Source organism: Equus asinus, chromosome 14 (genome assembly GCF_041296235.1).
Source record: "Equus asinus isolate D_3611 breed Donkey chromosome 14, EquAss-T2T_v2, whole genome shotgun sequence".
In the NCBI taxonomy this organism is placed as follows: Eukaryota; Metazoa; Chordata; class Mammalia; order Perissodactyla; family Equidae; genus Equus; species Equus asinus.
In genome coordinates, this window is record NC_091803.1 from 8,262,028 (window position 1) to 8,332,288 (window position 70,261).

General features: G+C 56.0%; 1 pseudogene; it reads left to right on the forward strand.

Moving 5' to 3' along the window:
• Nucleotides 1-6,963: 6,963 nt before the first annotated feature.
• On the forward strand, nucleotides 6,964-60,365 carry LOC139040246 (potassium voltage-gated channel subfamily KQT member 1-like; annotated as a pseudogene).
• The last annotated feature ends 9,896 nt before the right edge of the window (nucleotides 60,366-70,261 follow it).

A 70,261-nucleotide genomic window follows, 5' to 3' on the forward strand; every position in this document is an offset into this window, starting at 1 on the left:
GCTAATGTGCTTTTGAATGAGGACTAAATTTTATTCATAAGCATCAGTGTCAGGACTAAAATAACATTTTTATGGACACTGCAAGCACAAACAGCAGTGCTGACTGAAACAGGACTGCCACTGAACTGACTTGTTTCCCTCCGCGTGGCCGCTCAGACAGCAGGGGACTGGGAACCAGAGACCCTGGCCATGGGTCTCGCTTCTGGTCTCTCCTGTTTCGTGACATTGGGGGCAAATTGACTAAAAATGAAAACGAAAACAAAGCACTCCCCCTAACCTTCAGCCTCATCGTCTGTAAAGGGATAATAATACAACTGACCTCCCAGAGATATTGTGAATATTAAGCTCATTTATTCATTCATCCATAATGCCAGTTTCCAGGCTTGGTTCTGGGCACATGGAAGTAATCAAAACAGAAACAACTGCTTGTGTGGAACTTACATCCCAGTGGGAGAAGACAGACACTAGGAAATGAATAATTACGTTGGATGCTAGGTTAGGGAGAGGTAACTGTTACTGAGAAAAATTAACTGAAAGAAGGAGACTGGGGATGCTAATGGGCGGTGGAGGATGCAGGCAATTTTAAATAGAGTGGTCAAGAAGGTCATACTGAGAAGGTGACATTTAAACAACCTGGTGGGTCTACATACATCAGGACTTGAGCAGAGAGCCAGACTCACACAGTAAATATCCAATAGATGGTAGGTATTGCTGTTCCCAGGAGAATGGTATGAAAATACATATATGAGAGAGCTTTCAAAATGGCAGAGCTGTATAATCCAGATGAGTGGGTTAATGTGTGTGAATGACTGAGTGGACTTCTGACACCCCATCCTGCAATCAAGAGCGACCCTAAGATGGATGCCATGGGCAGGAAAAGCTGCGTTTGACCCCAGGAAGGCCAGAGGGTCCTGGGTCATGTGTTGAACAACAGGCAGCCTCCTACCTCCTAGTGTCCACGTGTGGTGGGCGCTCAGCTGTTGGCCCAGAGACTGAACGAGGCCAAGGGGTGTGGAGAGACAAGGAGGGGCCTTGGTTTCCCCAAGAGCTACCTGAATTCCTAAGGGCTTTTATGGATGGAGGAGGATGCTACCGTGTCATTTTAGCCCTTGAATTTCTAGAGATTCCTAGAGTTGAACTTCCTAGATTGTGATTTCCCCTGTCTGGAATCAGAAGACCAACATTCAAATCTGGGCTTTGAATCTTCTTAACTGTGTGATATTGAAAGATGTCACGTATCCTAAAATGTGCACCATGAGAGTAGCTCATGAGTCACAAAACCAGTACAGGGTAGAAGTGGGACCTAAAGGCAGGTGTTTCTGACTCAAAACCCCACATGGACATGGATTTGGGATGGTGGGAGCACAGCTCTGTTAGGACGAGGTAAGACTCCACACGATTCAGCCCTGCCTTAGCTATCTAATTGTCTTTCCCCCCAACAAAGAGCTTTCTGATAAGAGGAGGGCCATGTCTCTGGATTCAGAGCACATTACACGTGTTACTTACCTTCATCTGAAAGGGGGGAGTCAAACTAACCTCATGTCACTGAGGGAAATAAAAATAATACGTTTATCGAATATTAAGGTGACAGACACAATGCTAAGCACTCTCTGGGCATCACTGGCTTTAATTCTTCTTTTTTCTTTTTTTTTTTTTTTCGAGGAAGATTAGCCCTGAGCTAACTGCTTCCAATCCTCCTCTGTTTTGCTGAGGAAGCCTGGCCCTGAGCTAATATCTTTGCCCAGCTTCCTCTACTTTATACATGGGACGCCTACCACAGCATGGCTTGCCAAGCTGTGCCATGTCCGCACCCGGCATCTGAACTGGCGAAGCCCGGGCCACCGAGAAGCAGAAGGTGCGCACTTAACCGCCGTGCCACCGGGCCGGCCCCCACTGGCTTTAATTCTTACAGCGAGGTGGTACTATTATTCCCATTTTTCAGAACAGGAGACTGAGCCCTGGAACATGAAGATTTTGCCCAACATCACACAGCTTGAAAATGACGATGAAACTCAAGCATCCGCCTCCAGAGACTGTGCGATGACTCTCGACTATCCATAGCCCTTCGAGGAGCTCGATCACTTGTCTGCACACAGCAGGGACCTAATCAAGAGACACTAGCCCTAACCTTTCTGTGAGGGCAAACCCTCTCCTCAGTGCCCCTGCACACATCTTCCCACATCTAAGACTTTGCGAAGAAGGGGCTCCCTGCCTGAAATACCTTTCCTGTTTCTCTCCTCACCACAATACCCTCCATGTTTATCAAGGCCAAAGGGAAGATCTACTTCCTCCAGGAAGCCAACAGGGATCACACCGGGACAAACGGGTTAATCTGAAACTCCAAATATTCCATCTGTAGTGAAAGTATGTTTTCTCTTTTATTGCCTGCCTATGTCATTAATCACTCCTTCTGGAAGTAACCTCCTATTTTCTTTTGAGGGAGCCAGCACATCCAAATTATCAGTCCAGGTGATTTATCTGAAGCTCAACTCCAACCCCAGGCTCCAAGAATGAGATACCACCCAACCTGGGCCAACTACCGTACCTCAGGAGGTTTGTTAAACCGATGTTGGGAAATAGACACAATTTTTATTCTGGGGTGGACAAGCTGGTAGGGTGTAGACCCTGGAGATGCCTGTGCCCATCTTTTCCCTTACTGAGGAGAGACTGGTTAAGAATCAAGAATAAAACAAAAGGAGACATATGCCCAATGGCATTATTTGAACTCCTTGATCCAGCCATATCTGAATCAGTTAAGTGTTCCAATACATGTATTCTTTTATCCTGAAGCCATTTTGAGTTGAGTTTCTACCACTTGCAACTAAAAGACTCTTAATGAACACACATTCTTCAACATTTTAGCCCTGCAGATTCACCCTTTCATAATTTTCTATTACAAAGAATGAATTCTATTACCCCAGAGATCTTATCGACTCCTTAAGGACAGCAGCAGATTCCTTTTCTAAGGGACAAAGAAATTATAAGAGAGTTCAGGGTACTTTGTGCCTGATCACGTTAACTGAAATAACCTGTTTAGCACCTACGGCACTATGCAGAGAGATGGGGATATAAAGTCAGGTTCTAATACTGATTCTACACTTTACTAACTGGGTGACCTTGGCAAAGACCTTTCATCCATCTAAGTCTCAGTGTCCTCATATAAACTGGAGACAACAATAATGTCCAGGACTTTGGGTGTAAAAGTCAAGTGATCTATGCTACTGAAAAGGCTTTTATTTCCCTGGGATAATTTTGACAGCATTAGATTGTTTTACCAAGAGCAGCCAAGTCGAGGGAGATTATTTCTAATTCCACAGTGCTACAGATGCGGTCAGTAGCAACTGCAAGCTGGAAAGGAAACAAAGTTGGCTGTAATCCATTCAAGTTCACACGTTTCACCAGGGACAGCCTCCGAGCCTTTAATACTTATGTATGCATTTATCCATTTATTTAATCAACCACTACTAACGCCTACTACAGGCCAGACACTGCTCTAAGTACTTTACGGATATGAAATATCCTCTCACCTTTACACTCACCTATGGAGTGTGTATATGATAATCATCCCCGTTTTACAGATCAGGAAACTGACACACAGGATGGTACGGTAACTTGCCCAAGTTCACACAGCCCGTGGGTGGCAGAGCTAGGACCCATCTGACAGAGTCTGGCTCCAGAGTCCACGTTCTGATTCCCCACACTTAGTCTCCAAAAACCTATAGAAAGCGCCAGCCTCAATCGAAAAGTTGTGTTTTCCCCACCCTACGCGCCCTACGCGGGCCCCAGTCTCCAGGGCACTCTCTCAGCTCCTCTGACAGGCCATACTCCTCCCTTGCCCTGTCCCAACGCTCTCCCGCACAAGTCCTCCTTTTCTTTTAGGCATCTGCTCTCAGCTTGAACATCACTGCCTAAGTCACAAAGTCTAACAGTAAATGCCGTATTTCTCAACACTCAACACAAAATTGCTTTCACGTATCTCCTAGGTAATTAGTTGCTGCCTATCTGTCCTTTCCAACTAGGCTGTGAGGTCCAGTAGGTCAAACACCCTGTCAGTCCTGCTCCTCAAGTGTCCAGACCACTGAACACGCACCGACCAGAGGAAAGGAAGGACTTGTCCCAAAGTCAACTCTCCGGACTTTCTGTGGAAGGAGGGAACGGACGGAGCACCCTCGAGCCTCACGCTTTCTTTGCCAGACTTTCAAGTGTGGGACACATACCTGTGCTCACAACGCTCCCCGGACAGCCCCCACTGCAGCCCTAACAGCTAGACTTCCGCACAGTCAAGGGCTTTGGAAAGCACTGGCTCTGCACACAAATATTACGTGGCCCTCGACAGGCCACTTCCCCTGAACCGGCCTCAGCTTCAGGGGCACAACAGGCTTCACGAAAACCCCAACGGAACGCAGCCTCTAAAAGAGGGAGACCTGCACTCCTCAGAACGCCTCGAGACCAGTGTCCTTATCGACTTCGCGTCTGTCCCTCCAAGAAGCCAAGACCCCGGGGGCCGCTTCAGCGCCCGACTCCCGGGCACCGCATCCCCAGGCTGGCCCCGTGCCTGGCACACACCGCTCGTTCCATGAACGCGTGAAGCACACGAAGAGACCCCCGCCCCCCCTCGCTCCGCGCGCCGCACAGCTGTCCCGCGACCTGACGGGCACCTCTCGGCGCACAAGCCTATTCCTCAGGGACACGCTCGCCTCCCACCAGCCCCCAGGCCCACGCCCCCAGGTACCTCTCCCAGATGGCATCATCTTCGCAGGCGCCCTGGTCGTCCGTGTCCGGCGAGCAGGAAGAGCGGGAGCTGAAGGAGGGCCTCCTCAGGCTAGCGGCCGTGGCTGTGCAGGGCCCGGGCTGCCGTGCCCAGCGGGGACACGGAGCGGCGTCCACGGACGTCGGGGGAATGGACGAGCCCGGCCCGGGAGAGAGCAGCAGAGCGCGGCCGGACTCCGCCGGGCTCGGCTCTGGCCAGGCAGGCGCGGCTCGCCGACGCCTCCCAGGATGGCGGCCCAGCAGCCGCGCGCTCCCCGCGCGCGCGCGCGCGCCGCCGCCCAGACGCTGCCCGGCCGCTGCCCCGCCCCCCCTGGGGTGGTGGACTGCGGACAGGGACAGGGGACACCCTCCTGGGAGAACTCCTGGGGCCCCGCCCACACGCTGCTTCGGACCTTCGCGGAGCCGCAAGGTGCGCTGACAGGGACGCAGGGTCCCCGCTACGCTCGCTCTCGGGGAACTGCAGCCTCCTCCCTGGGGTTTTACTTGAATGTCACACCCGAAACCATGCAACGTCTAGAAGCAAACAGAGGCAGGATGCTCTTTGACATCAGTCTTAGCAGCCTATTTTCAAGTACCACGTCTGACTGGGCAAGGGAAACAAAATACCAAATGAACAAATGGGACTACATCAAAGTCAAAAAAATCTTCTGCACGGCAAAGGAAACCATCCACAAGACCAAAACACAACCTAACAACTGGGAGAAGATCCTTGCAAACCATACATCGGATAAGTGGTTAATATCCAAAATACAGAAATAACGCGCTGGACTCTTTGGTCTTGGAGAATTGAGACGAGCTCCCTTCCTGGTTCCCGAAGGATGGCCACGTTACAGCCTGGTGTGAGGCAGGTGCCACCACGATGCCCTGGAGAGGGCAGGAGAGGCCACAGGCCATTCTCTTTACTGCCTCTGCTCTGGGAGGCAGAAGACGTAGAGAATTTAGAACTTTTTGAGCACAACCTGGCCGTGGGGTCTGGGAAGCCCTGGGGCCTGGCCCTGGCCCGAATGAGCCCCCTTCCCTCCTGGGCCTCACTTTCTTTACATGTGGGGCATAAAGGCTGGGGGACAGTGGTGTGGGGCGGGGGGCACGTGACAGGTGCGGCCGGTTTTGTTGGAGTGGGGACTGTCGGTCAGCTGAAAGATGGCCCCAGAGATGCCCATGTCCAGACCCCTAACCCTGTTTGTGACCTTGCATGGCAAAAGGGGCTTTGCAAGTGTCATTCTGCGAAGGATCTTGATATGGGAGGTCATCCTGGACCACCTGGAAGCAGGGTCTTGGGGTGGGGAGATAGCCTGGGCTCCCGGTGCTGGGTAGGGGGTCCGAGTCGTGGGCCGGCAGTCTCTCCACACCTGTGTCCCTGGGGCCACACGGTTGCTCCTCTGCTGTCCTGTCCCTGAGAACCCGCTGAGAGGGTGCTTGCAGACCCTGGAATGTCCCCTTAGAGGTCCCTCTCCCCCAGGCAGGAGGAGGGCTGGGAGCTTGGCTCGGTGACATCTAGGGAGGGGGAAGGGCCTTGGAGGGTCAGGGGCCTTCAGGAAGCAAGGGCTCTTTGTCTTTATGGTTGGGGCTCGGTCAGAGCTGCCGTCTGTGGTATCGGTGTGCAGGTGGGCTGGGGGCCATCCTACCACCTTCCCTTTGCTGAGCTCCTGGGCTCCAGCTATGGTCCCGGGGAGGAGAGAGCAGACAGCGGTCAGAGCAGCCCAGGCTCCAAGGCTTCAGCCCCTCAGGGAGCCCGGGGCCCTGGTGACACCCGTTAACAGGTTAGCAGGAGTTAACCCAGTTAGCAGGAGTCGGCCCGCCCTCCCCGGCAGGCTGGGTTCTGTGCTCTAACCACCAGGCACCCTGTGGGGGCCGGGAGCTCCTGTCCCCCCTGGGCCCTTGGCTGCCCTGTGGACGCACTTGTAAGAACAGATACCAGATCTTATTAGATGTCACGTATGGAGACGTGGTCCCACCCTGAGAGCTCCCTGCATAAAGTGTGTGCCTCACTGATTCTCGGGGCATTCACAGGGTTGTGCATACATCACTACTGTCTAAGCTCAGAATACTTTCATCACCCCCAAAGGAAACCCCGTACCCACTGGCCGTCACTCCCTGTCCCTCTGGCCCTCGGTGACCCCCAGTCGGATTCCTGTCCCTGTGGATTTCCCGTTCTGGGCATTTCATGTCTTCAGTGCCCGGCTTCTTGGCGCCATGTTGACGGTCCACCCACCACAGCATGGTCAGAACGTCCTCCTTTTCTGCCAATGACAACACCTGCTGTGTGGATGGGCTGTGCCTCATGCATCCATTCACCGGCTGCTGGACACTTGGGTTTGGGTGGCCCTTTGAGTTCTTCCATCTGGGGAGGGGCGGGGCTTGGTCTTGCTGGGTGGGGTGGGCTGGGCATGGTGGGTGAGCCCCTCGACTCCCTGGACCTGGGCTTGTGTCTGTGGCAGGGGCAGAGGGGGCACGCTGGCCACAGGAGCTGACCAATGGGGCTGACCGCTGTGTCCTCCTGTCTCGCAGCTTCCTCATCGTCCTGGCCTGCCTCATCTTCAGCGTGCTGTCTACCATCGAGCAGTATGTCACTCTGGCCACAGGGACCCTCTTCTGGATGGTAAGTAGCAGCACGAGGGGCCAGCCAGCTGTCACAGCCACACTGGACCTCCTCGTGTCCCAGGCGTGGGGGCTGTGGGTGGAGTGAGGGGCTCCTGGCCTCTCTCGCCTGCACGATGACCCTGTGCTGGAGCGCCCCTGCTGGCCGGCAGCTGTGGGCTTGCTCTGATACGCGGGACTGGCGGTGTGGAGACCCCCCACGCTTGCCAGGATGTGACCATCAGGCTGGAAGGGCCTCAGAATGAGAGGCACCTGGGCCTGGTGGTTTGGGAGGGCTTCCTAGAGGAGGAGGCAGCTGGACTGGGAAGGAAGGACAGGAGGATGTAGGCACGAGGAGCTGGGACTGGGGTTAGCAGGGGCCTGCACTGTGGCTCTAGTCTGGGTGACTCCTGACTTGGATTATGGCTAGTACCCGGACCCTGCACATGTCCCAGCCCCTGCCCACAGCCTACACCCAGAGTGTCCCCACCCTGGCCACCTGATGGCTCCTTCCACAGGCCTTCGAGGCTCTCAGCCCTCGTGCCTGTGTCCCTGGTCCCAGAATAGGTGTTCAGAGGTGGCGCGAGGACAGAAGGGGTTTCCAGTGCCGGCCCCGCCCCGACCCTGCCCACCTGTCCGAGCCCCTCCCTCTGAGAGTGGGGTCTGAGGGCTCTTCTCCCTGCAACCAGCCGTGAGCGCTGAGTGACAGGGCCTGGGAGGGGTCCCCACAGCCTCGGGTCAGCGTGGCCCTGGTGAGGCCTGGGAGCCAGCACTGAGAAGGACTCACGCCGCCTCCGTTACGCTGGGCCAGGTGCAGTGGGGACACCTCAAAGGTGGCCTGGCTGTGAAGCTGTGGAGAAGGTGGGGCACAGGGGCCTGTTCCTGTCCCCAGGAGGCGGCCTGAACGCTGACGGCTGTGGGCATGGGGCCTGTGGGACGGCGGCATCTTTCTGTCTCTGCATTTTTGTGTCTTATCTGCGACGTCCCCACGACCTACGCAAGCAGCGCCTGCACCCACTCCTCGGCTGGGTTCCTCTGGGCCCAGTGTGTCTTTCCTTCGTGCTTCTGGACTTCGGTTTACAGGAAAGCTTCCCCTCTCTGAGAGGATAGAGGACCTCGCCCATGATTTCTTCCAGCGCTTGTGTGGGTTACTCTCGTGTTTTTAAATTGTCGCTGGCAGTTGGGAACGTCCCGGCATGTGGCATGAGGAACAGACCCGGTCTTGTTCCGTGCCCCTGGCCTTCGGTCACCCAGTGCCACTCCTTCAGAGTCTGGCTCTCCTCCCCGGCTTGAGGGGCCGTGTTTATCGTCAACCAGCTGTCCAGATGCGCGTGGGTCTCCCCCGGGCTCCTCCAGGTCTGTTCCACTGTCTGTTGGGCTCATCCCCAGGGCCACGCTGCTTTGATGATGTGTGTCCTAGGTCTGTGTGATCGCTGCGCACGGCTGTGTTCAGGGGCTCCCTGGCACGTCTGGTTCGATTGTTCTTCCCAATGACCTTTGCAGTCAGCTTGTCTGGCTCCTGGGAAAAATCGGATGGAATCTGGTGAAGGGCTCTGGGGGAGATGGGCACCTCTCTGGTGTGGGGTCTTCCTGTCCAGGGTCATGGTGGTCTGTCCATCTGGAGGGTTTTATGGTTTCGTAACACAGGCTTTCGATAGTCGTCATTAGGTTTATTCCTAATGCTACTAATCATTGTTTGTGGCCCTCACAGATGGCATCTTCTCTTCCATTATGTTTTCTGGAGGTTTTTGGTGTACGTGAACACCATGGGTTTCTGTCCCTGGCATAGCCTGGGGTGTCACTACACTCTGCCATCGTTGTCCGTAGTCTTTCCTCTGGGCCTTTAGGGTTTTCTGGGTGTGGAGCCGGCCAGCAGGTGCGTGCTGCAGCGCGTGGGGCTTTGGCGCGGCGGCCTCCATCGGTCACGGCGGCTCCTCCTGCTTCTCTGGAAGGAACGTGCCGGCCTCGGGCGGGCGGAGGGACGTGTGTTTGCTCAGGTCGGGAGGCGTCCTTTGAGTCCGACGTGAGGCCTGATTTTAACGTGACGGTGTTGCCTCTTGTCCGGTGCTTCTGCTGCATCCGTGGAGATGGCCAGGTCTGAGGACATCCTGATGTTGGTCCTCTCACGTCCCCTGGGTGACCCCCTGGGGTCCAGGTGTGTTGTTCTGCTATCCAATCAGGTTATACGTTCTCATGGAAGAGCAGGGACAGACTTAACGGCAAAAAGTAGGCTAGCCGCCATCCTAGTGAGAGGGACCGCCTTTGGGTCACGCCTGCGTCACCCCTCCCTCTGGTTGTGGGAACCTGCGGAAGCTGCCGAGGGTGCCAGACGGGTCCCTGCTGAGGCCCTGGGAGCTGCAGCTCCATGGGGCAGGCCGGCCGATCCTGCACTTGGGTGGTGTGTCGGCCACCACTGGCCTAGAGAGAAATGTCCCCAAACCCCTGCTCTGGGTGGGCCATGGGGCAGGCCGGGCGGGTCCATCTCCCCTGCAGGTGAGCGGTGGGCAGAAGTGACACTTTTGTCTGTCGTGGGTGTCCCAGGTGCCCTCGCCAGCCCTGTGCCTGCTTCCTGGAGTGGGGACCGCCCTTCCCGCTGGCCAGACAGCAAAGGAGGCGCTGGATGGTGGACAGCAGGGGTGGGGCGGGCGTCTCTGGTGCTTTGGGATTTTATGTAGTGCTTCGAGCGCCAGCCTGGACCCCATAAAGCACGGCTGCTCTGCGAGTTGTTCCTCGGGTCCTCTCCTCACAGCAGCTGCTGAGCTCCTTGTCTGCTGGAGACCGAGGCTTCAGGAGGCAGTGGCTGGAAGGCGCCCGGGGGACCCTGCCGAGTGGGGCCCAGACTCCAAGCCTGCCCTCCTGCTGTGTGTACCTGCTGGGGCCCTGGGTGGGGCCAGGGGCCTGGTTGGCCTTGCTCCCTCTGTGTGAGTGTCCTGGGGCCGCCGGAACAAAGTGCCTGAGACTGGGCAGCTTAAATAACAGACATTTAGTGTCTCCCAGTCCTGGAGGCTGGACGTCCCAGATGCAGGTGTCGGCAGGGCTGGTTCCCCCGGAGGCCTCCCTCCTTGGTGTGTAGATGCCGTCTCCTCCCTGTGTCCTCATATGGTTGTCCCTCTGTGTGCGTGTCTGTGCCCTGATCTCTTCTTATAAGGACCCCAGTCACACTGGATCAGGGCCCATCCTAGTGACCTCTCTCTACCTTAATCCTTTAAAAGGCCCTCTCTCTGAGAACAGTCACATTCTGAGGTGCTGTGGGTTTGGGCTCCAACACATGAATTTTAGGGGGACACCGTTCAGCCCATATAACCCCTGGATGTCTTCAGTCAGTCCTTCCACTGCTGGGAGCTTCACCCTCGGGTTTTGAGTGGCTCCGACAACACCTAGTTCCTGGACTGATGTGAAGAGCACCAGGTGCCCCCTCCTGGGCCCTGTATCCAGGCACTGTCAGCACCGAGGCTCCTGAGTTCAGGTGGTGACTCACTACGTCCTGGTGCAGCTGGGAGGGTGGGATGGAGAGGGGATCAAACTTGCAGCGGCCCAGCAGGCGGGGACCTCCACGGACCTTCCCTGTGCTCCCAGGAATCACCGCTGATGTACCTGTGAGATCCCATGCCCCGCGCGGGGGGTGGAAACCAGACCAGTGGAGGGGTTACCTCCATGACAACCTGGGGACTAGGGACCTGGTGGTCCGGCCTGCACTCTCCTCCCAAACTGGCCAGAAGCCCTTCTCATGTTCAGACAGAGCTCGCCGTCGAGGTTTCATGGCACAGTGGGGCCCAGAGCTGGGGAGGTGGCCAAGGGCCCCTGTCACATCCCTGCTGCCTGCCTGCCCACTGTCTCCCTCCTTGGCACCAGCCTCTTCCGCCGGCCTGACATCTTTAAGGCTTGTCTGCCACCTAGTGGCCATTCTCTGAACTGCGCACACCGTTTCCCAGGCTGAGGATGGGGCTCAACATGGGCTGGGGGACACAGGGGTGCAGGTCCTGGGCCCAGTTCCCTCTCCCTCAAGGACCCGGGGTGGGTGTGCAGTGAACAGCTCCCCTACCCCAAGCAGAGAGCCCACTGCTGCTCCGGTCCCATCTCCCTTTCCACCCCTGTGAGGGCGGAGGTCCTGTGCCTCCTCCCTTGTCCCCGGTTCTCTCACATCAGCCATCTCCCTGCCACCCTCATGTCTCACCAGCTGCCCTCCTTACACAGCGGCCATTGGTTGGGGGCGGGGAGCTTTCTAAAACAAACATCTGATCATTTCAGAAGCTCCCTGTGGCATTTGGAACCAACTCAGCCTCTCTCTCTCGGGCCCCAAAGTGCCAACATTCAGGGAACCCTGCCCCCGCACCTCCCTCTACCTCATTCGCTCCCTCCACTCCAGCACACTGTTTGCTGACCCTCGGATGCTCCTGCTGCCTCAGGGCCTTTGCACGTGCTCTCTTAGTGGCCCAGCTGTTTCTCTGGCATATTACAGGACCAGCTTCTTGTCCAGTTTCAGGCCTCGCCTTGGTCGTCACTTCCTTGGCGCACCCTCCCTGACCTGCCGTTTGTGGGGTCCCCATCCCTCCCTCCCATCGCAACCTGCTCATTTCTCAGCAATCTGGGTGTGACAGGGGCTCTGTGGGTGGGTTCAAGGTGTTCCATCTCCTCACTCCATCCCACGCTCCCTGAAGGCAGGGGCCCAGGGCCGTGCTCACACCGCATGCCCAGCTTTGTGCCTCCAGGTTTGGAACCCCCTTCTTTGAGCCCATGTGCCCAGAGCTGCTCCCAAGGGGCACTCCCAGTTGCTGTGTGGTCCTGGGCCTCAGTTTCCCCACCTTTAAAATGGAGGGGGTAGGCAGGACCACCTCAGAATTACCCTTCCCATGGCCTTGCCAGGGTTTCCAAGGACTTTCCAACTCGTTGACCATGTGGAGACGGATCCTTCGAGGTGGGTTTGAGCTGGCTGTGTCTGGCTGCCACTGGAGAGTCACGGCCATGGGGGTAGGGGGCATTGGGGTAACAGCAGGAATGAGGCAACCATGGGGCCCAGCCTCCAGAGGCCGGTGTGAATTATGTTTGTGGTGGGGCTAGGAAGGAGGTGTGAGGTGAAGAGGGACTTGGGGTGAGATGTGTCTGTGGGGATGCTGAGGGCTTCCCGGAGGAGGGGACCCCCTCCCAGGGGAAGGAGAAGGAGGAGTAAGTGGGTATCGGGGGGGTGGACAGGACAGGCAGGGAGCCCGCCCACAGCTCAGAGCCTCCCGAATGGGCTGGACACACAGGCCCTGGGGCTTGAGGCCCAGGCGGAAATCGGGGGCTTCCTGGGGGGGCTTCGGCCTGCGGGAAGGGGGTGTTGACCCCCGGCAGAGGGAGACCGGTGCGGGCATGAGGAGTGGGCTTCAGAAGCGGAGTTTGCAGCCCCCGGAGTGGGGCGCGCCCGGCGCTGCGCCCTGGGACACCAGGTGGCGCTGCCGTCTGCCTAATGCGGGCGCCACTGGCCCGGGCCCAGAGCGCGGAGCGAGCGCGGGAGCCAGACCGCAGCCGGGGCCCCCGAGGGGCGAGGTGGGCTCCGCGCAAGGGTTCGGAGAGCAGCGTGATGTTTAGATGGTGGAAAAAAGTCCTTCAGCGCTGTGTTTTCCCAGAGAGCCCATATTTCTTCATTTCTTTCCCTAGCTCGGCTTTTATGGTGCCAGAAAGCTGTTATCTCAGCTCCGTGCAAGGAAGGCCCGGGCGGCCTCGGAGGGATTAAACTTTCTGCTGAACCAGGGATATTCGGTGGGCCTGAAAAAGCCATTTCGGGAGGAATCTCATCTCTGCTTCGGGTCCATCCCGGAACTGTTAAGAGGCACGTGAGAGATCTGAGCTTTTGTCTGTGGCTGCCTGGGGAGAAGGGCCACTTCTGGGGTTGCCAAGACGGCTCCCGACACGGTTCCTGAATCCAGAGGAAGCCCTGTGTCTGCGCGTGTGCTTGTGTGCCTGACTGCTTGTGCACATTGCCACGTGCGCGCGTGGACAGTGCGTGTCCGCGTCTTTGCGCTTTGCGCCTGCGTTTCTGTGTGTGCGCGCGCGCCCTGGGAGCGCGTTCCGGGTCTGGGTGGCCCCTCTGTGTGACTCCCCGCCCTGCCACGGTGGCAGAAACCCCCCCCCACTCCCTGCAGCAACAGACCCTACCCCAGCCCAGGTGTCTCTCAAATGGAAGCCTTTTTTTTTTTCTTTTTCAAATCCCACACAAAGAGAGAGGCACTCAAAACACAACACGAACCCAGGGTGTTCCGTGCCTGCTGGTGGAGGGCGGACCGGGGATTGTCCTTCGATGCCTGTGGTTGAAAACCCCGGAGCCGCGCCCGGAGGCCTGGGGGATGAGGTCATCGCTGCGGCTTCCTCCCTCGCTGCTGAGGCTCCCTCAGCCCCGCCGCCGGCACCCAGCCCTCCCGCCAGCTGGATTGCGCGCCCCCCCCCCCGACCATCCGGTTCTCTGGGCCTCAGTTTCTCAGCTGCAAAATGAGGCCCCACAGAGACTCTGTGGGCCCCCCCAAGAAACCCTTGGTGGGTCCCCCATTTCTGTGGAACAAGATGCAGGCTTTGTCCCCGGTCCCCCAGCCCAGCTCACATTTGCATGGGCCCCTGCAGACCACACGGTTCCAGTGTCTGCTCTCCACATCCTTCAAATGCCGGTGGAGACGATTGTGTTAATGTCAGGGCTGGCCGCTGCCATCACCCAGAGCTCGCCTGTGCACGCCCTCTGCAATGTCCTTCTCGCACGAGGGGCTGCGACTCACGAGGGGCTGAGTGACTTAAGTCACTTCTGCCCAAGGTCAGGGCACCGGCGGGTGGCCCAGGTTTTCCATTAACAAACCCCAAGGTCTTATTTTCTCTGTGGCCGACTCCTGCTGGCACTGCTCCACTCACCCAGGCTTTGCCTCTGTACTTGGTGAACTCCTACATTTGCAACAGAGCCCCGCTCCTGCAGAGGTGCTTGTGGGACACCTTCCTGCTCCCCTCCCCCCCCCTGCGGTGTTGCCTGCTCCCTCCCCTGGACCTCAGCGTCCTCCGGGAAGACCTCATCTCCCTGCTTTGGAGGCTTGAATTCCTTTGCCTCTTTGTCCCCGGCACATGAGAGCTGCGTGCCGAGAATTGGTTCCCCCCACCCCGGCCTTCTCTGATGTTCTGCCCCGGAATGTAGCCCCCCCACCCCGGTGGACTCTTGCTTGGGGTGCTGTCTCCTACATTTGTTCAGCCAGCAAATATTTATTAAGCACCACGTGCCAGGTCTGTGTGCAAATAGGTTGGGCTCTCGGGGGCAGGACCTGGGCTTCTTGTCTGCACCCCCAGGACCCTTACTGCAGGGCCCTGTGTAAGAGGGGGCCAGTGCCCAAGATGGGGGAGGGACTGACCCCCCACCCCCGGCGTTGGAAGGCAGTGGCACACGCACCCTCCTGATTGCACACCTGCATTTGCACATACATGTTCCACTAGGCCACAGTCGGGCTGTTGCTGGCTCAGGTGTCTAGTTGTCCCTCTGCAGGGTGGCGGTCTCAGCTGCCCCCCTGGGGAGCTGACTTTCTGTGCAAGCCAAGCCTCGCTGGTTTCAGGGAGAAACACTAAGAGCTAAGAAGTGCCCTAAACCGAAGACCGTATTCCAGATGTTTCTGTGCTGGTAAATGAGAAGGGCAGGATTTCTTTCCAGGTGGCTCCAGCAGGTAGAGGGACAAGTGGTGCTGCCTGGAACCAGTGGGTGTGGGGTTCTGGCTGCACAGCCCGATGGTGCCGAGTGGCCTGCAGCTCTGCTCAGCAGGACTTAGGGTGGCCCCGTGTGAGGCTGCAAGAAGGAATCTCTTGCTCATCTGCCCCACGGCCCCCCTGATGCCGACCCCAGGGAGACAGCATGGAGGGACCCTGGCCTCCAGGAGGAGGGGTCTGGGGTGGATATGGGGGTCCATGGCTGCTCCTCAGACCATGAGGAAGGGACTGGCGTAGACAGTGTGTGTCTGGTGGGGGCGAGCCTGTGTGGGGCCACCCCCGCAAGCCATGTCAGGGGTAGGGAGACCCAGGCAGCCGCTGCAGCTCCCCCCGGGTCTGGGTCCCTGAGTGAGTTTGTGAACAGAGTCTTAGGGGCTACCAAGCAGAATTTGAAAACACTGCCCCCAAGGAAACTCAGCCAACTTGCCAGAGCCCCCGTGCAGGCTGGGGCCCCTGAGAACAAAAGCCCTGCCCCTCCTTGGTGAGTCTGTGGCCAGCAGCCTGCGCCATGTCCAGAGCCCCCACACTGGGCCGCCTGGCGCTGCCTGCCCACGCACTGCAGCCCCTTGCTCCCTCAGACCCCTGAGCTCTCTGCTGTCCACCCCAGGTCAGTGGGCGTGCTTCATGGTGAATCCCTGTGTTTGGAGTGGCTTTTTGTCGTCGTGTGTGGTTGTCACTGGTTTTTGGCCTCCTTGACCAAGAGCGACTTTGCTCCTCCCTTCGTGGGTTCCCTCCTGGGCTTCGGGCAAATGCCATTGTCCCACTTTATGAAGGGGACAGTCCCCAGGGCCCTGAGGATGTCTGAGCAGGAGAAGGCTGAGGGCTTGAGGCTTGTGGGGCCCAGGGCGGTGGCTCAGGCTGTCCCCACCACGGGGGACGTAATTTACACCCCCCCCGCAGGTCCCCCGTCCTCGGTGGGGGTTGCAGGGTTTGGGCTGGCCGCGTTCCTGGCCTGGAGGCAGCTGCTCCTGAGGGGGACAGCTGACATTCCTTCATGCGGGGTCTGCCCTCAGCCCAGAGCCGTGAAAACGGGAATCCTCAGCTGTAACCGGAACCTTCCATGAGTACACCGGGCCCTGTGTGTGGAGGGGTCCTACGCTGACTCGTTTCTGTAACAAAGACTCCCTCTGTGAAGCCCCCACTGGGCCTCACGTTATCTGCTGCGGGCCAGAATTGTCCTATCCATCAAGTCTGTTCGAACGGGGCATGGGGGACTTGCGCAGGAGGGAGAGGAAACTGCGGAAAATGTTGGAAACTTCCCTAATAAACACGTAACCAGATCCCGAGCCAGTGGTCTGAGGGCCGCGCTCCCGGCCGGCCAGTGGGGCGGTGTCTGTCCGCTGGGGCCCGTGCAGAGGGAGGAACACAGGCCCCCTGGGATGGAGGAGCTTGCGGGTGTGCTCGGCCCGCAGTGCTCCCAGTCCTGGGGGGCAGGGGCACGTCCACCTGCAGCCCCAGGTCACCTGGGAAGGGGGCGTCTGTTCCCCCTCCCCCACCAGATGCCTCTCCCACATCCCCCACCGGTGCCGCTGGGGCTGTCAGTTCCAGCCTCACCTCCCGAGGGAAAGGGGGAGGTGGCCCTGGCTTGTGCCTGGAGGAGGGTCCTCTCGGGTCCCGGGGAGATTCCACGATGGCCAAGAGGAGGCCCCGAGACCAGCCAGGGCTGAGCCGGCAGGGCTCCCGGCTCTGTGAGCCGCCTGTGGCTGGCCCTGGCTGTTTGTTTCGCTGGTGTTTCCTGTTTTCAAGCTGTAAAACCAAGGGACACAAGGTGAATGCGGCATCTCAGACCACCTGTGGGTGTGGGGGGCTTTGCCAGGAGCCCTGGGGGGAGCCCCCGGCCCGCGCCCTACGGCTCTGTCGGCCACGGCCGTGTTCCCTCACCCTCCCTGCTGCAGCCTGTTTGTCTTGGTGCACAGGCCCCGGGGGCGCCTGGCAGAGCTGCGGGGTGGCCTCATGTCCCATTGGGCAGGAGGAGCACGGGGTGGGATCACCCAGGTACCGGCTCAGCGGGCCCCACGGCCTCTCCTGGCACCTGGGGTGCGCGGTTTCCAGGCTTGTCTCCCTGAGACTCCCAAGTGTCTGGCTGGTCTCATATTTGCCACCTCTGCCACTGTGCCCCCTCTTTTCTTTGCTTTCCTCTTTTCATAATCATGACGAGTGGGCTCCAGGTTGGTAACCAAAGGTGGAGCCGCCCCGGTCAGGGTGCTGGCGTGGTGGGGTAGAGGGGCACCGCCGGCTCTAGTCCATCGGGTGCTCAGCTCAGCCTCTGGTGTTGGCAGGAAGGCCCCTTCAGGGCCAGACGCAGGAGGGCCTCTTGCCCTTCAAGAAGGTGACGACTATCCAAGGAGGGGGGGCTCTTCCCATGCACCCAGGCTGCCAGGTTGAGTGTTAAACATGAAGTCAAACAAACCACGGGGAGTGTTACATAAGAAGTTCGAGATGTCATGGTCTTTGTGGCTGCCCAGCAGCCGCCCCCAGAGGAGGGGCCCCTCATGACGCTTGTCTCTCTGCGCTGTGGGTCTGACTGGAAGGTGCGTGCCATGAAGGAGGCCATGGCTTCCCGGCGCTCCCAGGCCCAGCTCCCGGGTTTTCTTGCTGCCCCGCCCGCCAAAACTGGGCGCGTTCATTGTCAATGTCTCCCTGAGGCCCAGGACAAAAGTCAGACGCTGTGGGGGCGGGGCGCTGCTGTGGGCCCCACAGGCTCCTGCATTCGGGATGGAGCGGGATTAGAGTGTGCCGTCAGGGGACAGGTGTTTCCTTTATGCCTGAGGGCTGGAGAGAAGCTCGTCATTAAGTGCCACATTCAGTGGGGTCTCCGGCGCAGGCTGGCTGGAGGGCTGGGTTTTGTTGGGGCTTCGTTTTTACATCTGACCCCGGCCAGCTGGAGTGCCTTGTTTTAAGCACGGGGTAACAGCTGACATAACATAACGGGGCTTGGGCTGAGCAGGCAGCCGTGTCGCTGGGTGCGGGTGGGGGCCTGGCACCGCACTCTGCGTGGGGGCTCCCGGAGGGCTGCCCTGGGGAAGTCGTCAGGGATAATAGGATGAGCCCGCAGGGCCTCGTGGCCGTGGGGCATGGCGCAGTGGGGTCCGCCAGCTGTCGCAGCCAGATGAGTGGGCTGACCGAGTGGCTGGACGCTGAGCGGGGGCTGGAGGCTGTGCAGGTGCCAGAATAATCGCCCCAGGATACTGCATTCAGATGGGTTATAATCACGTTCTCTGCCTCCCCAGGTCACGCAGAATGGAAACCAGAGGCCCCGGCTGTGCAGCCATTGAAGTGTGTCATTGTGTGACTTCAGGGTGGAAAGAAGGGGGCTCAGTGCAGCCCTGTGGGGATGAGGGCTGCCCTCCCGTGCACCCAGGCCCCCAGCCCCTGCCTCACTAAGCTGCCCTCGGGGCAGGGCGCTAAGACTCCTCCACTGTATTTTGGCGTGATGGCTGGGTGTACCGCGTGGGCGAGCGGGGCAAAGGGAGCCGTGGGTGACCCCCAGGGAGATGCCCTAGACCTACGCCAGCCCAGTGTGCCCGGACCACTGCCCGTCAGCTCCTTCTGGCCCCTGGGCTGGCCCCAGCGGGGCTCAAGAGGACTTGGTGACACCTGTAAATGCAGAAGAGGCCCAGAAGCCCTTCTAGCATCTTTAGGGTGGTGGGAGTTGGGGGCGATGGTCCCCACCCCGAATGCATGGGCCTCTACTGCAGGTGGTGGTCCTGGATCCTGCGGATCTCCTGGTGCCTGGGAAGGAAGGCAGGCTCTGGGCCTCGGCCTTCATAGCGTCACCACCCCTTGGGTAGTGGCTGCAGGCAGAGACCCTCAGCCTGAGGCTCATGGTGACCGGCTCCACATTTGCATTTTAAAGTGGATCCAACCACCACGGGGCTAAGAGAAGCTCCCTGTGCTGAAAACCATGCTGGGGTGGCTGCGAGCTGTTTTCCCAGCTTGGTCAAGGTCAAGGGAGCTGAAGTAGCAGGTTGGGGAAAACGTGCCTGGTGCAGCCTGGATGCCTAATTGAGAGGCAAGCATGCTGAGGCACATGCCTATGCAGACATGCACACAGAGGCACATACAGACTCAGCACACACAGTCACACAGACGCAGCAGAGGTACACACACACATACACGGGGACAGGCGCACACGGAGGCACACGTGTGGACACACTCGCGTGGCGTCCACGTTCAGGCACCTACACGTGTCTGCATGCACACGTGCACACGAGCACGCTCAGCCCGCAGCTTCGGGCCAGCAGGAGGGAGACCCCCTCGGGGCCACGTTCCATTTGCACATTTAATCCAGAAACTGTCAGCACGGGAAGCCTGGACGAGAACAAAATGTCAAGTGTGTGCTGAGAGGCGCAGCCTGCCCCCTTCCTGGCGGGCGATGATCTGGTCAGTTTCCGAGCACGATGAGCTGAGAAGAATTGGTGCATTCAGAGCAGGGTTCGCGGGGGGACCTGGGGGAGGGCGCGCACCTTTATTTCATTTTCAATTCCTCGAGTTGGGCCTGTGTGGCTTCTCCCTGACCGTTCTCGGAGCCTGGCTAGGGAGGGTGGGGACTGGGCTGGGATCCGTTGGCTCCTCATTTCTCAGTGTTGCTGACGCCCTGAGGTCCCCAGACCTGGCGATTGCTGAGGAAGTCTGGCCTTGACCACAACCGCCCGCCCTGGTGACCTCACTGTTTTCAGGGTCCCTGCTGTCCAGATCCTCTGAACTTTCCCCACACACCCTCCTTATGCTCGGGGTCTCTGTCTTCCTCTCAGGCTCGAGGTCGTTTTCTTTGTTATGATGATATCTGTCAGACCAGTAGTGGCCCTGGGACGTTGGGACAACGCCCTCTCATCTGGGGAGTATGTAAGAATTTCCCATCTCTCCCCAGTGTTCACAGTGCCCGTCATAAGGTTCCGTCACTGGTCCCCATGAAAACGGGCAGCCAAGGGGGCTCGGGGGGCCCCTGGAGGCCTCTGTACCCCACTTGAGAAAGGGTGGCAGTGGGGCAGCAGGCCTGGGGCCCCCAGGGCTCCACCGTTCCTGCTTTGGGACCTGAGAGGTGCACTGTGCTGGGTCTGGCTCTCCGAGGCCCAGAGCCGGGCTGTGTGCAAGAGGGAGACTCCTGGGAGGTGGTGGGGTCCAGACCCCAAGACTGCCTGGCTGGCCCGCACACGTTCCCACCCCTCTCCGGGCTGTGGGAGTGGGCATGTACGGTGTGGTGGAGGTTCTCAGACCAGAGCTGACAGCCTCGAGGGCCAAAGGGACAGTGGGGGACAGTGGCATCCTCTTCCTGGCAGGGTGGAGTGGCAGGGTGGGGGTGCTGGGGAGGTGGGTGGGAGGGCCGTCCATACACAGCAAGGTGCCGGGTTGGGAGCCAGTGACCTCAACGAGAGGTTTATTCGAAGCACCTGAGTGGAAATCCAACGGGGAGAGACGGACAAACAGACGCTTGTCTGCAGTGGCAGCATGTGTGCCTGGATCTACACAAGACGCTGTGGCCTCCGGCTTATTTGCTCTGCTCACTTAAACCAAAGCCAGTTCTCTGGAGTATCATTGACGCGTGATAGACCGCCATATTTAATGCACACAACCTGATAAACCTTGACAGGTGTCAACACCGTGAGACCGTCACCGCCATCAGGATGGCAAACACACCCATCACCCCCACAGTGTCCTTGTGCCCTTGAGATCCTTCCTCCTGCCCTCCCCATTCAGGAGGTAACCACTGGTCTCTTTCTGTCAGGATAGATTGCTTTGCATTTTCTAGAGTTTTCTTCAAGTGGACTCATCCGCTGATACTCTTTCTGTCTGGCTCCCGTCCCTCAGCATCATTATTCTGAGGTTCGTCTAGGTTGCTGCGTGTGTTAGAGTCCATGCTTTTTAATTCCTGAGTTGTATTCCACGGTATGATGAGTCACTGTGGGTTTATTCATTCATACGTTGATGGGCATTTGGGCCGTTTCCAGTTCTGAGCTATTTATAAATATGTTTGTGTCCAAGTCTTTGGGTGGACTTGTGTTTCCTTTTTTCTTGGGTAAATGCCTAGGAATACGGTGGCTGGAGAATATGGTAGGTGTTTATTTAACTAGTTAAGAAACTGACGAACTGTTTTCCGAAGTGGCTGCACCATCTTGCGTAGCATCCTCACTGACACTTGGTATGGCCGGTCTTTTTCATTTCCCCACCCCTCTAAAAAGTGGGTAGCGGTATCTCGTTGTGTTTTAATTTTCATTTCCTAATGACTAATGAGGTTGAGGATCTTTTCATGTGCAATTTAAGCGGCTTCCGTGTAACTTCTTTGGTGAAGTATCTTTTCAAATCTTTTGCCTGTTTAAAAATTGAGCTGGTTGTCGTCTTATTACTGAGTTGCGAATGTTCTTTGTATAGTCTAGGTACATGGATCCATGTTTTACAAATATTTTCCCACAGTCTGTTGCTTTCCTTCTCATTTATTTAATAATGTCTTTTAAAGACTAGAAGTTCTCAATTTTAATGAAGTCAAATTTACTGCTTTTTCCTTTTTTGTGCTGCTCATGCTTTTTGTGGTATCTTTAAGAAATCTTTACCAAACACATGATTAGTAAGACTTTCTTCTGGTAGTTTCATTTTAGTGTTTACATTTAGGTCCATAAGTTAATTTTTGTATACTGTGTGAATTTTGGGTTGAGGTTTATAATTTCTTATATGAATGTCCAATTATTCTAGGACTGTATGTTGAAAAGAATATCTTTTACCCATTGAATCACCTTGACGGCTTTTTAAAAACTCTGTCATAAAAATGTGGATGTATTTTTGGATGCTCTATTCTGATACATTGATCTCTTTATGCCAAAATCTGTCTTTATGTCAATACCACATTGCCTTGATCACTGTACCTTTAGAAGTCTCGAAATAAGGTAAATCCTCCAATTTTATTCTTCTCTTTCAAGTTGTTTTCATTATTCCATATCCTTCCCATTTCTGTATAAACTTCAGAAGCTGCTTGACAATTTTTGTAAAGAAGCGTGGTGGGATTCTGTTTGGGACAGCATCGAACCCAGAGATCAACTGGGAGAGAGTTGATCTCTTACAATATTGAATCTTCTGAACTATGAACATTGTATATCTTTCCATTTATTTAGATCTTTAGTTTTGGTCAGAGACGTTTTGTAGTTTTCAGTGTAGACGTCTTGCACATCAGTGGTCAGAAACCTAAGTATTTCATTTTTTAAAAATTTCTTTGTTCATTTTGATTCTTCATTGCTAGCATTTAAACTGTGATTAATTTTGATATATTTTTCTTACATCTTGAGACTTTTCTAAGTCGCTTCTTAGCTCTAGTAGCCTTTTCTGTGGATTCCATTGATTTTTTTTTACATTGGTGATCGTGTCTGCAAATAAAGGCAGTCTTACCTCTTTCTCTCCAATCTGGATGCCTACTGTTCTTCTTACCTGATTGCGCCAGCCAGCCTCTCCAGTACGTTGTTTAATAGCGGTGGAACAAGTGAACATCCTTGCCTTGTTCCCAGTCTTGGAAGGAAACTCATTTAGTCTTTCACCATCAAGTGTGATGTTAGTAGGTTTCTGTAAATATCTTTTATCAGGTTGAGGAAATTCCCTTCCAAAACTAATGCTGAGAGTTTTTTTTTTTTTAACATGAATGGATGTTGAATTTTGTCAAATGCTTTTTCTATATCTCTTGAGATGATTATACTTTTTTTCTTCTTTACTCTCTTCCTATGGTGAATTCTATTGATTGATTTTCAAATGTTAAACTAAACTTGCATTCTCCTGGATAAACCCTACATGGTCTGTTGTTTCACCTTTTATATATATATATATATATATATATATATATATATATATATATATTATTGGACTAAATTTTGGACTAAATTGGACTAAAGATAGCTAAAATTTTGCTAAGAACGTTAGCATCTAAGTTCATGAGAGATATTGTCCACAGTGTTCTTATGTTTTTGCTCCTGGTGTGAAAGTAAGGCTGGCATGACTGAGCTGGGGGGTCCTCTCTCTCCCCTCAGGAAGAGAGTTTGTGTAGAACCAGTCTGCTTTCTTCCCTATGTGTATGGTGGAATTTACCAGTAAAGTTGTCTCGGCCTGGACTTCTCTTCATGAGAAGTTGTTAACTAGATTTTGAACATATTTAGGAGATATAGTCAGGTTATCTATTTCTTCTTGAGTGAGCTTTGGTATTTTGTGTGTTTGATGAAATTTGTTCATGTCACTTAAGTTGTTAAATTTATTGGGATAAAGTTGTTCATAATATTCCATTATTATTCTTTTAACATTTGTGGAATATGTAATGTCTCTTCTCTTGTTCCTCATATTGGTAATTTGTGCTTCTTTTTTAATATATATATGTACATATATATGATCAATGTGGCTGGAGTTTTAGCGACTTAACTGATCTCAAAAAATCACCTTTTGATTTGGGATTTTGCTGAAATTTTTCTTTCTTTTTTTATTTCGTTGATTTCTGCTCTGATTTTTATTATTTCTTTTCTTCTGCTTACTTAGTTTGTGCTCTCATTTCTAGTTTATTTAAGGTGGAAGCTGAGGTCATTGATTGGCAAGCCCTCTTCTCTTCTGCTCTCGGTGTTTGGTGGCATACCTTTGTTTCTAAAGACCACGTTAGTCACATCCCACAGATTTTAGTGTTTCATGTGATTTTCATTCCATTCAAAATGTTTTCTAATTTCCTTTTTGATTTCTCCTTTGATGCAGGAGTTATTTAGTTGTGTATTACTTTCTAAACATTTGGAGATCTTCAAGATACCTTCCTGTTATTGATTTCTACCTTAATTCCCAGGTGGTCAGAGATAATGCTTAATATGATTTGCATCTTTTAAAATTTATTGACACTTGTTTTATGGCCCAGCATATGGTTTCTCTTTGTAAATATTCCATTTTCCAGTTGAAAAGAGTGTGTAGTCTGTTGTTGTTGGTAGGACTGTTCTGTAAATGCCAGTTAGGTCACTGTGGTTGATGGTGTCGTCCAGGCTCTTGTCCCCTTGCTGGTTTTCTACTTGTTCTGTCGATTATTGAGAGAGGAGCATCAAAATCTCCAGTCGTAATTGTGGATCTGTCTTTTTGTTCTTCCAGTTCTTGTAGTCTTTGCTCGATGTATTTTGAAGCTTTGTTATTCGGTGCATTAATATTTAGGATTGTTAATGTCCTCTGGATGAATTGACCCAGTTATCATTATGAAATGGCCTTCTTTATCTCCGGTAATATTCTTTGCTCTGAAATCTGCTTTGTCTGATGTTAATATAGCCACTTCAAATTCCTTTCCTTAGTGTTAGTATGGTATATCTTTTTCATTCATTTTACTTTTAACTTATTTGTGTCTTTCTATTTAAACTTTGTTTCTCTGTGGAGCATATCGTTGTCTTATTTTGTGAGTCAAATTAAAATATTTTTCTCTTAAAAGATAAGTTAAGCTCCTTTGCGTTTATTAACCTGACCAGTGTTCTTGGTCTCGCCTCTGTCATGGTCTTTTATAATTGTGTAATTTGTCATCCTTGCTGTGGGAGTTTTCGCTACAGGATATGTATTCTTTGCTCTTTAAAAATGTGTTGATATTGAGGAAGTCTTGTCCTTTTGTTCTAATAGTTACTTTGTACTTACACCTTTTAAGATTCCTGTAATGCTTATCTTCTCACTTAACCCTTCACTGCCTGGCTTATTGGTTTGTATCAATATGCCCCAAGTCCCACCTTGTCCTGTGCTGCAAACAACGAGCTTATTCCACTTTCCTCTTCTATGAGTTTCAGGCGGCACAAACCCAGGATGCACAGCTGAGTACTCAGAGGGTGACAAGTGCTAAGTGATGTGGGTGGTGGAGGGGCGTCCTCAGGCTAGGGGTCGTAGTTGGCCTCGCTGAGCAGGTGACTGTGGTGTCAGTGTGAAGGTGAAGGACCGAGTCTTGCAGATACTTCGGCGCAGAGGGGATAGCACGCATCAAGACCCTGAGCAAGTGTGTGCATGGCGTGTGTGGAAGGGGTCAAGAGGGGCCCAGAGCAGGGTGGGAGGGTGAGGGCAGGGCCTGGTGCGCGGGGCCTCGGGGCTGCTATGGACACGGCTTTGACTCTGTGATGATGCGGGGGCTCAGGCAGTGCCTCTCCTCTGATGGGTGGGGGACAGGCCGAGCAGGGGTGGGCAGCAGCAGGGAGGCAGCTGTGCTGTCGACTGGTGATGGAGGACGGTGGCTCGGCCCTGGATGTCCCGTGGACACGTGTTTTTATTTGATGGCACATCTTGCAAGCGTAGAAACATGGGTAGAAAGCATTTACACCCCCAAATAATGGCTCCTTCTGGGGAGATGGGTCAGAGAAGGCTCTTACTGATTCTGATGCATTTTATTTCTTCAAAAATGTCTGCACCGAGTGTAGCGAAATGGAGAAAAATAAAGCAGGGGTGGGGTTGGAACACACATTTTTTTTGTCGTGTCATTTGCTGTATTCTTAGGTCTCTTTAAAAGACTTCATATTGAACAAACAAAGGAAAATCTCTGTATAGCTGAGAATTTTCAGTGGCAGTTCACATGCCCTTTCTCAGCCTTGTGGGTGCAGTGGGGCACCCTGACGTCCTGGGGGGTCACGGGTACGTGTCTGCAAATGGCTGAATTCTGCGAAGACGTTTCTGGAGTTTACAAATCCCTTGGGGACAACATTTCTAAAGAAGGGTTTGCAGCTGTGTGGGGAGGAGGAGCACGATGACCCACTTCAAGGTGAGGTCATCCAGCTGCATCACAGGCAGCTTGGCCCGTGCCGGCATGTACGTGAGAGCTTGTCTGTGTGCACACACACACATTTGTCTGTATGTTCAGCGATATGTGTGTGTGTGGTGGCCAGTCCCTGAAATGGCAGGCACAAGGACCCTCTGCCCCTCCTCTGCCCTTTGGCCGGGTCGCAACAGCCCTGGGTGCAGGTGAAGCCTGAACTGGCCGGAAGCTGCTGGTTCTCTCACCCTCACCCCATCTTTCTGCCCCCTCCCCACCCACACCTTGCTCTCTTCCGTGGGTGCCCTCTTCTATCACCGCTTACCAGTTTGCTCAGATGCTGGTGTGAGGCTCCCAGGGTCCGACCCATGTCCTGAGCCCTTGTACCCTGGGCGAGGGGACATCTCAGTTGCCAGTTCCAGGATGGGGCAGCTGGTTCCCAAGAGGCTGTGAGAGGCTTCAGGGTGGGCCGGCACCACCCTGTCCCCCATCCGTGATGCTGGGCTGGGTGTGGTGGACCCTGATGGAGACCAAGTGGTGCCCACTGACCTGGCCACAGTGGGTCCCATTTCTGGAGGGCTCTGGGCTGTCTGCTTTTCCAGGAACTGCTCCTGGGGGCCTGTCGTCTGTCCACATGGCCCCGAGAGTGGGCTCTCTTGCCCCCTGAGTGCCCAGGATGAGAACAAGAGGTGATCTGTGTGGTGGCCAGGCTCCCACAGGCTGGTCTGGGACACCTGGCAGGCAACAGACATGAGTGACAGCAGATGGCCAGCTCTAGGCGGTAGCAAGGCCCCTCTGCGGGCCTGGCTGTGCCTTCTGTGCGATGGAATCGAGGGGCCTTGGCCCGCTGCCTGCTGTGCCACCCACATGTGCCTCTGTCTCCACTCTATGGGGTGTCAGGGGGGGACCCTGGTGCCACTTTCTGGTTAGGATGCAGGGGGCTGACTTCCCTCAGGCCTGGGGAGGGACAGACTGGAACCGGAATGTGAGCGTGGTGTCACTCGCCGTGCGTCCCAGCGGTGGCACAGACTGGGGTCGGCAAGCATCTCTGTTGGGGGCCCAAGGTCACTGTCTCAGGCTCTCAGGCCACACATGGCTCCCAGCTCCACTGGTGTAGAGCGAGAGGGCCAGACACTGTGTGGACGCAAGTGGGCGTGGTCTGTGCCAATAGAACTCCATTTTTAAGTCAAAATTTTTAAATGAATAGATTACTTTTTATAGCATTTTTAGGTTTGCAGGAAAATTGAGTAGGAAGTACAGAGAGTTCTCATATAGCTCCCCAATCTGCTCAGGGTCCCCCGTTATTAACCTCTTGCGTTAGTGCTGGCGTCTGTTACAGTTGACGAACCAACCTGAGGCAGTGCTAAGAACTCAAGTCCAAGGCTCGCCTTGGGGGTCACTAGTGGGATTATATACTCGGTGGGTTTTGACAAATGTGGAATGGTGTGTACAGGATCACACAAAGCAGTTTCAACGCCCTGAGGATCCTCTGTGCCCCTCCTCAATATTCTCTACTCATCCCTTCCTCTCTGAGCCCCAACCACCACCGCTCTTTTTTTTCAGTGAGGAAGATTGGCCCTGAGCTAACATCTGTGCCGATCTTCCTCTGTTTTATATGGGACGCCTGCCCCAGCATGGGCTGACAAGTGGTGTGTAGGTCCGCGCCCGGGATCTGAAACTGTGAACTCCAGGCTGCCGAAGTGGAGTGCACGAGCTTAACCACTATGCCACTGGGCCGGCCCCCCACTGCTCTTTTTACTATCTCTAGAATCAGCAAAAGCAGACAGCTGCTGGCTTCAGCCTTGGTGAAATGAGGCTGCTGGCTCAGACCTTAGCGTGGGGAGGAGCCAGGAGCCACGTGCTCCTCCCTGGGGTCCCTGCGCACAGCTCGAGGGGCGCCATGCTGTCCCATCACATGGCCCTCACTGCAGGCTCGGGCCTGGCCTGTGGGGATTCCCTGGGCCAAAGGCCTGGGCTGCCAGCTGATGTCCCCGGGAGCCATCTAAAAGCTGGGGGCCCTGGGCCCAGGTCCCTGTCTCAGAGGCAGATTGGGCCCTACCTGTCTGTGGTTATGTGGCCCGAAGCTGTGACTTTTCTTGCTCTTTCCCGTGAGTGCTCACGCTCCTTGACTGTGAACTGGGCTGTGCTTGCACTGAGCATCCCTATGATGAGGGTGTCCCCTGAGTCCTCCTGGGAACAGGTCTGGGCTTGGCTGTGTAGGGGTCAGAGATCAGACCCTCTGACCTGCGCTTCACTCTGTCCCTGCTCTGGGCTCTGCTCCCCCTTGTCCAGAGCATGCTGGCCGCCCACCTTGTTCCCTCCTTTGGCCCAGCTGCACCAACACCCATGACGTGGCGACCAGGACAGGCCTCTTCAAAAGACGAATCAGATTCGGTCCCTGCCTTGTTTAGAACCCCCTGGAAGCTTCCCACGGCTGTGAAGGACCCCCGTACCCCTCCCTGTGACCCACAAAGGCTCTCGAGGCAGGGTCCCTGCTCGGCTCCACCAGCCCCGCCTCCCAGATGTGGCCTCCCTGCGATCTGGCCTTCACCGCGCGTTCCTCCTTTTCCCCCTGGCTACAGCTGGCCTCTCCCATCCCGGGAGGCCCACTCTTCCCCCTCGGCCTGTTGCCCTTGCTAACTTTCAGGCAGTTGGGGCCCACCCAGAGGGGACCTTTTCGGTCATGGTGTTGGGGGTCTTCACAGGGGAAGAGCTCATGATGCCACAGTTGGACTTCTTCTATCTGGGGTACCCTCACTGTCACCCCCTGCCCCTCATTAGGTTGCTCTGGGGATTAAGTGGTGTGGGCAGAAGGCGGAAGAAGCCTACATACTCTGAAGGCCACAGGAGGCCCAGCGCTCTGCACATTCCCCACTGAGCAGCTCGCAGCATGCGTGGGGGCAGAGGCGCTGGAAGGACCCTGATGTGAGCTGGGTGCCTGGCGCACAGGGGCCTGGGATACACTTCCCCAGGTCAGAGTGCCAGAGGACCCAAACCAACACATGAGCCCAGGTCCCCCCAGGGCAGATGGAGCTTGGGCAGCGAGTCTGAGGCTGATGGAGACAGCTTTCTGGGTAGGGGTGGTCAGGGCTTCTGGAAGGAGCCTTAAAGGGGGAGCTGGCCTTGACGGGCTCCCTTGGCTGCAGGGTGGGTGGCGGGCATCCCTGGACTCAGCCCAGAACCAGGCTGCAAATAGAGTTGGGGTCCCAGGCGTGAGGTTCAGACTTTAGCCAGACTTCAGGCTTCGTCAGCACCAATTTCCTGAGCATCTCCCGTGTGCGCCACGATGTGAGAGGGGGACTGGACAGCCAGGTGGCCAAGAAGACTCGAGGGACAGCATGCTGCCCTCATTCCCGGAGGGGGAACACTGAAGACAACAGCTGGTGGGGGAGACCTCTTGGGGGATGAGCAGGGTGCAGCAGCGTACGTCCCCAACGACAGGGAGCGTTTGACACCTGGAGGCCCAGGACTGCAGTCAGCAGGGAGAGGCAGGCCGTGCAGAGCTCGGGGTCTGGGAGGGCCAGGCGTCCACTCTGGGCAGACAGGGGCTGATTTCTGACTCAGGGATTTTTTATATAAAATCTCCCCAAACCAGCTCTTTGATTTAGCTTATCTTTCCTTTTCATATGTTAACTTTAAAAAAAAAAAATGATCCATATGCTCATCCATCTCTTAGGTTGGTTTGATGGTTTTTCTGACTTCTTATTTTCGATCTGGTTTTACGGCAGTCTGAATCTCGCCCAGGGGAATCGCCCCTCTTTAGGTGTGCCGTTCCGTGAGTCCCGGCGAATGTTTGCAGTTGTATAGCCACCACTGCGATCAAGACCTGGAGCACTCCCGTCACCCCCAGAAATGCCTCAGTGCCCCTTGGCAGCTCCCCCAGCCCCCGCGTCCCCAGCACGTGGTAATCACGGATGTTTCCTGTCCCCGTAGTTTTGCCTTTTCCAGAACATCATAGGAAAGGCATCCTGCACTATGTAGCCTCTGTGTCTGGCTTCTTTCACTTAGCAGAATGCATTTGAGCTTCATCCATGTTGTGGCTTGCGTTCAGTACTTTGTTTCCTTTTAATTGGAAAGGATAAAATGTACCACAGTTTGTTTATCTAGTCACAGGCTGATGGACATTTGAGCTGTTTTCAGTGTTCAGCTGTTATGATTAAAGCTGCTCTGATTATTGCATACAGGTTTTTGAGTAGTCATGTGTCTTCATTTCTCTTGGGTAAGTCCCCAGGAGTGGGACAGCTGGATGATGTGGTCGATGCGTGTTGACCTTTCTAAGAACCTGCAAACTGTTTTCCACGGTTCCGTCCATTCCTCCCATCTCTGGAGGATGGTTTTGGTTGTTCCACATTCTCACCACCACTTAATCTTGCCTGACTTGTACATTTTAGCCAGTCCAGAGGCGTGTGGCCGCGTCTCTCTGTGGTTTTAATTGCGTTTCCCTAGTGACTAATGACGTTGCGCATCTTTTCCTGTGCTTGTTTGCCATTTGTACATCTTTGACGAAGCGTCTGTTCACTTTTTGCCCATCTTAGTAATTGTCGTTTGTCTTATTACTGAGTTGTGAGAGTTGTTTATGTATTCTAGATATGTCTAGATAATAGATTTCGATGATCAGATTTATGTTTTGCAAATATTTTTTTCCCAAGCCGTGGCTTCTCTTTGCTTTTTCTTAACAGTATCTTTCAAGAGAGCAGAAGTTTTTAACTTTGATGAAGTCCAGTTTTTCGGAGTGTTTTTTTTTCTTTAAGGTTCATGCTTTTTGTGTTCTGTCTAAGAAATATTTGCCTAATCCGAGGTTGCAAAGATTTTCCTTCTATGTTTTCTGTAGAAATTTCATCATTTTACATTTTGTGTTTAGATCTGTGATCCATTTCAGGTTTAATTTTATATATGGTGACAGGTATGGATCGAGGTTAAATCTTTTTTGCATGTGGTTATCCAATTGTTCCAGCACCTTTTTTCCATTGAATTAGTTTGACACCTTTGATGAAAATCAGTTGACCATGTGCGTGGCTCTATTTCTAGGCTTTGTAATCTGTTCTGCCACTTCCACACTGTCTTGATTAATGTGGCTTTTATAGTAAGCCTTGAAATCAGGCTGTGTTAATCCCTCAATTTTGCTCATTTTCAAAAGTATGTTGGCAATCCTAGGTCCTTTGCATTTCCATGTAAATCTTAGAATCAATTTGTTAATTTCTACCAAAAAATCCTGCTGGAATTTTGACTAGCACTGTGGTGAAAGGGTAGGTGAATTTAGACATCACACACGTCTTACTAATAGAGTTTTCTGGTCCAGGGACACCGTATATCTCTGTGCTTATTCAGATATTTTAAAATCTCACTCAGCAGTGTTTTGTGGTTCTCAGAGCACGTAATTTGTGAGAGTCGTTACTAAATATTTCGTGGGTTTGGCGCTGTGGAAATGGTATAGTTTCCTTATTTTTGCTTTTGGATTATTTGTTGCTGGTATGTCGACCTTGTATCCTGTGGCTTTGCTAACATTCGTTCTGGATGTTGAGGAGATTCTTTGGGATTTTCTGTGGAGATGATTATGTTGTCCCAAACACAGCCAGTTTTATCTTTTCCTTCTCAATCTCTGTGCTTTTGATCTCCGGTTCTTGCCCGCCTCGCTGGCTGGGACGTCCACGCTGACAGTTAGCAGCGAGGAGTGAGCGCTCGTGCTCCTCTCATTTCTGATCTTAGGGGAGACATTTGGGGTCTCATCAATAAGTGTGATGTTTTAGGAGCACCCTTTATCTCCTGAGGAAGTTCTCTTCCTAGTTTGCTGGGAATAGAGTGTGTATCGAGCGAGGCTGTGGGACTCTGTCACTTGTGCTGCATCTATTGAGATAATTATGTGTGTTTTCCTTTCTTACTTTGTTAATATGGTGAACTACACTCATTGACTTTCAAATAGTAAACGAACCCTACATTCTTAATATAAAGCCCACTCGGTCATGATGCATTTAAAAAAATACATATTGTTGGATTTGATTTGCTAAAATTTAGTATAGAATTTTTGCATCTGTGTTCACAGGGGACATTGTCTGTGGTTTGTCTGCTCACGGCATCTTTTCTTTAGGCATTAGGTAGACTGTGTGGGGGAGCGTCCCTTCTTCCTGGTTCAGGACGAGTCAGTGTGGAATTGCCGATTTCTTCCTTCAGTGTTTGATAGGATGTGAAGCTATCAAGCTTGGAGTTTTCTCTGTGGGAAAGTTTTTCATTGGAAATTCAATTTCTCTCATTAGTCGGGTTATCTTCCTTCTCAGATCACTTCCGCGTGTCTGTCTTGGAAGGTGTTTGTTCCCGAGGAGGCACGGCCCCAGCCCTGAGGTGGAAACAAGACCATCTTGTGCTGGGACGTCGTTCCCGGACAGTTTGGGGACTGTGGGGTTTGCAGCATCTGCACCCAGCCCTCCAAATGCAGGGGACCCTCCTCACAGGGGACACGGGCTGGCAGCCTTTGGCCCCAGAACTGCTCAGGCCCTTCCCAGGCCCCTCTGCTGCTCACTGTGCAGCTGACATCCCCTCCACAGCACTCTGGTGACAAGACACCGTCGGGGGGCCTGGGGGGCCAAAGATCAGGCTTTCGTTGTTTCCTTCCAGGTTCGCCCCCCGGGAAGGCAGCCCCTCTCCAAGGGATGAAATTCAAGTAGGTGGCCCTCCGGCCCACGGCAGGTTTGCTTTCGTCCCACACTTTTCCTCTGTAAACTTCAGCCCTAAAACAACATACATCCTTCTGAAGCTGTTCACATATTAGCTCTTAAAACAGCAAAATCTGTGCACAATGTCCTCTCAATCCCTTAAAACATTCCTGAAAGAAAAGAAAAAAAGCTGTTTAAATTCACCGCCTGTCATGAAGATCTCTAGCTGTGTAGAGCGGGAGCGAGGTGGCTGGCAGTGAGCACGCAGGAGCGGGCCGCACGCCCCGCGCACACGCGCCCCGCGCACGCGGCCGCCTCCCGCCCTCGAGCCCCTGCCACAGCCAATGCCGCTCCAGCCACCGGCGGGCAGAGCCCTCTCGGCGTGTCAGCCAGGTCCTTAGAAGGGGTTTTCATCCCCAAGTCTCTTTTGGTTTGGTTAACTTCTAGTTCTGGGTAAATTCTTAAATAAGACATTTTTGGAAGCTTGGGCTCTCGGCAGATAAAAATACCGTCTCCCTTCCGCCCTCCTTTCCCCATCCTGGCCGTGGGGTGGCGATCATAGGGCTGGCACTTCCTTGAGGTTAACAGCCCTCAGCAGTGGGGTTCCTGCGCTGAAAATAAACCCCATTTACCAGCCTATAGATGGAAATAGCCCTGCCTGGGGAAGACGGAGGATTTGCTTTAAATACGTGTAAAGCTGGCTGCTGGGCGGCTCCTGGTGTCTGCAGCGGGCACGGGTGCTCTCTGGGCCTCCCGCTCCTCCACCACTAATTGCAGGGTGGCCAGTCCGGGCCACTCCTGTGTGCGTGAGGCTCTGAGGCCACACAGTGGGGCTCGAGGGTGTCAGGACCTGCTTTCTGGAAAGCCCCCACCTGCCTTTTCAACGGGTTCAGAGCCCTGGATGCCCCTCCCCCGACATCCACCTTCTCCTGTCCCTGGGCCTTGGATTCTATTGGCCATCAGCCTGGAATGCTGCCTCCAGCATTTTGAGTTCTCTCTTCAGAGTCCAGATTTTTCCATGGAGTGGGGAAGGGGCAGGCCGATGTTCCCCTGCAAGGAAAAAGGAGGGCCCTGTCTCTCCAAGGCTTGTGGGACGCCTTCCCAGGAGAAACCTTTGGGGCCTGTGGTCTGGACATCCCCAGGTACCCTTGTCTAGCCCTTGGCTTCACCTTGGTGACAACCTGGAGCCCCCGAGCACCAGTGCAACCCTTCAGGCCAGAAGTCTGAGGTCAAGGTGTAGGTAGGTCTGGCCCCTCTGGGGGCCATGGGGGAACATTTGGCCCAGGCGTCTTCCCCAGCTTCTGGGGTTCTCTGCTGATCAGTGGCATGCCTTGGCTTGTGGCATCATCACCCCAGTGCTCCATCCAAACATGGCATTCTCCCTGGGTTTGTGTCTATTCAAATGTCCCCTGTTTATAAGGACAGCAGTCATAGTGGATTAGGGGCCCACTCTAGTGACCACATCTTAACTAATGCCATCTGCAGTGACCCTATTTCCAAATAAGGCCACATTCTGAGGTGCTGGGGGTCAGGACTTGAAGATATGAATTTGGCGGGCGGACGACACACATGGACCCTGAACGGTGCCCAAGGCGTGGGGAGGGGGGCGGGCTTGTGGAGCAAGCGATATGGGGATCATTCTGATCTGCCCTGTTCTATAGTGAGAGGTGAGTGGCCCTTGGTGACTCTTGTTACCTATTGTACTAATGGCCCAAGGCCCCGGGTTTGGCGCTGTGCTCGGAGCCAGGGACTCAGCTGGAGCAAGACAGGAGAAGTCCCTGGGCTCAGGCCTTGCATTCCATTGGATGTGGGGATGGTGGTCCTGTGAGCTGGAAAACGAGGTAGCTTCCAATACTGATGAGCACCACAAAGAAAATAAGGGAACTCAGTGGTAGAGAACGCTGGTGGCTGGGGATGGACCAGCAGACCCTGTGAGGTGGTGGTGGAGCTGGCCCCGAGGGGAGAGAAGGGGTCTGAGGGGCAGAGAGAACTGCAAAAATGAAGGCCCGAGGCAGGAAAGGGGTGGTCAGTGGGGGACAGAAAGGAGGCTATGTGGACAGAGTTGCTGCTACGGCCTCGTCTGCTCTTTCCCTGAGGGCAGGACCTGCAATGCAGGGTCCTCAGGAGGAAGGTGGCCTTGGGAGTGGCTGGAGGTCCAGGTTCCTGGCAGGGCTGTGCTGAGTAGGGCACTCTTCCCCCCTGGCTCACAGAAGTGGCCGTGGGCCTGGGTCCGGGATGCTGTCTGTCACAGGCCCTGGAGTTAGCATTAAGTATGCACCCCACACAGGAGGGCCTGGCATGCAGGAGGCCTGGCACCTGGTAGGTGCGGCTAGATGGACAAATGATTGGGCTCTGGTGTTCCCAGCATTGGAAGCTGGCCCAGAAGTTTTGGGGGACGAGGGGTCACCATGCTGGGTACAGGATGAATAAATGAAGGAAGAAAGGATGGGTATTTTTCCTTGTTTTTATTTGTTTGGAAGAAAGATGTTTCCACACGCCTAAGTGCAGGTGAGTGAAGAGTTTCATCTCTTGAAATGTGGAAGCAAAATCAAATAACTTGACCTTGAGTTTCCAGAGTTTTTGAGATTCTGAAGCCTGGCAGATCCATCCAGCTCTCGTGATTGTCACATGCCTGTGGTTACAGGCAGCAGGGACAGCAGAACCATCAGGGCGTGCAAACATCCCCTAATGACGTCATCTCCTATCATCGGTCTTGTCCCAAAGACCTGAACTGCTGCACCCTGCTCCCTGCTCCATCCCCTCCGGCTGTGTCTCACCATGGGATGCTGGTTGATTGCAAAGTGACGTTAGCATTCTTGCAAAAGGTGCAGTGTTTCATGAAGTCTGTAAAGGCGATGTTGGAGATTGCTTTATTCACCCACAGAGCCATTGATGCGGGTGAAGGGAGAGGGAGCAAATGAAGTCGTACACAAATTCCTGTCATACTGGGGAGAAAACTGTAGGGGAAACTCTGCAGTGAAAACCATTTTTAGATCAGAGCAGGTTTGAAGGAACTGAAGTTCAAAGATCTGAAGGATCACAGTGGTGGCATGGAAGAATTCAGTGAAACTTCCAGATTTATGAATAAGAAGGGAATGGATAATACGTCAATCAACTTTGCAACTATAAGGAAAATGAAAGAAACAACCAAGTAAAATAGCAAATACCAAGGAAGATGAAAATAATCAAATCAGACTTATCCAATTTTACACTAAATGTGAATGGCCTGAATTCCTCTATTAAAAGGCAGAAGACAGTTAGGAGGATTTTTATTTTTAACAAATACATTGATCAGAGGAATTTGGTCAATCAGACTGATACTGGACAGCTGAAAAATAAAAGGTTAGCCAAAGAATTGTGAAGCAAGTGCAGACCAAAGGAAAAACAAAAGTGGGATGGACAGTGTTCTTGTTGGCACTGAGACAATCCCATTTCTAGAGGAGACGTAATTGTAAACTTTTATGCATCAAACAACATTACAAAAAATGTAAAGTGAAAGTTATTGGAAATTCAAGAAAAAATGGGTTAAATGTAATCATCTCTGGAGATGTGAATGCACCTCCCTCAGATTAGGACAATTGTAGCAGACACAATCTGAATGAGGACACGGATAGTTACATATTGTAATTGTGAGCAATTCCAGATCCTAACAGTAATCTGAACTGTCTCTATTATCTAAAGCCTCATAATAAGCATTCTCTAATCTGGCACCTTCAGACACCATCACAAGGGGCTCACTGACCGGCACTGTGGGCAGGCTCTGGATGGACCGTTCATCTCTGCTCTGCCTAGTGTCAGCTGGGGCTGCAGGCTCCACTTCCAGGATGGCGGACCCACCTAGTGGCAAAGTACTCTTCCCTAAGGTCTCTCCAGGGCCACATGGCCTCCTCACATCTGGTTTCAGGAGACAGGCAGTGGACAGGCCTGGAGACTGGGCAGCGTCATTTTGCCGTTGTCTTTTGGTCTAGCATTCCTGGAGCCGAGATGCAGTGTGGGGAGTGGTAAGGAATCTCAGGACCACGTTTTAAAACCAGCACTGTAACTAAGGATTGTGATAACAAAGATGTTTTATCTCCTATGCCCATGGAACGTTTATAAAACCAATTGTTTTATGTGGCTGTAAAAAAACCCAGCACACTTCGAAAAATTGAGATGTAGCTGGCCATGATCAAAACCTAATACAATCGGAAATAAATAATTATGAGGTTACAAAAAAGGCTTAATAACTATTCGGAAATTAAACAATGCTCTTGTAAATCGCCCTCAGGAAGAGGAGATGACCACGGAGTGTGCAGGCTACACAGAGAGTTATGGAAAGTGGACCCCTCTGCGTGGTGGGAAAGTGGTCTTGGGACCTGCCCCCGCCCCCACCCCGCCTGGACACTTGTAATTTCCCTGCTGCTTTTTGACCTTGTTGCTTGCTAGCAACTTCCTTGTGTTTGCATGTGTTGTCTCCCACATAGGCTGAAATTTGCTTGTTAAAAGCGAATAGTGAGATAAAATATATACATTATCTGTTGCATAAACACACACAGGCATATATCTGTCAAATGCCTCCTGGACGCCAGCCCTTTGCCAGGTGCTCTGGCGGTATCTGGGGCCCATGTAGTCTTTGCCTCGTCAGCATCTGCTGATAAGCCCCGGCCTGGGAGGGAGCTGTCGGCCCGCGGGCCCTCTCCCTGGCCGCATCTGCCTCCTCCTCCCCGGCCAGGTGTCGGTGGCTGCCAAGCCCGTGTCCACCTCCTGACCTTGGGAACCCCCAGGTGGGGAGGAAGTGGGTAGCGCTTGCACCCCCAAGGCGTTGGCTCGCCGTCTGCTGCAGCAAGCTGGGTCCCAGGGCTGGAGGCACCTCATTAAACCCCGCATCTCATGTAACTCTAGTCGGCCTTGGTACAGCACCGGCAGTCCATATGAAATTAAAATTACCGAGGGGCCCAGCTCTCCTCCCCACCGTGGGTGGGCAGCCTTTATGCCGAGGCTGGGGCCAGAAGCCTGCGATCCTGGGAAGGATTTGGCCTTGATGATAAGGGGCTGGAGAATGTGCTCGAGCTGCCGTGTGGTCCGAGTCTCTTGTCTTGGCTTATCCCCTCCCCGTCTCCCCACAAAACGCATTCCCATGGGGCTCAGGCCCTTTTGCAGTGCTGGGGGGGACAGGCGGGTGACAGGTGTTAGGAGTTTGCAGTTACTTGCAGAACTGCGGATGGAGGGGCCTGGGGGTGTTGGGGGGGGCGGGAGGCCTGAGGGGAGCTCCAGAGGCTCCAGGGAGCGGGGTGGCCTGAGTTTCAGCTGCAGGGAGGGTTTGCTCAAGGGGCGTCTTTGCGTTTTTCTTGCTCCCTGAAAGGCCATCCGCACCTCCGGAGGAGTGCCCTGGGAAGCCGTGCATGGAGAAGGTGCCTTCTCTGCTAGTTGGGTGGCCCATGGCCCTGCCTTGTTGGCCACTAAGCCTGTAGAGTTGTAACAAAACGTTTGAACGTGGCTCCTGTGAGGCTAGGGGTGGCACAGGGGACCCCACCCCAGCCAGGAGGTGGCACCGGCCCATCAAGGAAAAAGGAGCCCCTGAAGCGCACCCCCCCCCCACGTCCCTGGCACCCCCAGGCAGCCGCTTGAGTGTGAAACCCAGGGTGGGGGAAGCGGGCAGCCCTACAGCCAGGCCTCGAGCTGCCTGAGGGCGACGGAGCAAGCCTCCCGGCCTCTCCTGCTCGGTCTGCAGAATGGCTGCCCAGACAGCTGGCCAGTGGGACTGGTTCTCGGGTACAAGGGACCCAGTGCCTCCAGGGTCACCCTGAAACCCGTGACTGCCTTTGATAGGTGGGGCTGGCACGCTGAGCTGCTGGCCCTTCCCGGCTCTCGTCTCGGGGCTGGGGGCTTCTGCGTCCCTCGGGGTCTTACGACTCACGGGGCCTCATGGGAGTTCAGGGTGCTGGCCTGTTGGGAGAGGCTTTGGAGTGGGGACCCCAAAGCCCCAGTGACTTCAGGCAGGTGACCCCAGACCCATACAGGAAGAAGTCTCCAGCCTAGGGGCACTGTGGGTCTTCCTGGGCCCCTTCAGCCCCCTGGAACTTAGTACCCCTCCAGCAGCTGTGGAAGGAGCTAGAGTCTCATCCACCTGCAGTTTCCCCTGTGGCACTTTGAGTGCCAGGCGGGTGCCATGCTGGGCCTCAGCACTGGGCTGGGCTTCTGAGGTGGGATAGGCAGACCCTGGCCTCAGGGAGACAGCCAAGGGTGGGGGGCAGGTCCCCTGGGCTCGGATGAGTCCCACCGCCTCTGCAGGAGGGAGGGGAGGCCAGGAAGACACAGCTTGGGTCCAGCATGGCGGGGTGAAGGGCTTAGGGTGTATCATATGGGGTCAGGAGGGCAGCGTGGGGTTCCTGAGACAGGTCTGGGCAGGGCAGGACCTAGGCCCCTGCAGGGGTGGGAGGGTGGCATGCAGGCCCCAACAGGGTTGGTATTCCCCACCCCTCTGCCTGGCGCCTTCCTCCAGGCCTGCCCACCTTCCCACCTTCCCACCTTCCCACTTCTCTCTTAGGGCCATCCCATACCACCCTGTCCTTTAGACCCTTCCACTGGCGTTTCCACAGGCCTGAGGGAGCTCTACTCATTCCATCCTTCTCACTGCCCTAGGAGGTGGGTGCTGCCAGCACCCCCATTTTACACACAAAGACACTGAGGCCTGGAGGGTTGCACGGCCGACCCTGGTCACCACCCTGGGGGCTTGGTGATCTTGTATCTCGCTGTCCTGTTGGGGAGTGGGGCTTCCCCGGGCAGTAGGGCCACCCCTCCCTGTTCTCCTGGTGCCTGATGCAGGGCCTGGCCCACGGGCCACAGGGAGCAGGGGGCAGGCCCTTTCAGTGTCATGGGCTGCACATTCAGCGGGGCTCGGGGCCAAGGGGGAGCAGCTGAGCAGGAGGGCTCCCCACGGCTAAGGGAAGGCAGGTGGGGATCAGCTCCCCAGCGGGTCCCCAGCAGACAGGACCCGCCCCTGCTCAGGCCTCTCTGCCTCCTCCTAGCCTCTGTCCTCCTCCCGCCCCTCCGCAGCGCAACACTGTGGCGCCTCCCCCGGGCTGGGGCAGCTCTGCTGGGGTGGGGGCTGGTGTTGTGTAGGCCAGGCAGCAAGCCTGCACTGAGGGCCCCAGCTGTGCCCAGCACATGTCACCAGGAGGCCCATGAGCCCTCACCACGGGTGCACGGCTGGGAGCAGCTGGCCCCAGGCAGGCCCCTGAACAAAGGGTGCTTTGAGGGGCCCGTGCCTGCTTCATGCTCTCTGGCCAGCTGACCCTCCCGGGAATGCCCAGACCCGCTCCTTCTGCGGCTTCTCGGGTCCCACGTGGAGGGGGACAGCTGGTTCTGGAGCCCCCAGCCAAGTTCTGTGCTGTGAGACCACAGCCGCCTTGGGGACGCCTCCTGGCCCAGAGCATGGTGGGCCCACAGGGTTGCCAGGCTTATGGCAGGAGGGCAAACCCCTGCCCCTGGTCACCCGAACCCCTGGCCCTGATGGGTAACCTGGTGTGGCCCCCACGTCCACCCCTCCAGGTCTCCGGGCCCCCCTCTCGCCTGGTGAAGTTCCATTCACCGGGGAAGGCAGGGGCACCTTCTTGCCCAGGAGGCCTTCGAGGCCACCAGGAGCTCCTAAAAAGGGTCCCCCAGGCTGTGTCCCAAGTCTGCCATGTCTGGCATCCACAGGGCCACCAGGGAGGCTGCCATGCCTTTTTTCCTTGACCCTGATTCCTGCTTTCAGTCAGCCCCGCCACCCCGCAAACCTCAGTGCTTACTCCTCTGCAGTTAATCTTCCACCCTCTTTAGAATTAATTTTTTATCATAAAGATAGTGGAGCAGTAACATCAGAGACCACTGGAATAATAACGATAAGGATCTAAGAGACTTATTTGTTGTTTAGGAAAAAAAACAGAAAAAATTTCTTCCACCCAACGTCAGGCTGAGCACAGCACGTTAGCCTTCAGGCCATCTTGCTATCTGTCACATGGGAGCAATTCACGGCAGGGCCGTGCCTAGCGCTTCTAAATCATGCGATGCCGCCAGCGCTGGCCCTCCAAACACATTGGGCTTTAGACGGTCTTCCCAGGATGAGGATTCGCTGGCTGATAAAAACACAACCGCAGATAAGACAGCCTTGTCGACCTTCACCCATCCCTGTGAGCGATCTTTCCACAGAGAGTTACGAAATGTTTGAGTAATCGCCAACCTTTCCCCCTGTGCGCTCAGGGTAGAAAGCTCCCCAGATAAGCCCCCGCTTTTGCAAACCTTTGCCTTGACTCTTGGGGTTTGCAGATCTGCTCTTGCCCCACCGTTACCCCAGAACACCGAGTGCAGGCGCAGGACGCCGTGCCTGTGGGACTGGTGCCCCTTGTTTGTGGCCCTGAGCTTTCTCTGGGTCGAGTTCGAGGAGGGTCCTAGTGTGTGTCTGCCGAACAGCAGGATTTGAGCATGGGGCGTGATGGTGCCACAGTGTCTCTGCGTCAGCATCCAGAGCCTTCCGTGGAGGGGCCACCGAGCTCTGTGCAGCGCTACGTGCACTCTGTCAGGCTGGCCGTGGACCCAGGCGACAGGGAATTCAGAGCCTGGCCCTTGCCTTCCCCCCATCCCCGTGCACTCCACCCCACGCCGTCCCTTCAGGAGAGCTGGCTGGGGCCCACGTGGCCTTTGCGGCCACTACTTGTGCTTAGTTAGGTCGCTCAATGCTGAGCTAACACTGGTGGGGGAGGGTTAGGAAGGAGATGCTCAAGGACAGCTGGGGGTGACTCTCCCACCACAGGCGGGGCGGGGCTGGCCCTGAAGGTCCAGGACAGAGGCCCGGGCGGAGAGCGCCCTGGCGCTTCTGCCACGTGCCCCACGGCACTTGTTTGTATCGTGGTAAAAGACACGTAACATAAAATTCACCATTTTCAGGTGGACAATTCAGTGACAATTAGTAATTCACATTGTGGTGCAGCCGTCACCTCTATCTCCTTCCAGAACTTTGTCATCACCCGAAAAGGAAGTACCATACCCGTCAGCAGTCACTCCCCATTCCTCCCGCCCACAGCCCCTGGCAACCACTAATCTGCTTTCTTTTTGTTAAAATTGTGGTAAAATACACAGAACGTAAAACTTACCATCTTAACCATTTTTAGGTGTACAGTTTGGTGGCATTAAACACGTTCACATTATTGTGCAACCATCACCACCATCCATTTTCAGAACTTTCCATCTTCCCAAACTGAAACTCTGTCCCCATTAACTAAACCCCCTCTCCTCCCCCAGCCCTGGGAAACCACCACGCTCCTTTCTGTCTCTATGAATTTGACTCCTCTGGGTCCTGATAGAAATGGAATCCTACAGTATTTATTCTTTTGTGTCTGTCTGGCTTCTTTCACTGAGCATGGTGTCCTCGAGGGGCATCTGTGCTGTAGCAGGTGTCAGGATTTCCTTCCTTTTTAAGGCTGTGTAATATTCTGCTGTGTGGATGGACCACATCCGTCTGTTGATGGACACTTGAGTTGCTTCCACCTTGTGGCTGTTGTGAATCGAGCTGTTGTGAACATGGGTGGGCACGCATCTTTCAGTTCCTTTGAGGACAGACCCAGAGGTGGGACTGCTGCATCAGCTGGCAGTTCCACGTTTACTTTGTCGAGGAACTTCCATACTGTTTTCCACAGCAGCTGCACCATTTGACGTTCCCGCCAACGGTGCAGTTTCTCCCAGCCTCGCCAACACTTACTTTGTCTTTTGATAGGAGCCGCCCTGATGGGTGTGAGGCAGTGTTTCTCTGGGGCTGATCTGCGTTTTCCTCATGACATTGAGGATGTTGGGCATCTTTTCATGGGCTTGTTGACCCTTTGTATGTCTTCTCTGGAAAAACACCTGTTCAAGTTCTTTACCCATTTTTTAATGGGTTGTTTGTTAGGAACTCTGTCTTTAAAAATAATTCTAAATCATGCAAAGAACACTGCTGAGAGCCACCCGAGCGCCTACAAGTTGTAGGACACACAGGAGGAGCCCAGCATCAGCCTGGACTAAAGCTCATGGAAGGACTCAGGCCTTTGGGTGGAGGGCTAGTTGGCTGCTTGGACCCTGGATGTCCCTGTCTCTGTGTGTCTGACCAGCGTCTGGCAGGCGGTAAATGCTTGAGTTTGTACCCCAGTCTCAGTGCCCAGCCCGGCTCAGAAGTCCCTCATCCGTGAAGCTGGCTGCAGCCAGGAGGCGGCGTTGCTTTGTCTGAGGGACAGTGGCCAGGGCGGGAGGGGTCCCTTTGTCCATCTGGTTGACTGTGGTCTCAGCAGAGATCCCTGACGGCCCCTCTTCTTGCCTCTGCGGGGCAGACTCAGGGCCATGCGCCGTCCATGTTCCAGCCTCCCGGCCTGCATCCTTGACCCATGCACATACCAGCTGCGGTGCAGGCACCACGTGCTGCTCACCGAGAGGGGCCTCTGGGCTGTCTCCGTTATCAGTGGGGGAGCCAAGGAAGGTCCTTGGCCTCCACAGGTGTGGTGGGTGGTGGTTCCGCAGACAGGGTGGGGGTGCCTGAACTGGGCTGAGAAGGGCGTGAGGCCCTCGAGGGGGCAAGTAGAGGGGAGGGACCGGAAGAAGAATATCCCAGACACAGAACACTGGGGGGCGGCAGGGAAGGAGCATCGGGGGCTGGTGCCTTGGGCCAGTAGGAAGCTCTCAGGGTGGGCTGGGTTGAGTCCATGGGAAGGGGCCTCAGACCGTGACCCTACTGTGTGGACAGTGGGGAGCCATGGGGTGGCTTGAGCAGGAGCGTGGGGGAGGTGGCGGTGGTTGGCAGTCTCTGGGGGGCTGTGATGCCCCTTTAGTTCATTTCAGGGCTTGCTCAGGGCCTGGTTTGCAAAGGCAGGTGAGCCTCAGACCTGTCCCTGCGGGGCAGAGAAAGCCCAGGGCGTGGAGGGCGGCCGGGGGTCCCTCTTCCTGGGTCTGGACCACTGAGGCTGGAGGCTGGCCCTGCCGTTCCACGAGCCCACTTTGGACTGTGGATGTTGTCCCCTGAATCGGGGGTGGTGCCACAGGCTGGCTGAGGCCCTATCCCGGCTCCTCTCCCAGCCTCCACAAACGGACGGTCAAGCCCAGTCAATGCCCCCGCGGCAGCCCTCAGCCCGGGGTGGCCAAGGCCCCTCTTGTGAAAGAATTCTGCCGATTCAGAGCCTCAGGCCAGTCTGCCAGCCCTCCCGGGGCCCAGGTCAGTGGACAGATGGCTCCAAGAGATGGAGACAGGCCAGGCTGCCTGGGACATCTGCCCCCTCGCAGTGCCTGGGCTATAGGGTCCCAACGAGCGGGGCCCAGTCCCAAAGTCCTCGCTGTGGCCTTGACTCAACTGCCATCCCGCCTAGTGCTCCAGGCTGACGGTGAAGAGATCATCTTGTCTCCGAGCAAACATTCATTCGCCCATCTCAGGCCTCGAGATGCTAACAGGGCGTTTTCTTGCCCTTCCCAGTGTGCCCGCAGTGCCACCCCAATGAACGCAGCCCGGCCTGGGCCCAGGGCTCAGATGCGGGAGCACCCGCGTGGCCGGCGGGGCCTCGAGCTGCTTTCCAGACCCAAACAATATTTGGGGATTTGCGTTGTTTTAAATTCTTCCTACACTTCAGCTGTCCAGAAGGGGCGTCCGCGGTCTCAAAGTGCCGGACCCGGGAGGGCAGGGGTTGCTCTCAGCTCCCAGCCTGGTTCTCCTGAAGTGCGAGGCCAGGATAATTTGGGGGGACATGCAGCCGTCAACAGCGGTCCCTACGAGTTATTATTTCTTCTAAGGTCTGTTAGAAGTAGCTTCAAACCTGCTTAGGACGCAGTTGAAGAAGGTATTTAAGTGATAAACAAAGGCACCGAAGGCAGAAAACAGCTGCTCAGTGATCTGTCAGCCCCATGGCGCCTGGGTCTCCAGAGCTGGGATGGAGGCTCCAGGGACCGCTCTGCGGGGGCTGCTATTCGTCCCCTTCGGGGCCACTAGTGGTCAGATGACCCCTCCTCCGTAAGGACACCAGCGCCCATGTCTCAGCTTCGGGGACCCGGAGGTTGGTGGCTCTGTGGCCCTTCTCATGATTGCCAAACCCTGGAAGCCAGCCCCTCCCCATCCTCATCCTGTCACTGCTGGGACCTCCGCGCTCATCTGCTCGTCACACCTGCTGAGACGTGTCAGGGCCCAATTCTCGGGAAAACAAATGAACAGGACAAAGTCTTTGTTACCAGGGAGCTCTCAGCCTGCTTGGTGATCTGTTCATTCATTCCTTCATTCATTCGGTAGATCCATATCGAGTACCAACCAGGGCAGGCACAGTTCTGGGCCCAGGGCGAGGGGTCTCGGCAGATGAATGTGGCCTCTGCTCTGGTGGGCTCAGCCAGCCCCCAGCCAAGGCCGCTGCCCTCGGAGCTGAGGACAGAGGTAGGATCAGGACCCTGTGCTCCCCCTCCCCATGAGGCCACAGAGCCTGAGGTGTCCACACTCCCTTGCTCTCCTGCCGTCTCCCATGTGTCCCCAACCGTGCACACCCCCCGCATGGATTCAGTATTATGAACTGAGAGCTTTTTTGCAAAGGAAAGAGGTGAACTCTCCCACATTTTCTCCCATTATCCGCTGAGCTTGCCCCAAACACAAGCTGGATGATATAAGTAGTATTTCATCCTAATTAAGGACACTTGGGAGCCAGCGAGCAGTGTCTGGCCACCCCTTCATGGTGGGCTCTCTGGAGGGCAGAGTTCAGGTGTGGGAGCAGGGCCTGCCACTGTCACCCAGTGGAAGCAGAAGTCCCCTGCCAGGGCCAGGCTCCCGGGGGGAGGACAGGGCAGGGAGCTGGAAGCAGGTCTGATTGGCTTATTTCACTCAGTGTAACGTCCTCGAGGTTCGTCCACAGCATAGCTTGTGGCAGAATCACCTTCCTTTACAAGACTCTGTAATATGCCGCTGAGTGGATGGACCACATTCTGTTTTGGCTATTCAAAGTCCCTTAAATTCCATATGAATTTAAGATGGCTTTTTTCCTTTTTCTGCAAAACACGTCATCCTGAGTTTAAGAGGAATTGCTTTGAGTCTGAGATCACTTTGGGTAGTGTTGACATCCGAACAACGCTGTCTTCCAATCCATGAATATGGGATATGTTTCCACTGATTTGTCTTCTTTCATGTCTTTAAGCAACATTTTTCAGTTTTCATTGTACAAGTCTTTCACCTTCTTAGTTAATTTATAAATATTTTATTCTTTTTGTTGCTAGTGTAAACAGAATTGTTTTTGTAATTTCTCCCCGCCCCCCGAGGAAGACTGGCCCTGAGCCAACATCTGTGCCCATCTTCCTCTACTTTATATGTGGGACGCCTGCCACAGCATGGCTTGATGAGCAGTGCCATGTCCGCACCCGGGATCTGAACCAGCGGACCCTGGGCCGCAGAAGCGGAACGTGAGAACTTAATTGCTGCACCATGGGGCCGCCCCGGTTTTTGTGATTTCTTTTTCAGATTGTTTATTGTTTGTAGAAACAATGTGACTGATATAGAAATGCAACTTATTTTTGTGCATTGGCATTGTATCCTGCTTTGCTGAATTCATTTGTTAGATTGAATGGTTTTTTGTGGCATCTTTAGGGTTTTCTACACATAAGGTCATATCATCTGTAAACAGAGATCATTTTACGTCTTCCTTTGCGATTTGGGTGCCTTTATTTCTCTTTCTCGCCTAATTGCTCTGGCTAGAACCTCCAGTCCTATGTCAGATAGAAGTGGTGAGAGCCTTGTTCCTCAGAGGAGAAGCTTTCAGCCTTTCACCATTGATATGATGTTCACTGTGGATTTTTCATATATGGCTTTTATTATGTGGAGGTAATTTCTTTCTATTCCTAATTTGTTTACTGGTCTTTTTTTTTTATCATGAAAGGGTATTGAATTATGTCAAATGCTTTTTCTGCATCAATTGAGATCATGTGGTTTTTTTCCTTCATTCTGTTAATGTGGTATATTATACTGATTGATTTTCGTATGTTGAACCCTCTTTGCGTTCTGGGAATAAATCTCACTTGGTCATGGTGTATACTCCTTTTAAAATGGTCCTGAATTGAGTTTGCTAGTATCTTGTTGAGGACTTTTTTATTTTTTAAAGATTGGCACCTAAGCTCACAACTGTTGCCAATCTTTTTTTTTTTTCTGCTTTTTCTCCCCAAATCCCCCCAGTACATAGTTGTATATTTTTTTAGTTGTGGGTACTAGTAGTCGTGGCATGTGGGACACTGTCTCAGCGTGGCCTGATGAGTGGTGCCATGTCCGCGCCTAGGATCCGAACCAGCGAAACCCTGGGCCACCGAAGTGAAGCGTGCGAACGCAACCACTCGGCCATGGGGCCAGCTCCAAGGATTTTTGCATCAATATTCATAATGGATATTGGTCTGTAGTTTTCTTTTCTTGTAATGTCTTTGTCTGGCTTTGGTATCAGGGTCATGCTGGCCCCATAGAACGAGTTAGGAAATGTTCCCTCCTTTTCAATTTTTTGGGAAAGGTTTAAGAATGATTGGTATTGGTTCTTCTTTAAATGTTTGATAGAATTCACCAGTGAGGCCATTAGGTCCTGGGCTTTTCTTTGCTGGGAGATTTTTGATTACTGATTCATTCTCTTTATTAGTTATGGGTCCATTCAGATTGTTTTTTTGTTTTTTTTGCTTGAGGAGGATTAGCCTGAGCTAACATCTGTGCCAATTTCCTCCACTTCATATGTGGGATGCTGCCACAGCATAGCTGACGAGTAGTGTAGGTCCACACCTGGGATCTGAACCCGCGTACTCGGGCTGCCTAACCACTGTGCCATGGGGCCAGCCCCCAGATTGTCTATTCCTTTATGATTTAGTCTTGGTAGGTTTTGTGTTTCTAAGATTTTGTCCATTTCGTCTCGGGTATCCAATTGGTTGGTGTACAGCACTTTCCTTTTGAATTAATTCTTACGCTATCCATCCTCATTGACCCATCTACCCATCCCTTTCTTCCTCCATTCCTCCATCTCTCCTTCCACCCACCTGCCTGTCCATCGTAAGCCAGGTGTTGGTCCTTGCTCTCTGGCTTCCCCTCACCTCCCCAGAGTGCCGTGACTATAGGCTCATCTGTGGAACAGTCTCTGCTGGAGGCCTGGGCCATGGGAAGGCCCTCTAGGGGGCATTACTTCACAGGTGACATTGTACCTGCCCTTCCCTTTAGGACTGTGATGCCCTCTGAGACCCTGCTTTCTCCTGTGACCCAGCTCCCCTGCCCCAGGGAGCTCTTGCACCTGCGCCCCAGTGAAGGCTGCCAAGTGGTGGACACTGTGTCCCTGGTGGCATGGTGGCTATGTGAGGTGACAGAGGGATTGTCCATGAGGACAGATGTTCTCCAACCCCCTAATTGGGATGTATGGCCTGCACTCTGGGGACTCAGTGGTTTAAATGAGTGCTGGCTGGAGAACGTGGGCTTCAGATGTCGTATTTCTTGGGGCCAGACGAGAGCACAAGACCCAGAGCTGCTCCTGAGCTCTGGCATGGATGTCCCCTTGGGCATGGTCAAGCCCTGGTCTGAAGAGAAGCAGGCCTCACTGGTGTCCACCAGCAGGGGACCTGGGCTTGGGTCGCTGGCCTCTCCGGAGGGGCAATGCAGACCAGGACCCTGACCGGCTGCTCTTGCGACGTCTCTCAGCAGAGGCTCCCACATTGGGGGCCTGCCCATTGGAGTAGCCCCGCCTGAACAGGTGTCATGGCTGGCCGCGTGGTGAGCTCGTGCCCCTTTGCCCTGCAGGAGATCGTCCTGGTGGTGTTCTTTGGGACAGAGTACGCCGTCCGCCTCTGGTCAGCAGGCTGCCGCAGCAAGTACATGGGCATCTGGGGGCGGCTGCACTTTGCCCGGAAGCGCATTTCCATCATTGGTGAGTCATGCCTGCCCCCACGGAAACTTCACCCCGAGGTTCCCAGGCAAGGGCTGGCCCCATCCCCAGGAAGGGGGCTCTGTGGGGCGGGCGCCTATCATGAGCACCAGCAAGCAGGGTACCCGTGAGGAGGGAGAGACCCCCAGGCTACCCTGCCTATAATGGGGCAGGACCCCAAGGCCAGCAAGGTGACATCCCAAGTCCCAGCATGGGAGCCAGCCTCCACACCAGGGTCCCCTGTCCTCAGATGCTGATCACGGGCGGGGGTCTTGACTGTGCTTTAGTACGGCGTTGGTGTCTGCTGCCCTCAGTGGCCTGTGAGCCGGGGCCGGGGGGTTGGGGCTAAGTGGGCTCTGCATGTGCCCGAGACAGAGGGCTGAGTCTCCCCATCCGAGGTATCTCTGTCTCCCCTTTGTCAGGCCCTGTCCCGCCCAACTGCCAGGCTCCTTACCCTGAGCCAGCTGCCTGGCTGGTGATGGTGGTGTCACACTGTCCCCCGTAGACCTCATTGTGGTTGTGGCCTCCATGGTTGTTCTCTACGTGGGCTCCAAAGGGCAGGTGTTTGCCACCTCAGTCATCAGGTACAGCTGGGCTGCAGCTCTCCTGGCTGGGAGGGGTGAGAGCTTCGGGCTGGTGTGCTGGGGTGGGCGGCCGGCTTGGGGCCCCTGCTGAGTTAGGCTGCCTGGCTTCCAGACCCAGCACGAGCACTAGTTCATTTCCAGGATTCAGTCTGCTCTTCTGTAAACTGGGGTGATCCCGGGGCCTCCCCCAGAAGCAGTCTGCCCCTAGCCCTCAGCCTGTGCTTGAGGAAGGGGGTGAGGGGCGTTGGGGGTTGCACAATGGTGAGTGGGTAGGTTCGGAGCCAGGCTTTGAGGTGCCTGGGTGGAGTGGTCTGGACGGGGCATGGAGACTTCTCTTTCGCAGGGGCATCCGATTCCTTCAGATCCTGAGAATGCTGCATGTCGACCGCCAGGGAGGCACCTGGAGGCTGCTGGGCTCCGTGGTCTTCATCCACCGTCAGGTGGGTGGTCCGGGGGAGGTGCAGGGGCCTGGAATAGGGACAGACAGGTGCAGTGCAGGGGCTCAGCCGAGCCTAGTCCAAGCCAGGCGGGCCGTTCTGCCCGTACCAATGGTGCCAGCATCCCTGGCCTGCCAGGCTAATGATGTTCCTTCAAGCTGGGGACAAGAGACTATGGGGCAAATGAAAAGACAGAAATGCAAGGTGGAAAAAGGTCCAGGAGGCTCAGAAATCTAGAACTGGGCAGATCAAGAATAGCCCCGGGGGGGTGGAGGTGGCCCACCTGCTCCCCTCCAAGAGGGCCTAGCCGTTCCTCCCACCAAGGCTTTGCAGGACAGAGAGCCACAGCAGCAGAGCCTGTGAAGCCCAGACCGTCTGTCCAGGCCAGGGCTGGGGGCCCGCCTCACTCCTGGGGGGCAGGACCCAGCACTGGCCTTTTACAAGAGTTGTGAGAAATAGGTTATTTTGAAGTCTGATGTCTGCATGTAAAACATGCTGGAATTTATGTAGAACTTTCTGGTAAATGTTGGAACTTGCTGCTGGGCAGGCCCCTGCTGCCTGTGATGTTGGCCAGGCATTTTCGCAGAGGCCCCTGGATGCCCGGGAGCCCAGATGACGGGCGCCTTCTCTGCTCGCTCTGTTTCCAGGAGCTGATAACCACCTTGTACATCGGCTTCCTGGGCCTCATCTTCTCCTCTTACTTCGTGTACCTGGCCGAGAAGGATGCCGTGAACAGGTCGGGCCGTGTCGAGTTTGGCAGCTATGCAGATGCCCTTTGGTGGGGGGTAGTAAGTTGGGACTTAGGGCAGGGCTGTCCAGTGTAGGGGCTGCAGGGCCACAGACAGCAGAGGGCAGGCTGTTGCCCATGGGCTGGGGGGCTCTGGGTTCCGAAGATTTTGTGCCTCAACAGGGGCACTCCTTGCCCGAATGCTCAAAACCCCTCCTGCAGGCTTGGGGTTGAAGCTGGCTGTGGCCAGGTGTGGTGGGCCAGCGGCTAAGCACAGTGGCAGCACTCAGAAGGCCGCACCCTCGGTGGCTGCGCACTTGACGTCCTAACCTTTTTGTCTTTGAACCTGTGTTTGTGAGGGAAGTCAGAGGTGCTGAAGTGGGTGCGGGGCACTTGGAGCCTCAGCTCACGCTGGGTCCCAGCTCTGCCTGCCCCACCGGGGCCCGAGTCCTCCGCTACCTGTCCCCTCGCCTGCACTCCGGCCCTGAGGCCCCGGCCGCCCTTCGCCCTGGGTGCAGGTGTGGGGCGGTGGGGTCAGATGTGTGCCCTGCATCTCTGAGGGCCTGTGCTGGCCCCACAGCTGCCCCTGTGTCGAGGAGCTTGACATTATGTCTCAAACAAGGCACCCAGGACAGGTGGGAGGACCTCCAACGGAGGAGGTCTCCCACGTGGTGACATGCGCCAGGCCTGTGAATTTGGTAGCTGGCCCTGGGCATTAGTAATGCCAGAGCGGGCTGTGCCCTGAGAGGCAAAGTAGTCCAGAAAAGTGTGGGTTCTGCCCCAGGGGCACAGGGGCTCCCCTGGCTGCGAAGATGGGACTCCTTGGGCGAGCTGAGGGCAGAGCCTGGCTGGTGTGCTCCCTCCCCCTCCACCAAGCACCCAGCTTCTGCTTGGAAGTGGCTGGGACCCAGGCTGGGTGGCTCTTAGCTCCCCTGAGCTGCCACTGTGCAGGAGAGGCGGATGGAAAGCAGAAGCAGATGATCCCGCAGAAGGTGAACACCACTCGGGTTTGCCGTGGATGGTCCGGGGGCCTCAGCCAGCTGCAGGACGTCTGACTGCGTGCTACGTGGGTGCCGCTGCTGGCGGGAACCCGGCGTCACTGGACTGTGGGCCCGCAGAGCAAGTTTTCAGGGCACCAAACCCGCCACTCACATCTCCGACCGGAGATGGAGGCAGATCCTGGGAATTGTCTGCAGGGTGGCCGGCAGCTTACCACCCACAGGGATGGGGAACAGCAAGTGCAGGGCCCTGAGGCAGCCTGGGACGGCTGCTCGCTGTAGGGGAAGGCAGGGGTGTGGGCTGTCTCTGGGGTACAGCCAGGCCCCGGAACTCCCAGGCTGTCCCGTGGGGCACACGCAACACTACCTCCTTCAACATGCTCTCGGGGTGCAAGGAGCTAGTGCCCCAGGACGCTCTAGAACTGAGCCTGGAGTGGTGGCGTGGGTGACAACAGGGGGACACTGGCCCTGGTTACAAGCTGCGCAAGGCCGAGGGGGAGTCCCTTTGAGCTGGGGGCAGGCTGGCTGATGTCTAGGCTCACTCCGGCTGGGGCAGGAGAGGGTTGCAGCCTGCATGAGGTAGCACCGAGGACTTGGGGGCAGCGCAGGGTGGAAGGGGCACTGGGTGGGGGACAACGGCTGTGCCAGGCCCTAGCTGTATCTGTCCCCAATGCGTTCCCTTCCAGAAGGGGCAGGCCAGGCTCTCTCCTGGGGCTCCCCACCCTCCTCCAGGAGGGAGGCCCATCCCCACCTTTTTCGGCGGGGCGGGATGCCACTCTGCCGTTTCTGCGTCCCCGCCCCTGTGAGGCCAGGCACGCAGGGGGGTTCTTGATGTTGGCCGAGTCAGCGTGTTTTCTGGAAGCTTCCAACATGCCAGGCTGCTCAGGGAAGGCAAAGACTAAGCTCCTGGGTTGGGGAAGGCCCAGGTTCCAGCTCTGTCTGCCCGCCTGCCCTCCTGCAGGCTTGTGCCCCGCAGCCCAGGCGTGGCAGGCCCCAGCAGGTTTGGGTGGGCGGGCTCAGTCCCCAGCAGGGAGCTTGCCCGTGGTTGGCGGAGGGGTCCCGTCCTAGCGACAGGCAGGGCCCATGTAGGAACAGGCTACCCAGAGTCGGGAGGGTTCCCAGGGACCCGCCGCGCCGCAGGAGGCGCGTGGGGCACTGCCCGCCACGGCGCTGATAAGCAGGCTCAGCCGGCGCTGCCCTCCCTGCCTCGGGCGCCCGGGGCTGCGGGCGCGGGCTGCTCCCCACCCCCGGCCGGGGCTGGGGCGCTCCCACTCCCACACCTGTGCAAACATCCGCCCGCAGCCGGGAAAACGGCCCCTTTCTGCCCAGCTTGACACGGGTGCCCCGGCCCGCGCCGTCAGCTGCAGCTCCAGCCTCGGCCACCACGGGCCCTGGCCTGGCCATTGTTCTGCCAGGCCCTGCGCCCCTGGGCCGCCTGGGCCCCCGCTGCCGGGGCTCCGGGGCAAACAGCTCCCATTCATAGCAGCGGCTGCCCCTGCAGCTGTCCGGGCGGGAGCAGCCCGAGCCTTGAGTTATGGGCTGTATTCCTGGCGCGTCTCGGACAAACAGAGCCCAAGAAACGCAAGCCGGGGCGGCCCCGATCAGGGCTTCGGGCCAGTTTGCCAATTGCAACTGCGCCCCGGCAGTTGTTCTGTCTCCTCTGTCCTGGCTTCCTTCACCCCAAAGGGGAGTGACACCACCCCCCTACCCGACACTGTCCACGGCTCCCCGGCCTCGGCAGGCCGAGGAGGAGGTCTGCTCAATGGGGGGTGCTGCCAGAGGGCACCTAACGGGAGCGAGGGCTGGAAGCTGGGCCATATCTGATCTCTGCTGGGTCTGCACGCCTCCCCAGGCCTGGGCTAGGGGCCGGCCAGGAGCCAGCCCAGCTTCTCAGAGATGCGTGGGATGGACCCTAAAATAGAGCGTCTGGGCGGCTGGGGTGTGGGAAGTGCCGTCCACTGGGTTTCCTTTGGAGAGCGGTGGCGAATCCTGCTGGGGAGCCACCATGTGGAGACGCTCTCAAGCCCCTTGGGCTGTGGGTGCCATAGGGGTGGCCCCAGGTGTCCTCAGCATCTGGGCTCAGCCAGTGGGTGTCTGTTGTGTGAATGAATGAGTGAGTTGATGTGCGTAGAACGGTTCTGTCCATGGCACCCGGGACAGTGGGTGTTGCGGTCTCCTGGGGCTGATGCAATGAAGTCTCACAGACTAGGGGGCTTTAAACAACAGAAACGTATTCTCTGCCAGTTCTGGAGGACAGCCTGAAATCGAGGTGTCGCAGGCCCACACTCCCTCTGGAGGCTCCAGGGGATCATACTTCCTGCCTCTTCCGGCTTCTGGGGGCTCCAGGCGTTCCTGGGCTTGTGGCCACATCTTCTGTCTCTTATAAGGGCATTTCTCGTTGGATTTAGGGCCCAGCTGGGTAACCCCGGATGATCTCAACTCGAGTTCCTTAACTTAATCACCTCCACAGAGGCCCTATTTCCAAACAAGCTTGTATTCTGAGGGTCCAGGTGGACAAGAATTTCGGGGGGATGTCATTCAGCCCAGGACGGTGGGGGGCCCAGGTGGACTTCATGAGAAGGTCCCTCCTCTCACAGCCTCAGTTTCCACTCTGTCCAGCAAAGGTGCCAGGTCAGCGGCTGATGTCCCCCCACCCTGGGTGGGGACGCCTGATTCGGGTGTGAGGGCTCCCTGCTCCCCTACATATGGCGCCCCACACCTGGCTGCTGAGGTGTTCGGGGAGGATTTAAGACTTTTTTCTTTGCCCTTGGAACAAACTGCGTTTGTTTGTATGAAAGTCGGAGTGGAGGGAAAGGCAGTTTTGCACACACGGGCTCCTCTGTTTAGCGCCCGGGGGTCTCTCCAATCAGAAGCCTGCCCGGCTCTGTTTACCCCTGCATCTAAATTTAGAATTGAGAGTGAAAGGCTGGGAGCCAGCTCTGCGTCTCAGCCACCATCTAAAATAGAGTCTGACTCCTGTCCCCTCTCTCCCTAGCCGTCGACTCCAGAGGGTCCTGGCTTCCCAGGCTGGAGGAGGCCAGAGGGGTCTAGGGGCTGAGTGGGGCCTGGGTGAGGGCAGGGCCTCCCAGACATTCCTATGTAAGCCCTGGTAGCACCGCCAAGTGGGTAGGGCCAGTGTCAGGACCTCGTCTGAAGCTGGGGAAACTGAGGCTGTGTGGGCCTGGGCATGGTGGGCCAGCCCCCCAGCACCCAGACCCTACCCGTTCCAGGGCTCTTTCTCTGCCGGGAGCTCCGTACAAGGCCTGGGAGTGCTGGGCAGCAGAGAACAGAGGGTCTGCTTGTCCCCAGGCCACTGCCCACCCCAGTATGATCCTTCCTCTGTAGACTATAGTGTATGGCGTGAGAAATGCAGGCTCTGGGAGCCCAGCCAGAGAAAGGCCTTTACAGCTGGGTTTTGCAGGATGAGTAGGAGTCCACAAAGCAGGTCCATCTCTCTGTACTTACTGCCCACTGACCGACACCTGGGGGGATTTCTTACATGGCCAAGGCAGGCCCTGTGAGGGTGGTGTACAGAATTGGTTTCCTCTGGGGTGGGGTTCAGCTCATGTCAGCAAGGGTAAGAACTTTCCAGCTTCATCCTGAGGGGAAGAAACATGGTCAGCATCAGGAAACAGTGAAACAGGAGGCAGTGGGGTAATGTAGTGGTCAGGAACTGGGGGTTGGAGTCAGACGTGGTACTGCATCCCAGCTTCACCACCGACCAGCTAGCTATGTGGCCCTGGGCAGGTTACCCAACATCTCTGGGCTCATCTGTAAAATGGGTGTGAGTACCTACTTCCATGATTGTTAGAGAGTTGTCCGTGAGAACACAGAAAGCCTTGGGTGCCAGGCACCCAGAGAGGACGAGGACAAAGTAAAGGCTGTAGTAAATTTTAGAGGGCCGCTACCAGCCGTGGTTCTCTTGGTGCTCCCCAAAGCTAGACACCAGGTGATGACCCTACAGCAAGCTAATTCACACTCAAGTGTTTATGGCTGCCATGATCCAATCACACTCGTTAGGCCTGCTAGTCTTGAGGGTCCTGTTCTGCCCCTGCCTCCCCACCCCCACCTACCTGCAGCACTTTCCTCACAGAGCGGCCCCTCCAGCGTCCCAGGGACCTTGTGTGTCTGATTCCCTTTCCCAGGGCCTGGGCAAGGCTGGCAGCAGGGCAGGGGCTCATGAATGAATGACAGAGCAGGTCAGTGAGGCAGAGATGGGGAGGGCAGACCACGGAGTCAGCTTCCTGGGGTGCAAAGACAGCTGCACCACCACACTGGCTCTGGGGCCAGGGCAGAGCGTATGACTGCTCTGTGCCTCAGTTTCCCCATCTGTACAATGGGAGAGACAACAGGTCAACCTCCTAGGGCCACTGTGGGGCTCACTGAGTGGGCTGTGATCCCGGGAAGGCAGCGGCTGTTTCTGTTGCCGTGAAGACGTTCCTTGGATGCCGCGGGCCTCTTGGCGAGGCTGGCTCTTGGTACGAGGGCACATTTCTTTACTTTTGGATGTGATGTCAGGCATGTCGCTGCAGGCTGCTCTGCATGGCACTAGGGTACAGCAGGGGTTGGGCAGTCCTGGTCTTGTGCTCTCGGAGTCACAGACGGGGTCTGCATACAGAGATTTGCTGGGTCCGTGGAGGACCTCCTCTGCCCGCTCTGGGAATCCAGGAGGGCCTCCTGAGGAGGTGATATCTGAACTGAGCTCTCAAGGCAGAGTCGCCTGGGCATCCAACATGTGGGACCTTGAGCCTGGCCATTCTGCGGGGTAGACGTGGCCTGGCCGGCACCCAGGGTGTCTGCGGCGTCATGTCAGCCTCTGTCTGGAGCTCCCGCTCAGGAGGAGGAGTGAGGGAGGTCCTGACCCCACCCAGTGGTTCTGCAGGACGACCCTGGGCACGGCCCTTCTCATCAGTCCTTGTAGTCCGTATCCCCGTGTAGGGGTGCTGGGGCCTGTGAGCCACGCTGAGCGGGGCCACGGTACTCAACCGGGCCCAGGATCCAAGGTTGCTGTGAGGGAGAAGATAAACTCAAGGGACGAGAAGCCCCGGGCCAGCGCGGATCTGTGTTCATCTATTTCCTTTTTCCTGCTGAAAGGAAGTGGGTTTATTTTGGGGTCTGGGGTGGCTTTTGTTTTTGCTCGTAGTTTGCAAGCTGGCCTGGGCTGCTCCCTCGGCCCCTGCGGACCGGCGTCTGCCCCCTTCACGGCCAATTTCCACCAGCTGGGCTGGGGTCTCCTGGGGCAGCCCCACGACAAGCCGGGGCTGGGTGTCCCCTGGGCACAAGAGCCCAGGACCGCTGCTCCTCCTTCACTGCCCTGAGACAGCCCTGCCTCTCACCAGCCTGCCCCTCTGTCCATGCTTCTCCTCCCCAAGGCTGCCCTCTCCCTGGCTCTGTCTTTGCAGCCTCGTCCGGGCAGGTCGGTGGCCGGAGGCTGCGCAAGGCCTGGGCCTGTGACGGGGCAGCAGCCTCCAGCCTCAGGCTTCTTCTGCAGGCCTCCTGACGTCATGGCATGGCATGGCCTGTGGGGTCATGAGGGCCTTGGTTCAGTGCCAGCTCGGTCACTTACCAGTGGGGAGATCTCAGGCACAATGACTGACCCCCACCTCAGTTTTCCCCTCTGTAAGATGGTGCCTAACGCATAGCATCATCTCAAGTTTGCCCATCAGAGGTGCCACCTGTGATGTGAGCCCCTAAGTGTCTGCGTTGGCATCGTCCTCTTGCCCTTTCCCTCTGGATGGACAACCATGACATCTCCAGGTGGGCCTGGTCTGGGGTGGCCGCAGGCTGATGGCCTCCACAGTGGAGGTGGGGTTTCCGGGCAGGCCCTCATCTCCCTTGAAGGGAAGGCTGTTTACAAACGAGAGAATAAAATGGTGCCAGTGCCAGCTTTTCAGGACAGAACGTGTGTGTGGGGGAACTGGAAGGTTCTCTCCTGCCTCCTGTCCTCAAAATGTGAGTGAAGACACAAAGGAGAGACACAAACGGTGCAGGACATACTCCAGCTCCCACTCCTGGGAGGACAAGGATGGCCTGGCTGCCCCCACCCCCCCACCTGCCTCCATGGTCCTGTCATGGTCAGGATGCCATCCATGGGTTCATGTGAGCCAGCCGGTGTGCGCCATGGCCCGGGCGGCACCGGGCATGGGGAGTGTGTGCTGCAGCAGCTGGGTTGTGTCTCCCCGAGTTTGTGGGCCTGGGGGACGGACGTGCAGATCTGCATTCTGGATGGCCCGCCATCGAGGGCAAGTTCCGAGCACAGCAGCTATAAAACGGCCCATTCCTGAGCTGCTTGTGTCTGTGAATTCAGGAAAAACAAACAGCTCTGCGGGGATGGGCCGTTTCCTCAAAGAGCTGAAAGGATGTCATTAACTTGACAAAGAGGGTCTGTGACAAGGTCTGAGAGGGGAGGCTGAGGTCCCCAGCTCTGAGCTTTAGCCCTCCACCGAGGGGGTGGGGGACACCTGGCCCGGGGCTCTCCCACTTCTGCCCACCGCCCCGCCAGCAGGGATTGCCAGCACCTCCTGGGCAGCTTGGGACCAGGCATGGGGGCCAGGGGATGCGGATGGGGGTCCCCCCCTCCAGGGCTCTTGTCTGCTGGGGGAGATGGGTGCAGGCTCCATTCTGCCCTTGGGGCCTTCCATGCGAGCCCCTTCCCTCCCCCACCTACATCCAGTTCCCAGTCATCGTGGGGGTATTTTTGCATTAATTTTGGTAATTTAAAATGTTACGTTACATGTTATTTGTCTTGAGGCCTGAGTTTCAGGCGCCCCTTAAACTCTCCCCCCGTGGGAGCGCCTCCTGCGCCTCCCTGGTTGCACGTCTCAGAGGCCACCCTGCCTCTCACTCCCCGCGTGGCGCCATCCTTGAACTTGTGGGTCTCGGGACCCCTTTGCACTCTTAACAATTATTGAAGACCCCAGAGAGCTTTTGTTTATGTGGGTTATAACTATTGATACCACATTAGAAAATAAAACTGAGAAATTTTAAAAAGGTTTCTATATTCATTCATTAAAATAATAGGAAACCCATCATATGATTATGTAAATAAAATAATTTTATGAAAGACGACTGTGCTTTCCACGAGCAGGCTGGGTGTGGTGTCTCGGATGCCCCTCCCAGCTGGCAGCTCCCTCTGCCTTGGTTCCATGCACCCGGGCCTCACGTGTGGGGTGCAGGCCCTCTGGGGGCTCTGGGCTCCCCAGGCCCCTTTGTCTGCCAGCCTGCCAGTGGCCTTGCCCGTGGCCCCTGCTGCACCCTGCAGGTGCCTAGGCCATGGTCCGGGGTGCATGCCTGTGTGTGCGTGTAAGCTGTTGGGCCTAAGCGTGCCCAGAGAGTTGGGCTTGACAAGTGTGCCAGCCCCCCTTCATGTGACCTTGTTGTGCTGTGTGTGTTTGAGATGCATGTGATTGTGTGTGCCACGCTGCTGCCTGAGCACATCAGGCTGTTGCATGTCTTAGGGCGCGTGTGTGAAGCACATTTGTGAGTGTGCACCCACGTGCACAGGCTCGGGGATCCCTTTAAAGGGCCCAGTAGTAGGAGGCCCGGTGCCCTCAGCGTCTGTCTGTGGGATGTGTGTTTGAGGGACACTGACATGGCAGGGAAATGCTCCATGGGGGCACTTGTGGGAGATGGCTCTCAGAAGCAGGGGGACCATAAACAGATGCACGGTCGGGCTGGGGGGCTCAGCAGCGGCCAGCCTGTAATATCCCCGCTCATGGGAGCTCACCACGTGGCCGTACCTCCCCAGGAAGTGACTTGCCCTTGGTGTAAATCAGTCTTCTGCGCCACGCCCCTTCCTGCTGCCCGGCTCCTCCGTGGCTCCCGTTTCCCGCGGGCCTTTCCTGGGTGGCTCAAGTGATTCTGATTCGTGTGTGCCTGTCTGTCTCTGTCCATGTGCACATGTGTGTGTCCCTGCCCAGCTGTGGCCACTGGGCTTCTCTGCTCCCTCCCTCCGCCCTCAGTGGCTGGTGGAGAGCTCAGGGAGGCCCGAGGACCCAGGGCTCTGGGGGGCTGGGGTGAGCGGGTGGTCACCACTGTAGAACTCGCTGTTTCCTCTCTGGGCCTTGTCTTCCGTCAGAGTCTGTCAAATGGCCTCCCCACGCCCTGTGCCAGCCTCATGGGGCAGGGGATGGAATGGGGGCACCGTACAGACCTTCCTGGGCCTGCCAGAGGCAGTTCTTAGCCAGGACTGGAGGCCCTGGAGAGGAGAAGCCAGGCTGGCAAGCCCATGGGGCAGGCGGGTGCCAGCCAGGCTGCCTGCTCACAGGACCACTGTGACTGCTGCCTTGGTGTGTGGATGTGAGTGTGTGACAGGATAAGCTGTGACTCTGGGCCACCCCAGGTCCCCTTGCCAGGCTCGGAGCTGGCACCTTGAACACCCTGCAGGCAGCCCCACAGCCCAGACTCTGGGGCATTTGCAGCCGGCAGAGGCCCCAGAGAGCAAACCTCAGATGCCAGTAGGAAGCGAGCCTGGGGTGGGCGTGGGGGCGGGGTGGGAGCAGCCCCTCACTCCCATTGTCCCACCACACCCTGGATGGACACCTCCCCCACCGAGAAGAAGGATCGAACTGCGTCTGGTTCTCTCAGAAAAAAAAGGACAAACAAAACATCTGGTGCCCGGGGTGGCTCCAGGAAGTGGCATGTCATCCCCATCCTGGCATTTTGTTGAGGACCAGCCTCAGTGGGAGCTTCCGGCCTTCTGAGGGCTGGTGCAGAGCGACGTCGGTGGCCTGGGTGGTGGACCTCCTCGGGGATGGGGCAGGCGGGTGGAGCAGGGAGGCCACGCCTGGCCTTCCCATGGGGTGGGCCTCCTGGCCTGCTTGTCCGGCTGGCGGGCCCTGGTCCTCCATTGGTGCTGAGCTCCTGTGCACAGCCCGGTGGACGTGCTTCCTTTGCAGTGTTAGGTTTGGGAGACACAACTGTCTGCTGCTCTGGCACTGGTCCTCTGGCAAAGCCACTTGGCCATCTGGTGATGAGATGTCTCCCTGGCCTCCGTTCACAAGGTGGCAGGTCTTGAGTGGAGGTGGGTTCGGGCTGGACAGATGCTCATGCTGAGTTTCTGGGGCCTTGACTGCTGACTGCTGCCCCTCTTCCTTGCAGGTCACTGTCACCACCATTGGCTATGGAGACAAAGTGCCCCAGACGTGGGTCGGGAAGACCATTGCCTCCTGCTTCTCCGTCTTCGCTATCTCCTTCTTCACACTCCCGGCGGTAGGTGCTCCATGTTGCGTGGCGTCTCCACCGCTCTCTGGCTTTCCTCTACACTCTGGGGCTGGCTGGGGGTCCCCCAGTGAGCAGACTCACTCATGGCGCGGCACATTCAGAACCCAGCTCACCTGCCACAGGGCCTGTGGAAGCCACCTGCCCTCCTATTCCCAACCCCCAGTGGGGTCCTTTGTAGCAAGTATAGGAGGCAGCCTAGCATGGTTTGATGGTGATCGCTGGGCCTTTCGTGGCAGATGGTGGGGTGCAGCCTAGCTTATTTGGTCCCTGAGGGTAGGGAGGAGGTGCCAATGTGGCTTCAACATGACCGCAGAGGTGGGGTCCGTGTGCCTGGTGAGGGAGGGAGCGGTCCTGTGCTGTTGCCTGGGAGGGGCTTCGATCCATGTCCTTTCCAGAAATCATAGACTGTGAGCGTTAGAATCTTCTAGTTCACTATGTATGTATGTCGGCATGTGTGTTATGCGTGTATATGTGTGGCATGTGCATGCGTGTTATAGACCACATAGTGTGTGTGTGCATGTGTGTGTGCATGTGTCACATAGGTATACATGGGGCGTGTATTTGCATATGTATGTGTGTCTGTAGATCATGGATGTGTATATGTGCTGTCTGTGCGGTACATGCATGGCGTATGTGTGTGTGTGTGTTGTGTGTGTCTAGGCATGTGTGTGCTGTCCAGTGTATGTGTGTAGTGTATGTGCATGTGGAAATGCATCACGTAGGATGGTATGTTTGTGTATATGCACACGCATGTGCAAGCGTAGGTATATGACTTGATCTCCTCTGCAGGTGGGGAGCTCCCTCCCCAGTGAGCTAGTCCTCTTTATCGCAGGGGCAATCCTGAGGTGGCAGCAGCAGCCCCCTTGGATGGGGCTGCCTTCTGCCCAGGCAGACTGACTGAGCCAGAGGTGCCAGCCTCGTTTGTGGGGCCTGCGGTGCCAAGCGGGACGGGCCTCCCCAAGCCAGTGACCCAGTGTCCACCCTGTCTCCCCAGCTCCTGCGTTCTACAGGCCAGGCCCGACCAGTGGTCACCTGTGTGACCCGAGCCCTGGTTTCTGTCCCTTCCTGGGGGATCCTCGGCTCGGGCTTTGCCCTGAAGGTGCAGCAGAAGCAGAGGCAGAAACACTTCCACTGGCAGATTCCGGCGGCAGCCTCGCTCATTCAGGTGACCCACCGCGGCGGCCTTGTTGTTGTCCTCCCTCATCGCCATCGTGTTGCCTTGTGTCCGTCTGGGCAAATACAAGCCAACGTCCATTCTGGCAGTCAGGAACCCCTCTCCGCCCTGAAGTGACCGACCCATGAAGCTCCCGAGACCGTGTGCTCAGATCTCTCCAGAACATGGAAGAGCCACATTCGCAGCACAGACGTGCTCACCTGTCGTAACTTCTGCTGCCGGGAACCATCCAGCAATGCTGGTAGGGTGGGCCCAGAAGTCGGGGGAGTCCGCCGCCATCCACTGCAGCTCCCACTGAGGGTCACATTCTGCAGGCTGGGCTGGGGGACAAGGAGGTGGCCTGGCCGGTCCTGGATTTGGTGTGGCTGGTTCTTTGGGCCCCTCACCTCCTGGCTGCAGAGGCCAGCCTTGGTGTCATTTCTCTCCCTTATCTTCTTCCTCTTTCTATGGCCGCCCCTGCTCTGCATGGGGGCAAGTCTGGAAGGGAGGAGTAATGGGTCCCCCTGTGGCCCTCCCCCACAGGGGTCAGGGCCCTGCCTGTGCAGCCTCAGTGCCTTCTGGGCCCCTCCCAGCACCCACGGGGCTCAATGCTCTTGGGTGACGGGAGGTGAGGACCAGCGATCTGACAGCACGGGCCGCACTCTGCATTCACAGTGCCCGCTTAGCTTGCAGAAGACCCAGCAGCTGCCCCCACAGGGCCCGTGGCTCAGTGTGCCAGGCCTTTGGTGGTGGGCAAGGGGCTCCATTTACCCTGAAGCCTCTCATTGCCTGGTGAGGAGCCAGGCAAGTCAGCTTCTCACTCCCCTCACCCCAAGGTTGCTGTAAGGAGACCTTCCCAGAGGCTCCCGGGCTGGGGGACCTGAGGAGGCAAAGCCTGAGAGCAGTGGGGAAAGGAAGGTTCTGGAGATGGGCGAGGAGGCAGGTGGCCCTGAGCCCCCAGACACTCAGCTCTGGTCTGTGACCCCAGGCTCCTAAAACTCACCAGAGAACTGGGCAGCCCTTTTAATGCAAACGAAGACTAACGCACAAGACCCATTTGAAAATCTTGTCTCTGAGAGTCTTAGTCACTGGCCCCTGCAGGGGCTAAGTGGGCCCAGGGCCTGCCTGAGGAGCAGCCGGGCAGGGGCTTCTGGAGCATGGGCGTCGTCATGTATCTGGCCGTGGATGTGGGGCCCTCTGCCTAGCGGGGCAGCAGCAGCGCACATGTGGCCCCCGCCCCGCGCACCCAGAGCTGAATGCCCCCCGGGGGCCTCCGGCAGGGCCCCAGTGAGGGGTGGGCAGCTGTCCGTTGTTCAACCTAAGAGCTGTGGCTCAGCCCGGGTCTCTGCTCGCTCCTCTGAAGCCCATCCGGAACCCACCGTCTGGGGCCTGGACATTATACCTGGACGGGAAGGAAATAAAAGTGGCTATAAAGCTGAGGGGCTGGGCCCCTCTCAGGCCCAGTTTTATGACCCCACAGTTTCTCCTTTCGGGGAGACCATAAATCAGGCCCGTAAAACCGGCCCAGCCTGCCGTGGGCAGACCGCCTGCAGGACGGGAACACGGGTGGCTGTCCTGAGGAGCCCTGGGCTGCTCCCAGGAATCGCACACCTCGGGAATGAGCATCTCTTAGAAGGCAGGTTTACCGGTGAGTTCAGGGGGTGCAGATGCACCCACGGCAGAAAGACTGGAGCTGGGGCCTAGGGCAGCGCACATGGTGTGAACCAAGGCAGGAAGCACGAGGCAGCCAGGCGATGTCGTGTTTGCGGGCAGGACATGCACAGGCTGTTTGGGACTGTGGGATGTGGAGGCAGCTTGGCATGGATGTGGCAGTGGGCCTGTGGCCCTTTCCTGATTGTCCTGGGTGCATGTGAGGGCTACACATGCCCCCCACTGGCTGCCATGTCTGCCTGGGGTCCCATCACAAGGGTGAGATGACTGACCCCAGGAACCCTGCCAGCGTGCCAGCACAGTCTCTACCTCGTCCTTCTCAGACTCCCATGGCCGCCAGCAGTGACAAGACCCCCAGGATGTATCCTCATACGAAGCTCCTGGCACCCCCTACTGTCCCATCTCTGCCCACCTAGATGTGGCACGGCCTCCCCTCAGGTCCCCTGCCGATGGCATCTCCTCCTCTGGGTCATCCCCTGCGTGGTAGTCGCCTCTAGAATGGACCCATGTGCCATCCGGAGGCTCCTCCCAACTGCAGGATGGTGCTGGGACCCGTGGGCCCTGCCTTGTGTCTCTGAGAGGGACCTTGCTTCCTGGCCATTCAGTCTCTCCTCCCAGCAGCCCCAGGGGCCCTGCTCCTCACACTCCGCCTGGTCGCGCCCCCCCAACCTCTTTGCTGCAGCCCGTCCTCACTGGATGGACCCCCGCTGTCCAGTTCTGCGCCTGCCTGTGCACTTGCCGTGCATGCCTGGAGAGGAGGCAGACAGCTAGGCATCTCCAGGGCCTGATGCGGGGCCTGACTGCAGGAGGGCCTGGTGGGTGGAGGTGGTGGCAGATGGACTGCGGTTCACAGGGGAAGGCCTCTGTGGTGTCTGAGCTGCAAGTAACAGTCAGTGTGTCAGGCCATGAGCTGCCTGACATAGGAAGGGGCCAAGCCAGGCTGTCTAGGGCATGAATAGGCTCTGGGAGGTGAGGGGCATGCCCTGAGCCTGGGGAGAGGCGGGGCTGGCACACAGGATGCCTGGCTGTCCTGCCAGGAGGGATGCACAGGCAGGATTCGGGGTGGGCTGCAGCTTCTCTGCCTGAGGCCCCGTCCGGTGCTCAGCAGGGGACAGCCTCTCCCTTCTGCTGGTTTCAGACAGCGTGGAGGTGCTACGCAGCTGAGAATCCCGACTCCTCCACCTGGAAGATCTACGTGCGGAAGCCCTCCCGGAGCCACGCTCTGCTCTCCCCCAGCCCCAAGCCCAAGAAGTCTGCCATGGTAACCAGCCCCCACCTGCCACCAGAACGGGGGCACTCACTAGTGGGTGGGGAGGCTGTGGGAGCCACAGCTCCTGGCTAGGACTTGACCCTGGTGTTTCAGCTCAGTGTAGCCCACAGTGGACGTCAGCACCATTCCAGTCACTGAGGGTGTACACCCTGTGCTGGGCCCCCGCCATGCCAGTGTCCCCAGGCTCTGGAGCATGTGGGACTGGCTCCTCCAAGGCCAGGGCTTTGGGAGGTCCAGAGGAAGCCCCCAGGAATGGGACAGGCTGGATTCTGGCCAGCTGCTGGAGAGAAGGCTCTTGAGAGGGCCTTGATGTTGGGCTTTCCGTGCTGGGTATGGCGGGCGGCAGGGGACGGAGGTGGCATCCCAGCTCGAGGAAGAGGGTGTTGAGGTCACAGTGCAGGGGAGTTCCAGCAGGCTTGAGGCGAGAGTCTCTGGATTTGACTGGAGTAGTGAATGAAGGATGAGGTCGGCTGGCAGCTTCTGCCCGTTTCTGGCTGCCTCTGTAGGCTTTGAACCCACTGTTCCCTATGCTCGAACATTCTCCCAGATTCCCACATGGCCTGCTCCCTCACCTCCTTCAAGTCTTCTCCTCGAAGAAGTCTTTGCTGGCCCCCATTGATCCTCTCATCACAGGCTCTGACCCCCTGCTGGCCACAGCCTTTGTCACCACCTGCCCTGGTGTGTTCTTATATATTTATGTTTGCCAGTTTCCTGCCACCTGCCCATGTTGGCCATGAACTCCCAGGGCAGCAACTGGGCTGAGCCCCACAGGAACCCTGGCAGCACCATAAGCCACTGCCCACCTCGTCTGTGTGTGAGGGTGCTGGAGCAGGGGCCCAGCTGGTGCTGCCCCTGGGTGGGTGTTCTGGGGCCGGCGGAGGGCCTGGCACAGGATGCCCAGGAACCGCCAATTCATTGTCTTTTTTTTAGGTAAAGAAAAAAAAGTTCAAACTGGACAAGGACAATGGAGTGAGTCCCGGAGAGAGGACTCTCACGGTCCCTCACATCACGTGTGACCTCGTCTCGGAGGAGCGGAGGCCAGACCATTTCTTGGTGGAGAGCTGTGACAATTCTGGTAAGAAGCCTTCATATAGGATGAGGAGTGGGGACAGGGCCTGGACCCTCAGCTCCAACCCACCAGGGCTGGCCAGGGCCACTGGGGTTTCAAGGATGCCCACTGCTCTCCCAGACCACTTGCTATGGTCCCATGGACGTCAGGTGTTCCAAGCCTTGCATTGGCTCCTGCTGGCCCAGCATCTGCCTGTCAAAGTCCTAGGGCTCCTTCCACCCATGGTATGTCCCTCCAGGAGGCCTGCCCCCACCCTGGAGGGACCCCTCTTCCTGTTCTGTTCCAGTCTCTGGGCTGCTGAGAGCCAGGCCCTGCCTTGGTCATACTGTGTGTCTGGTGCCCCAAGTCTGGCAGAGAGGAAGCAGCACATACATGCTGACCCCCCATTCCTGGTGGAGTGGGGACCAGGGGTCCAGAACCAGCACTGTGTGTGCCCGCAGCTGTCCCCTTCCTCAGTGCTCTGTGCATTTGCTCTTCTGTCATTTCTGTGTCCATCCCTCCTCTCTTGGACCTCTTCCCAGCACCCAGCAGAATGTTCCAGCACCCACCAGAACATTCCAGCTTATTCGTAGTTGTGAGGATAATGTCACTGTCTCAAGCACAGCAGAGGATGACAAGTTCATGTTGTTCCTGACCCTTTGTGCTTATGGGCAGCTGGCGCCTGGCCCGCCAAGCTCTTGGTTTGCAGGCGGCTGACCCATGATGGGTCCTGCGTCTGGTCACTGTGCCCTGGCAGAAGGGCAGAAAGCATTCTGGAGAGGGGTTGCAGCCACTCCCTGCTTCTTGGGGCTACTGGTGGACATCCTCCTTGGGAGTTGGCTGGGCAAGATCGAGCCTGAGCACCCACCCCACTGGGTGCTGGGCTACCCGTGGCCTCATCACATGCCATTGAGATTTGGCTCTGGCCCGGCCACATCACTGGTGAGCCCCTGGGACGTGCTCCCCGCCTGGCCACTAGAGTGGGCACAAAGGACAATTGTGCCAACAAATGCCCAGTGCCCCCACAACTCCAGATTCAGGGGCAGACCATTGTCGCGATGCAAATGGGGGCTTTCTGCAAATGCTAATGGGCAGGTCGGGCGTGGGGAGAAGCATCATTTGCTGTTTGCTGAATACGGAGCAGCCCTAAATGATGCTGTCCATTCAGCCTGTTGGTGTTGAGTCCTTAGTGACGTCTGCGGAATGTTAATGAGGCGCAAGTGCAGGGAGAGTCAGGCGCCTTTTGTGGAATGCTCCCGCACGGAGGAGTTTTTCCTTTCCTGCCAACTCGATAAGTCAGCCCAGCCCGGAGCCACTGGCTTTCTGGAGCCTGAGCTGTCGCCCTGGCCCCCGGGGATTCAGAGTGGCCCCCGCCCCGTGGGTTACCTGATACTCCTGAGTCCTCCTCGCCCAGAGGCCCTTGAGAGCCCTGGTGTGGGGAGACAGGGTGCTAATCCCAGGGCAGATGCCATCACTGGGAAAGGCCTGCAGCCCCAGTTCCCATGTGGTGGGGCACGACAGCCATGCTGAATTCCACCATCAGGCCAGACCCAGGCCTCGAAGCTGAACCTCGCCAGGGTGCACTTTCTGGGTGCGTGAAGGGGCCTGTTAGGCAGGAGTCATCCCCATCCCAGCACAGTGCTTGTCCACAGTGCCCACAGCAACGCATCCTATGCACAACGCCCGCTGCCCACCTCTCGCCAACCTTGGTGGTTTCTCTCTGTGTCTCAAGCTCACGGTGTCTCTGGGCTTCTGTCTTGTGACCCTCAAGCCCAGTGTCTGAGGCAGAGCTGCCCACTCTCATTCCTGACGGGTTCCAGAGCCTGTCTGAGCCACTGTAATTCCTGGATGGATCCCCATGTTCCAGGAAAATGTAACTGGCAGCTGGAGGACTTGCTCACGGGGATGGATGGCATAGGCAGCAGGAGCGCCCCCTTCACAGTTTCTATCCTCTTGCAAGTCCTAGTCCTTCAATTGCTCACCCTGTCTTGGCTCACCAGTGACTGTTCATGAGGGCCTGCTCTGTGCAGGGCCTGAGTGAGGTCCTGTGGGGTGGCAGGGTGTCCTTGCCATCCCAGGAGGAAGATGGGCGAAGCAGCAGTGTGGCAGGGAGTGTGGGCCTCTGAGGGATGGGCACCTGGCTTGGCCTCGTCAGGCCTAGGAAGGCTTCTTGGAGGAGGTGACATTAGGGCTGAGTACCAGTGCTGCGGAGGGAAAGGAAGGGCATGAGCAGCAGAGCAGCTTGGACAGAGGCGCGGAGGGGGCCAGCTGCTCTCTACGCATCTCCACACGGTGGCCAGGCAACCTCATCTGTAAAGTGGGTGCTGACCTTGCTGCCTCACGGAGAGGCCCATGTGGGCTCCTGGCACACTCCGTGCTGTCTGGGTCATCCTGGCTCCTGACTCGAGGTCTCGGGTGTGTGGAGTGACCAGGAGCCCACAGGCGTTGAATGGGCCAGATCTCAGAAGTCCACGGAGCAGGAGTGGCTGTGGGTGAGCTACACTGCTCCCCTGGGGGAGCAGAGATGGGGGAGGTCAGGGACCATGGGCAGGACATGGTGGCAGGCCAGTCCAGGACCTGAAGTGATATTGTCACATTGGGACCCTGGGGAGGAAGAGGAGCTAGAAACCAGCGGGAGGTGGAATCTGGGGACTCGGAGACCCCGGGTGCAACAACGGAGGGCAAAGCGGAGTTTAAGATAGGCTACTGGGGAAAGAGAGAGGCCATTTACTGTCATCACAAAACATTTCAGGGAAACAATGAAGTTCAGAGAATGACGTGCCAAAAGCCCAAGTGCTGGGGCAACACGCATCCAATGCACAAAGGCCCCAGCCTGCACTGGGGGTCTGTTGCTCCCACTCACCACTCACGTCGGTGAGCTCTTGTGAGCCCACTCACGGGGTGCTCTGCAGCGGCCACCTGCAGCTCACTCTCTGTGCTGCCCACCCCACCCGGCCTTGCCTTTCGCCTCTTCCCCCTTTCAAGGCTGTGCGTGCTGATTCTGCATTTTTGGTGGGTCCCACAGGATTCTCTCCTGAATGCTCCGCTGACTGCCATCCGCAGTTGATCCATGGCCCCTGAAACTCACTGGGGCCCGGCGTGCTCTAAACCCCATGGCCTCTTGCCTCTCCCATTTCATGGGCCATTGCTGTCCTGTGTTTGGGTTTCACCTTTCCCAGCAATCCTCTGAATTAGTCACTTGTTGTTGTATACAGTTGAGACTTGCTTATACTTACCAACAGATTTGCCAATTTTCCGTCTCACAGTTTGGATTTAAGCTCCTTCTTCCTGAAGCCTTTGCTTTCTTCAGTGAAGGTTCGTCGATAGGCAGCTCAGTATTTGTCTAGAATGTTTGGATTCTGCCTGTGCTCTCAGATGATGGTTTAGTTGGGGAGAAGGTTATAGATTGAGATATGTATTTTCTCTGAACACTCGGGAGATATTGCATGGTCTCCTGGCTTCTGTGCACTGTGGAGATCACTGACAAGTAGGGCATCCTCGCCCCTCTGGCGACTCTGAATACCTTCTCTTTGACTTTGATATTCTGTCATTTCTCTACAGTGAATCAAGGTGAATTATTTTTATTTATTCTGCCTGCAATTTGTTGTGATTTCTGAATCTGAGGGTTTATATCTTTCATCGTGTGGAAGATCAACCCCATCATGTCATGGAATGTTAAAAATATTGCCTCCCCTAATCGCTCTAGTCTCTCCTAGAAGCTTCGACTTAGCCATCTCGTTCTGCCCTCTTTGGCTGTCTCCAGTATTTTCCATCTCCGTCTCCCTGTGCTGCATCCTCGGTGGCTTCTTTCTGGTTTATTAACTTCAGATGTATCTAATCCAATGGTTACTCCATCCATTGAGTTTTTTTTTTTCTTTTTCTCCCCAAAGCCCCCTAGCACATAGTTGTGTATTCTTTGTTGTGGGTTCTTCTAGCTGTGGCATGTGGGACGCTGCCTCAGCGTGGTCTGATGAGCAGTGCCATGTCCGCACCCAGGATTCGAACCAACGAAACACTGGGCCGCCTGCAGCAGAGCACGCGAACTTAACCACTCAGCCACGGGGCCAGCCCCATCCATTGAGATTTTAATTTCAATTACCACCTATTTTTTTCATTTCTGTTTGTACTTGTATGTGGGGTTAATCTGCTTAATCTTAGCATCTTGTGTCTTCCTCATAATTTACATTACAACTTTGAATTTTTAGGTCCTTTGAACATGCTTATTTCATCGCCTCTGTCTTATAGCTTCACCATCTGTGGTTCTCAGAGTCTAACTCTGCTCACCGTGGCTTCTCCTGACTCTTGCTCGTGGTGGCTTGTTTTCTTGTGGGTTTGTAAGCTTAGGTTGTGGTGGCGGTTGTTATCTGTGGGGTTCCTGTGTGCCCTGATGGAGGGGACCAGGTTCTCTGGAGAAGTTGTCCCTTTGCTTGTACAGGGTGACCCAGTGAACCAATCCAGAACCTCTGTGGTGTTGGTTTATAGCTTTGGATTTTCTAGACAACTGTCTAGCATAAATACAAACCCAACCTCTTGTAAGAATGAGCCTAAGCTACACATATGAAGAGGAGACTTTTGACTTATCTCCAAAAAAATAGGCCAAGACTAGTGAATTTCCTTTTTTCCTCCGTAGCCAATGCATGGGTTTGCCTTGTTTGATTTGGGGCTACTGTTGGCTCAGCCTTTCTAGGGGCCCAGGTTTATAAAGGGAGCCTCAGTTACCGATTCTTGCCTCGTGCTGGTTCCAGGCCCTGCCTCTTCTTCTTGGGGGCCAATAAAGTCCACACTGCGTCTCCTCAGGGGGGCAAACTCCCAGGACCGCCTGCATGTCAAGACCAGCACAGTCTGTTTGCTGCAGTTGCTTCCTCCCTGGCCCGTGGGGACC